The sequence below is a fragment of the Anolis sagrei genome, chromosome 6 (genome assembly GCF_037176765.1).
Source record: "Anolis sagrei isolate rAnoSag1 chromosome 6, rAnoSag1.mat, whole genome shotgun sequence".
Taxonomy (NCBI): Eukaryota; Metazoa; Chordata; class Lepidosauria; order Squamata; family Dactyloidae; genus Anolis; species Anolis sagrei.
The window spans coordinates 9,574,535-9,635,482 of NC_090026.1; the positions used below are offsets into that span (position 1 = coordinate 9,574,535).

Consider the following 60,948-nt stretch of genomic DNA (forward strand, 5'->3'; position numbering starts at 1 on the left):
AACCGTAAAATCGTGGACATGACCAAATGCCATTGAAAAACATGACTTCTGGCCCTGGCATATCATATAGCCATATCAGAAGACCTAGAACACACGTATCAAACTCAAGGCTCATGCTGAATCCAACCAACCATGTCATTTTATGTGGACCCCCTGATGCTGGACTACAACTCTTGTGTTCCCCATCATTAGACGTCCTTCTAGATCAGTCGTTCTCAACCTGTGGGTCCCCAGGTGTTTTGGTCTACAACTCCCAGAAATCGCAGCCAGTTTACCAGTTGTTAGGCTTTCTGGGAGTTGAAGGCCAAAACATCTGTGGACCCACAGGTTGAGAACCACTGTTCTAGATCATCTGATGGGAATTGTGATGCAGGAACATCTGGAAGACTGCAGTTTAGTCAGAAGAGTGGGGTTTGATTTAAATACGAGGCTTGCAGATCTGATGCCTGACTTTAGAATGTTCTTTAACCTTTCCCCAACCTCAGAGTCACACACAAGTGCTGTTGGGCTGCAATTCCCATTATCCCCAGTCTACATAGAGAACAATCAGAAGTGATGGGTGTTGTCGTTTGATAACATCTGGGGACCCAAACTGGGTAAAAACCAAGTGAAAAAAAATATTTGGCCCTCTGTATCCAGGGATTCTTTCTCCATGGATTCAATGGCACTTTGAAGGCAATCATGAGACCGATGTCGCCTTTGATGAAAATGAGTTTAACACCCTTGACCCAGAGATACCTAGGGAAGCATCCTGCCTAGGTCCTACAACAGAAGTCTTGAAGAAATTTAGCATACTATCTCCTAGAGGATCTCACCCTTGCATGGGCAAACTTGAGCCCTCCCAGGTGTTTGGACTTCAACTCCCGCAGGAGTTAAAGTCCAAAGCACCTGGAGGGCCAAAGTTTGCCTTTGCCTGATCAATTTCTAGATGCATTATTTTCCTCCAGGTGAGGGTAAGTGAAATCATGGGTGTGGTTCTGTGGTGACAGACTTCTTACTATATTTCTACAAATTGTGAAATGTGGTCTTGTAGAAGCTACACATCGAATCATAGAGTTGGAAGTGACTGGGAGAGTCATTTGATCCAGACCCATCATCATGGATGAATGCACAACTAAATCACTCCTCTCAGAGATTACCATCCAGCCACCAGAAAAGGAGAATCCAGTCCAATATCAGAGAGATCTTACAGTCAAGAAGAGAGAACAGGAATAAATTTGAATCACTGGTCAGTTGTGAAAACCTACTTGGTGGCCTTGGGCAAGTTCCATTCCTTCAACAATGGACACCAAGAGACCCTGGTGATGGGGCTTCTGTAGGGTTGGCAATGACTCGAAGGCACACAACAACAACAACAACAACAACAACAACAAGACAGGCAACTCACCCTCACATGAGACTTCTCAAGACTGGGCCAAGTTGCTCTTGTAGGGTTGGAAATGACTTGAAGGCACACAACAACAACAGCAACAACAACGCGGGCAACTCACGCTCACACGGGACTTCTCAAGACTAGGCCAAGTTGCTCTTATAGGGTTGGCAATGACTTGAAGGCACACAACAACAACAACAACAACAACAACAACAATGCGGGCAACTCACCCTCACGTGAGACCTCTTGAGACTGGGCCAAGTTGCTCTTGTAGGGTTGGCAATGACTTGAAGGCACACAACAACAACAACAACAACAACAGCAGCAGCAGCAACAACAACAACAACAACAACAACAACAACAAGGTGGGCAACTCACCCTCACATGAGACTTCTTGAGACTGGGCCAAGTCGCACTTGTAAGGTTGGCAATAACTTGAATGCACACAACCACAACAACAACTACAAGGCAGGCAACTCACCCTCATGCAAGACTTCTCAAGACCGGGCCAAGTCACTCTTGTAGGGTTGGCAATGACTTAAAGGCATCCAACAACAGTAACAACAACAACAACAACATCAACAAGGCGGGCAACTCATCCTCACATGAGACTTCTCGAGACCGGGCCAAGTTGCTCTTGTAGGGTTGGCAATGACTTGAAGGCACACAACAACAACAACAACAACAACAACAGCAACAGCAACAACAACAACAACAACAACAACAAGGTGGGCAACTCACCCTCACACAAGACTTCTTGAGACTGCGCCAAGCCGCTCTTGTAGGGTTGGCAATGACTTGAAGGCACACAACCACAACAACAACAACAACAAGGTGGGCAACTCACCTTCTCGTGAGACTTCTCGAGACCGGGCCAAGTCACTCTTGTTCCCCACCAGGATGATGGGAGGGTCGGTCCTTGGGCACCCCGCTCTCAGGCGCAAGAGGATGGGCGGCACCCGGGTGAAGCTGCGGCGATCCGTCACCGAGAACACCATCAAGAAGGCATCTCCAGTTTGCAAGCAGGACTCCTGCATCCATCCTCCAGGATCTGCCTGTAGAAAGGGTCAAAGACAGGCAATGTTTATGCTATCTACAACCAGCCTTCAGTCTGACGTAGTACATTCAGCCATCTATTTTTCAGATTTCATTATTCATGGATTCGATCACTATGTTCTCCTCAGGAATCTCTTGGCCTTTCAGCTCAACTTGAAGGTCAACTTCTGATGAAAGCTGACCATCGAGTCATACTGGAGGACAGATTCCAAGAGAGAACACTTCTCTAGGAATTTGCAGGTCCCCCTGTTTTCAAAGTAACTTGAAAGCTAAATTAGATAGATAGATGATAGATAGATAGATAGATAGATAGATAGATAGATAGATAGATAGATAACAGTAATCATCACAATAAGGTCATCTCAATCCCTCTCTGACCAACATCTTTCCCCACAAATTACTTCTTGCCCTGCCAAGTGGATATAGTGACATTTGAGAACGTGAATTTGGATAAATTGCAATATACTTGGTGCTTGGTATCCACTAGGATTTGGTTTCAGGATCCCAAATAGCTACCACAATCCATAATCTGCATAATGCAGGCACAGGCAAACTTTGGCCCTCCCTCCAGTTGTTTTGGACTTCAACTCCCACAATTCCTAACAGCCTACTGGCTGTTAGGAATTGTGGGAGCTGAAGTCCAAAACACCTGGAGGGAGGGCCAAAGTTTGCCCGTGCCCTGGTATAATAGGTACTCAAGTCCACTTATAGAGAATAGCATAGTAAAATGGTGTCCCTTATATAAAATGGCAAAATCAACATTTATTTCTTGGCTTGTAAAAAGAAATATTGTGTGGATGGTTAAATCCATGGATGCAGGATCCGTGAATACAGAGGGTCGACTACAAATAATGGGAATGTTACTATTTGCTTTCGTAGGATTCCCTAGAAGTTGATCTGCATATATTTATATACTAACGCTATGCTGCCATCTGGGAAATGCTGTCGGTTTGCATATCAATTTGCATATTTGCATACCAGCTCCATGATGTTCAACTAGAGGCACAATTTCATGCATATCTTTACCCATTACAGTAATGGCATTGAATTTGGGAACACGTTGCTCAATACAATTCTATGCTGGATTAAGATGACAATGATATAGAACAATGATAATAATGATTATTTATTTATTATTTAAAATATTTTCATACAGGTGCTTGGTTTTGCATGAATGCTGAACATATAATCACTGTGTACATTCTCTGAAAAAGGGTGTAAAGTAGAATAACAGGGTTACTTTTTTTAAATGAGTGATCCTATCAATGATTTATAGCTTACTTACTTAGGTGATCCCTCGTAGTCCGAGTAGGATTGTCTTCCAAGATCGGTGTACAGGTGGTGGGTCTGTAGGTGACTGTGGAACCCTATTCTTGATCTGTATTTTCGCCCGCAGTGAGGGCATTCGTTTCCAGGTGGAAGGTGGTCCTGGTCGGGGTTGGCTTGACGCGCCTTCCTCTTGGCATGTTTCTCTCTTTCGCCTTCCATTCGTGCCTCTTCAAATTCTACAGCACTGCTGGTCACAGCTGACCTCCAGCTGGAGCACTCAAAGGCCAGGGCTTCCCAGTTCTCAGTGTCTATGCCACAGTTTTTAAGGTTGACTTTGAGCCCATCTTTTAATCTCTTTTCCTGTCCACCAACATTCCGTTTTCCATTCTTGAGTTCGGAGTAGAGCAACTGCTTTGGGAGATGGTAGTCGGGCATCAGGACAACGTGGCCGGTCCAGCAGAGTTTATGGTGGAGGAACATCGCTTCAGTGCTGGTTGTCTTTCCTTCTTCCAGCACGCTGACATTTGTCCGCTTGTCTTCCCAAGAGATTTGCAGGATTTTTCGGAGACAACGCTAATGGAATCATTCCAGAAGTTGCATGTGACATCTGTAAACAGTCCACGTCTCACAGACATATAGCAGGGTTGGGAGGACAGTAGCTTTATAAACAAGCACCTTGGTATCCCTACGGATGTCCTGATCCTCAAACACTCTCTGCTTCATTTGGAAAAATGCTGTACTTGCAGAGCTCAAGTGGTGTTGTATTTCAGTGTCAATGTTGACTTTGGTGGAGAGGTGGCTGCCAAGGTAGCGGAAATGGTCAACGTTCTCTAATGTTACACCATTAAGCTGTATTTCTGGCATTGGAGAGGGATTGGCTGGTGATTGTTGGAAGAGCACTTAGGTTTTCTCAATGTTCAGTGATAGGACGAGCTTCTCGTATGCTTCTGCAAAGGTGTTAAGAGTGGCTTGTAGGTTTTCTTCTGAATGCACACACAGACGCATTCATCCGACCATATAATTCTAGCACTGTGATCCCACTTCAACTGTCATGACAGCATCCTATGGAATATTGGGATCTTTAGTTTCATGAGGCACTAAAGAGGTCTCTGGGTGCAACTACACTATAGAATGAATGCAATTTGATACAACTTTGCCTATCATAGCTCAATGCTATGGATTAATGGGCATCAACACGCCAAAAAAATCTAAAATTCTCAATTTTTGTACCACTTCAACGGAGCAAAAAAATTAAAAGGTAAAGCAAATGTACTCACCTGGTCCCAGATGTCATACAAAATCAGGATGACTTCTTCGTCATCTACGCAAAATCTTCGTTCATAAGAATCCTCTGATAGACAAAAGAGGGCATTTGTTTCAGAACAATGACATTATTGATGACTAGCTGTACCCGCCACGCGTTGCTGTGGCCAACCTTCCCTCCCTCTTTCTCTCCTTCCTTCCCTCTTTTTCTTTCCCTTCTTTATTTCTTCTTTACCTATTTCTTTTCTCGCTTCCTTTGCTGTTTGGTTCCATCCTTCCTTGTCTCTTTCCTTCCTTCCTCCCCTCCCTCTTTCTCTCTTTCATTCCTTCTCTCCTTCCGTCCCTCTTTCACTTTTTTATTTCATTCTCTCCCTCCTTCTCTCCTTCCTTCTCTACCCTTCTTTCTTTCCTTCTTTCACTCCTTCCCTCTCTTCTTCTTTCTCTTCTTCTTTCCCTCTTTGTCTCCCTCCTTCTCTCCTTCCTTCCTTCCTTCCTTCCTTCCTTCTCTACCCTTCTTTCTTTCTTTATTTATCTCCTTCCCTCTTTCTCTCCCTCCTTCTCTCCTTCCTTCCCTCTTTCACTTTTTTATTTCATTCTCTCCCTCCTTCTCCCCTTCCTTGACTCACCTGTGCTCTCCTCCTCGTGATGAACGCTACCTTTCAGGCCTCCGAAGATGGCAGCCAAAGCCGTCTTGCCAACACCGCTCTCGCCAAGCAGCATGACTTTGTATGGTCCTCTCCCTCCGGCCGGACTGACCCCTGCACGGCTGCCCACCTCTGGGGAGCTTGGCGGAGAGTCCAGTTCGTCCACAGCCGAGGCTCTCACTAACTGGTGCTTAATGGGCAAGGGCATGCTGCCACGCCTCGGACCGGCACCCGGGAGCGTTGGGAGCAACGCCATGGTGGACCAGGGAGCTGTTGAGATCAATGCAACAAATAAAGGTGGTGCACACAAGAGATGTGTTTCATCTGTGTCATGAAAATAGCTTTTGAGTGAACACTAGTTTCCAGATCCAGTTTGAAATAGTGGCGTTAACAGTTGAACTCATTCATGGCTTGGAATCCAGGAAAATTAAGAGCACAATATCCCAGGATCTGATCCCATGATTTCTTCTTTCAACTGGATTATATGAGTCCACACTGCCAGGTAATCTGAGATAAACTGAAAACCTGGGATCAGATCCTGGGATATATATGGAAGGGCCCTAAAGGTGAGGCTACCCATGGCCATAGTGGATGTACTAGATTTAATGGTGCAAACTGATTCTTAGGATGCATCTTGACCATAGAATTAATGCAGCATGAGCTCACTTTCATTGCCATGGCTCAATGCAATGCATGGCATCTTGGGAATTATAGTTTGTTGAGACACCAGCGCTCTTTACAAAAGAAGACAAAATCTTGTAAAATACAACTCCCTGGATTCCATAGCATTAAAGTGGTGCTTTAGTGTAGATGCACCCCTATCCACAACCAAAAGTTGACTGTCTAGGTCAGGCATGGGCAAACCCAGAGACTTGGCTCTAAAGCCCTTCATTAAGTTACCTCTCATCACCAATTCTAAGGTTTTTACCCTTGGAACTCATACTTCATGCCCAGATCGCCCTGGACAACGTTGAGGATACCCAAGCGCCCTCAAACCGGTCCTTTGGCACCAAAAGGAAATCTCTGTGCCTTCAACATAGGCCATTGGACTGGGGGTTGTGTTTGTTCCGACTTTCACAGCCATTAAGGAAAGAGGGAACAGGGAAGGCTTCTCAGCTGCAAAATCTCCTTGGACCCAAGACAACCAGAGACTGTAATGTATATTTCCTTTACCCCTTTGAAACTTCCAGCTTATTGCTTTAAAGGGATAACTCTTTGTGAACAATAAAAACCTATTTTGAGTTATCTACAGTGTTTTGGTCCTTGGGAGTTCCAGTTTCCTAAAGGAGGGCAAGAAGCAATCCCCTGGGGGAAAGATGTCACGTCTATGTCTCTTTCACTAAGAGTTATAGCCCCCAGGTGCGACGGCATAGAGAAAGCATATTCCCATCCAATACAGATTGAATCCCTGTTTTCCCTGATCTGTTTTGTGATTGAGCAGGAGCACCTCGGTCTTGTTTGGACTACACTTCAATTTGCTTATCCTCATCCAGTTCATTACTCTTGACACACTAATACAGAGAGAGAGAGAAATACATACATACAGAGGAACACACACAAAAATCTGTATACACTTCTCTCACACATTTTCTCTCTTTTTCTTCTTCCACTTCTCTTGCGCTCCTAATACATTAATCCCTCCGACTGCATAGCACAGTCCAAAGACAGATGGACAATTCCTTCTCTCGTCCCAAATTGCCTTGTTTCTTCTGTGCCAAACCAATTATTCCGTGGGAAAGTCCCAGCAGATTTGTCCAGCTGGTTTGCAGGAGCCGGAATTAATCTATAACCCCAACGCCTGCCCTTGTAGAGTGCAATATTTTTCGGAGAATGTGTTATTGAAGGCTTTCATGGGGTTGTTGTGAGTTTTCCGGGCTGTAATGGTCACGCTCCAGAAGCATTTTCTCCTGACCTTTCGCCTGCATCTATGGCAAGCATCCTCAGAGGTTGTGAGGTCTGTTGGAAACTAGGAAAGTGGGTTTTATCTATCTGTGGGATGTCCAGGATGGGGGAAAGAACTCTTATCTGTTGGAGGCAAGTGGGAATGTTGCAATTGGCCACCTTGATTAGAATTTAATGCCCTTGCTATGCAGCCCCTGGTGGTGCCGCAGGTTAAACTGTTGAGCTGCTGAACTTGCTGACTGAAAGGTTGGCAGTTTGAGTATGGAGAGCGGGATGAGCTCCCACTGTTAGCCCCAGCTTCTGCAAACATAGCAGTTTGAAAACATGCAAATGTGAGTAGATCAATAGGCGAGAAGGTAATGCTGTGCCATGCAGTCATGCTGGCCACATCACCTTGGAGGCATCTACAGACAATGCCGGCTCTTCAGCGTGAATGTTGCAATTGGCCACCTAAAACCTCCCAACAAAGGATCCCCCAAGCAACAACCAGCCAGACTTTGAAGCTGCAAGGCCATTCAGTGCTAATCAAGATGGTCAATTCCAACATTCACACTTACCTCAAACAGACAAGAGTCTTTTCTCTCACCTTGCAGCTTCAAAGGCTGGCTACTCTCTGCCTGGAGGACTCCTTTGTTGGGAGGTGTTAACTGGCTCTGATACTAAAAGAGGATTTAGTAGGAGCCAGTGTCAAAGGGTGCATCTTACACTGTAGAAATAGCTCACTTTGACATCACTTTAAATGCCTTAATTCAATGCTAGGCCATTATATGCTAATCAAGGTGGCCAATTGCAACATTCACATTTGCCTCCAACAGACAAGAGTTCTTTCCCCCACCCTGGACATTATTCCACAGATATATAAACCCCACTTGCTTAGTTTCCAACACACCTCACAACCTATGAGGATGCCTGCCATAGATGCAGGCGAAGCGTCAGGAGAGAATGCTTCTGGAACATAGCCATACACCATGGAAACCTCACAACACATTTTTCAGAGATGTAGCTTGGCTCGCTTTCTCGAGCGACCTGGGAGTGCTTCCAGGCCCTTGGATGCAAAGCAAAATGCCTCGTCCCCTATTAGTACTTCCGAATGGACATCTTTTATTGGGGTTTGGATGTATTTTATTTTGAGAGGAAGTAGGAAAGGGAAGATGGAGAAAACAGACAGCTGTGTCTTCCCTGAATATTTCCCCAACATACAGGCAAAGCTTTTCTCTGCTTGGAGAGAAGCAAGGCTGTTTTTTTTTTTAAACTTGTTGAATTTCTGCCTCGTTGCAGCTTGCAGAAAATCCAAGAGGTTTTGCTAGGAGACAGCCATCTTCTGCAAGAAAGAGGAATACTCTCCTTAAGGCAAGAGGATGGGCACTCAAATCTCGAATTCTTCTTATGGTTATCATATTAAAATGCCTAATTTCACCCCAAAACCCCACAGCAACACACTGAACATAGCATTTCAACAGCGACACATGCAAGATACTCCACTTTGGCAGAAATAATAAAATGCAAAGATACAGAATGGGGGATGATGCCTGGCTCGACACCATAGAATCATAGAATCCTAGAGTTGGAAGAGACCTCATGGGCCATCCAGTCCAACCTCATTCTGCCAAGAAGCAGTAATATTACATTCAAATCACCCCCGACAGATGGCCAGCCAGCCTCTGTTTAAAAGCCTCCAAAGAAGGAGCCTCCACCACACTCCGGGGCAGAGAGTTCCACTGCTGAACGGCTCTCACAGTCAGGAAGTTCTTCCTCGTGTTCAGATGGAATCTCCTCTCTTGTAGTTTGAAGCCATTGTTCCGCGTCCTAGTCTCCAAGGAAGCAGAAAACAACTTGCTCCCTCCTCCCTGTGGCTTCCTCTCACATATTTATACATGGCTATCATATCTCCTCTCAGCCTTCTCTTCTTCAGGCTAAACATGCCCAGCTCCTTGAGCCGCTCCTCATAGGGCTTGTTCTCCAGACCCTTGATCATTTTAGTCGCCCTCCTCTGGACACATTCCAGCTTGTCAATATCTCTCTTGAATTGTGGTGCCCAGAATTGGACACAATATTCCAGTACGTGTGAAAAAGAACTTGGAGTCCTCATGGACAGGAAGGTGAACATGAGCTAACAATGTCATGCGGTGGCAAAAAAAAGCCAATGGGATTTTGGCCTGCATCATTAGGAGTCTAGTGCCTAGATTCAGGGAAGTCATGCTCCCCCTCTATCCTGCCTTGGTCAGACCACACTTGGAACCAAACTGTGTCCAATTCTGGGCACCACAATTGAAGGGAGATGTTGACAAACTGGAATGTGTCCAGAGGAGGGTGACTCAAAGGATCAAGGGTCTGGAGAACAAGCCCTATGAGGAGCGGCTTAAAGAGCTGGGCATGTTTAGCCTGCAGAAGAGAAGGCTGAGAGGAGACATGATGAGGGCCATGGATCAAGATGTGAGGGGAAGTCATAGGGAAGAGGGAGCAGGCTTGTTTTCTGCTGCCCTGGAGACTAGATCTTAATCCTGTTATTTTCTTCCAGCAGTTTCCCCATCAAACCTATCCTTTGGCAAGTGATTTGAACTAGTCGCCCGCCCGCATTCAGTACTGTGCATTATTCAGACCATGGAAGGTTGCTAGATTTTGCTGCGTATTGTACTCTGTGGTTTTTCTATTGTTTGGAATTTTTAAATGAATTTTTTAATGAATATTTTAACCTTGCTGAATCTCGAGCTTGTTGACTCTTGGAGGCAGGGTACAAAAATTAATAATAATAATAATAATAATAAGTATCCTAAGCGCTTGGGAAGTGTTCAGCTTGTGATTTTGTGATACGAAATCCAGCATATAGATCTCGTTTGCTCTGACATACTGTGCTTTTGTGTCAGTAAAATAATAATAATTATTATTATTTTACTGACACAGCTCTCAGCATCCTTGGAGCAATTAAGCCCCCCACCATGACAAGGTGGCATCCATCGGGTGGATGATGATGATGATGATGATGATGATGATGATAAGCATCCTAGACACTTGGGAAGTGTTCGACTTGTGATTTTGTGATACGAAATCCAGCATATAGATCTCATTTGCTCTGACATACTGTGCTTGGGAAGTGTTCGACTTGTGATTTTGTGATACGAAATCCAGCATATAGATCTCGTTTGCTCTGACATACTGTGCTTTTGTGTCAGTAAAATAATAATTATTATTATTATTTTACTGACACAGCTCTCAGCATCCTTGGAGCAATTAAGCCCCCCACCATGACAAGGTGGCACCCATTGGGGGGATAATAATAATAATAATAATAATAATAATAATAATAATACCAGATATAACAAATATATGAGTAGGATAAGTATCCCTTTTTGTTGCACCAGAATACAGAGACATATTATTATTATTATTATTATTATTATTATTATTATTATTATTATTATGGTGCGGAACAATGGCTTCAAACGACAGGAAAGGAGATTCCGCCTGAACATTAGGAAGAACTTCCTGACTGTTAGAGCTGTTCAGCAGTGGAACTCTCTGCCCCGCAGTGTGATGGCTTTGAAACAGAGGCTGGATGGCCATCTATCAGGGGTGCTTTGAATGCAATATTCCTGTTTCTTGGCAGGGGGTTGGACTGGATGACACATGATGTCTCTTCCAGCTCTATGATTCTATGAATGCACATGGCAACCGGCACACACCATTAAACAGGTAAACAAACAGTGAATATGTAAAAGATTAGCTAGGAAAGAAATTAGCAGGTTGCTTTCCACATCTCAGATATAACAAATATAGATTAATATGAGTAGGATAAGGATCCCTTTTTGTTGCACCAGAACACAGACACACCCACTAGGAAATACTGGTACGCATATTCGCACGCTCCCCGACCCAGATGCTCAACGTGAGGGCGCAGACCCAATTTGCCGTGGTTTTCCGGAAGCTTATTATGGAAATGAATCCCTGGATGCATATAGGCATAACCCAAAAAGACAGTAACACTCAGTTGAGGTGTTGATGCATGAAATTGGAACACACAATGGTTCCCTTGCTATTTGTGTGTTAGCATCGCACACATTTAGGATACCCAGTTATGCTCTTTTTAGGTGCCTCTGATGGATATCTTCCTCAACAACTCACAGCGGAAGGATGGATGGGTGGACGGATAGTGACAGATATTGTGTGTTCCAATTTCACAGATGTGCCCCTGTGAGTTTACACAAACTCCATTAAGAGCTAAGAGCGATGCAAACACTTTAATGCACCCCTGAATACAGCTCCTCATGTTGTGGTGACCCACAAACATAACATTATTTTCGTTGCTACTTCATAACTGTGATTTTGCTATTGTTATGAATTCGAATGTAAATATCTGATGCAGGGTGTATTTTCATTCACTGGACCAAATTTGGCACAAATATACAATATGCCCAGATTTGAATACTGGTGGGGTTGTGAGGGGGGTGGATTTTTTCATTTGGGAGTTGTAGTTGCTGGGATTTATAGTTCACCTACAATCAAAGAGCATTCTGAACTCCACCAAGATGGAATTGGACCAAACTTGGCATGAATACTCAGTATGCCCAAATGTGAACACTGGTGGAATTTGGGGAAAATAACGCTTGACATTTGGGAGTTGTAGTTGCTGGGATTTATAGTTCACCTACAGCCAAAGAGTATTCTGAACTCCTCCAATGATGGAACTGAACCAAACTTGGCACATAGAACTCCCTTGACTAACAGAAAATACTGGAAGGGTTTGGTGGGCATTGACCTTGAGTTTGGGAGTTTTAGTTCACCTACATCCGGAGAGCACTGTAGACTCAAACAATGATAGATCTGGACCAAACTTGGCACGTATACTCAAAATGCCCAAATGTGAACACTGGTGGATTTTAGGAAAAATAAAGCTTGAAATTTGGGAGTTGTAGTTGCTGGGATTTATAGTTCACCTACAGCCAAAGAGCATTGTGAACACCAATGATGGAATTGAACCAAACTTGGCACACAGAACTACGCTGACCAACAGAAAATACTGGAAGGGTTTGGTGGGCATTGACCTACAGTTTTGGAGTTGTAGTTCACCTACATCCAGAGAGCACTGTAGACTCAAACAATGATGGATCTGGACCAAACTTGGCACAGATACTCAATATGGCCAAATGTGAATAGTGGTGGAGTTTGGGGAAAATAGACCTTGACATTTGGGAGTTGTAGTTGCTTGGATTTCTAGTTCACCTACAGCCAAAGAGCATTGTGAACACCAATGATGGAATTGAACCAAACTTGGCACACAGAACTCCGCTGACTAACAGAAAATACTGGAATGGTTTGGTGGGTATTGACCTTCAGTTTTGGAGTTGTAGTTCACCTACATCCAGGGAGCACTGTGGACTCAAACAATGATAGATCTGGACCAAACTTGGCACGTATACTCAAAATGCCCAAATTTGAACACTGGTGGATTTTGGGGAAAATAAAGCTTGACATTTGGGAGTTGTAGTTGCTGGGATTTATAGTTCACCTACAGCCAAAGAGCATTGTGAACTCCACCAACGATGGAATTGAACCAAACTTGGCACACAGAACTTCGCTGACCAACAAAAAATACTGGAAGGGTTTGGTGGGCACTGACCTTGAGTTTTGGAGTTGTAGTTCCCCTATATCCAGAGAGCACTGTGGACTCAAAACAATGATGGATCTGGACCAAACTTGGCACAGATACTCAATATGGCCAAATGTGAACAGTGGTGGAGTTTGGGGAAAATAGACTTTGACATTTGGGAATTGTAGTTGCTGGGATTTATAGTTCACCTAAAACCAAAGAGCATTCTGAACCTACCAACGATAGAATTGGACTAAACTTCCTACACAAAATCCCCAAGACCAACAGAAAATACTGTGTTTTCTGATGATCTTTGGCGACCGCTCTGACACTCCCCAGGAGTCAGACTCCCAGGTTGAGAAATGGTGCTCTAATACATCTCACCCAAAAGATACACACCTAGAATCATAGAATCATAGAGTTGGAAGAGACCTCATGGGCCATCCAGTCCAACCCCCTGCCAAGAAGCAGGAAAATTGCATTCAAAGCACCCCCGACAGATGGCCATCCAGCCTCTGTTTAAAAGCTTCCAAAGAAAGAGCCTCCACCACGCTCCAGGGCAGAGAGTTCCACTGCTGAACGGCTATCACAGTCAGGAAGTTCTTCCTATTGTTCAGATGGAATCTCCTTTTACTTGTATCACCTAAGATACAGCTACAGTACAGAGACATTAAAGGAACATGCATACATGAGGATAATCCCATTTCCCACTGCATGTATGTTAGCCTACATCAAAGCAGAATTAAAGCCATCACAAACACCAATATCGCTGTAAACCCAAATATCTCCAGTTCCACTGACACATTCAGAACTGATCCCAAAAGATATGCGACTGATATTAAGATTGTGCTTAATATCCTAGAAAGGTACTGGGTGCACACAAAGATGCCATGGAGATGTATTAGCCTCGCTTTTGCACAAGCGTGTTCACACTTACAATATGGGGAGGATGATTGTGGGCTGGTTATATTTGAACCAACCCACAATGTATGCATATCTTCAAACGCTGCTGTAAACATTGGAAAATGAACACGTACTCTCCAAATGGTAAGGAATGTGCTTCGGGATTGTAGGAACACAATGGGAATGGGGTTGTCTAACAGGAATCTAGTGGGGAGAACTTTCAAAATTCACACTTGCCGTTTTCACGTTTTCAGCACCATTTCTTACATACCAGATTCTCAGCCACTTTGGACGAAAAGCCATTGTAAAGGCACATTAAGGTAAAATAGGTTATCTGGATAGTATTCCCAGTGTCTCAAATGAGACGGATCCAAACCCTGACAAAACACACACTTTATCAAAATCCAATTTTTGTTGTTGCAAAGATGGAGCTCTTTGGAAACCTCTTCAGGGTACTTTCCACTGGATGTCATGATTCAAAGTGCTATCACACATGGTTGGTTGTGGGGGGAACGTGGGGGGAAAATAGCCTATTGTTTCCTCCAAAATCCCTGCAGAAAAAATCAATCGAAGTCTGTCGGAGCGGAAAGTCCAGGAGGAGAAAAACGTGCTCTGAGTTCAGACTATAGAGTTGAAAGAGACACCAAGGGCCATCCAGTCCAACTCATTCTGTCATACAGGAAGACACAATCAAAGCCCTCCCGACAGATGGCCATCATAAAATCATAGAGTTGGAGGAGACTTCATGGACCATCCAGTCCAACCCCTGCCAAGAAGCAGGAAAATCACATTCAAAGCACCCCCGACAGATGGCTATCCAGCCTCTGTTTCAAAGGCTCCACCACACTCTGGGGCAGAGAGTTCCACTGCTGAACAGCTCTCACATTCCTCATGTTCAGGTGGAATCTCCTTTCCTGTAGTTTGAAGCCATTGCTTCATTGCGTCCTAGTTTCCAGGGCAGCAGAAAACAAGCCTGCTCCCTCTTTCCTATGGCTTCCCCTCACACCTCTATCCATGGCTCTCATCATGTCTCCTCTCAGCCTTCTCTTCTGCAGGCTAAGCATACCCAGCTCTTTAAGCCGCTCCTCATAGGGCTTGTTCTCTAGACCTTTGACATTTGAGTCACCCTCCTCCGGACACATTCCAGCTTAGAGTCAACATCTCCCTTCAATTGCGGTGCCCAGAATTGGACACAGTGTGATTCCAGGTAAAGTGGTCTGACCAAGGCAGAAGAGAGGAGTAGCATCCAACCTCTGCTTAAAAACCTCAAGCTCCACTATGTTCCAAGAAAGTATATTGCACTGCTGAACAGCTCTTACTGCTAGGAAATTCTTCCTAATGTTTAGGTGGAATATCCGTTCCTGGTACTTGAATCCATTGCGTTGTGTCCACTATGTGGACAATGTGACACCCTTCCACAATGTGACATCTTCTCAAATATTTAAGCCTGGCTCTCACGTCCCCTCTCAGCCTTCTTTTCTCCAAGCTAAACACCCCCAGCTCCTCGTAGAGCAGTGTTTCTCAACCTGGGGGTCAGGACCATCTGAAAACACAGTATTTTTATTTATTCTGTTTGTCATGGGGGTTCTGTGTTGCAAGTTTGGCCCATTTCTATCGTTGGTGGGGTTCAGAATGTGCTTTGATTGTAGGTGAACTATAAATCCCAGCAACTACAATTCCCAAATGTCAAGTCTATTTTCCCCAAACCCCACCAGTTTTCACATTTGGGCATGTTGAGTATCCGTGCCAAGTTTGGTCCAGATCCATCATTGTTTGAGTCCACAGTGCTCTCTGGATGTAGGTGAACTACAACTCCAAAACTCAAGGTCAATGCCCACCAAACCCTTCCAGTATTTTGTCTTGGTCATGGGAGTTCTGTGTGCCAAGTTTGGTTCAATTCCATCGTTGGTGGAATTCAGAATGCTCTTTGATTGTGGGTGAACTATAAATCTCAGCAACTACAACTCCCAAACGACAAAATCAAGACCCCCACTAACCCCACCAGTATTCAAATTTGGGTGTATCGGGTATTTGTGCCAAATTTGGTCCAATGAAAGAAAATACTTGGGTCGTTGTAGGTTTTTTCAAGCTATATGGCCATATTCTAGAGCAGTGGTTCTCAGCCTTCCTGATGCCACAACCCTTTAATACAGTTCCCTATGTTGTGGTGACTGCCAACCATAACATTATTTTCATTCCTACTTCAGAACTGTAATTTTGCTACTGTTATGAATTGTTCACTGGACCAAATTTGGCACAAATACCCAATACACCCAAATTTGAATACTGGTGGGGTTGGGGAGGGGGGAGGTGTTTTTGTCATTTGGGAGTTGTAGTTTCTGGGATTTATAGTACACTTATAACTCTGAACTCCACCAACGATGAAATTGAACCAAATAAACCAAACTTAGCACAAAGAACTCCCATGACCAACAGAAATTACTGGAATGGTTTGGTGGGCACTGACCTAGAGTTTTGGAGTTGTAGTTCACCTATATCCAGAGAGAACTGTGGACTCAAACCATGATGGATCTGGACCAAAGTTGGCACGAATACACAATATGCCCACATGTGATCACTGGTGGAGTTTGGGGAAAATAGAGCTTGGGAGTTGTAGTTGCTGGGATTTGTAGTTCACCTACAATCAAAGAGAATTCTGAACCCCATGAACGATAAAATTGGGCCAAACTTCCTACACAGAACCCCCATCAACTGTATTTTCTGATGGTCTTTGGCGACACCTCTGACACTCCCTTGCAGCCCCCCAAGAGTCCCGACCCCCAGGTTGAGAAACCCTCTTCTAGAGGCATTCTCTCCTGACGTTTTGCCTGCATCTATGGCAAGCATCCTCAGAGGTAGCGAGAATACATCCTGCATATCTGATATTTACATTATGATTCATAACAGTAGCAAGATTACAGTTGTGAAGTAGCAACCAAAATAATTTTATGGCCAAGGATCACCACAACACGAGGAACTGTATTAAGGGGTCTCGGCATTAGGAAGGTTGAAAAACACTGGTTTAGGTGGAGTCTCCGTTCCTGCTACTTGAATCCACTGTGCTGTGTCCACTATGTGGACAATGTGACACCCTTCCACATTGTGACATCCTTTCACATCCCCTCTCAGCCTTGGGATCACCACAACATGAGGAACTGTATTAAGGGGTCTCAGCATTAGGAAGGTTGAGAAACACTGGTTTAGGTGGAGTATCAATTCCTGCTACTTGAATCCACTGTGCTGTGTCCACTATGTGGACAATGTGACACCCTTCCACATTGTGACATCCTTTCACATCCCCTCTCAGTCTTGGGATCACCACAACACGAGGAACTGTATTAAGGGGTCTCGGCATTAGGAAGGTTGAGAAACACTGGTTTAGGTGGAGTATCAATTCCTGCTACTTGAATCCACTGTGCTGTGTCCACTATGTGGACAATGTGACACCCTTCCACATTGTGACATCCTTTCACATCCCCTCTCAGTCTTGGGATCACCACAACACGAGGAACTGTATTAAGGGGTCTCGGCATTAGGAAGGTTGAGAAACACTGGTTTAGGTGGAGTATCAATTCCTGCTACTTGAATCCACTGTGCTGTGTCCACTATGTGGACAATGTGACACCCTTCCACATTGTGACATCCTTTCACATCCCCTCTCAGTCTTGGGATCACCACAACACGAGGAACTGTATTAAGGGGTCTCGGCATTAGGAAGGTTGAGAAACACTGGTTTAGGTGGAGTATCCATTCCTGCTACTTGAATCCACTGTCCACTATGTGGACAATGTGACACCCTTCCACAATGTGACATCCTCTCACATATTAAGCCTGGCTCTCACGTCCCCTCTCAGCCTTCTTTTCTCCAAGCTAAACACCCTCAGCTCCTCATAGAGCTTGGTTTCCAAATCTTTCATCATTTTGGTCAGTCTTCTTTGGACTCCTTTCTAGATGCCGACAATGGCTTTGAATGCCAGGCTTGCTCTCTCCTGGTCATCACAAACTCCACTCTCCGGCACACCTGCTTTGCCCTGCTCTTCTCATCATCATCCCCTTACTGCCTGGCACACTCATGCTTCCAGCTTGGCAGCTCTTGTCTCTCACAAAGGCATCTGCCGGAGACATGTCTGCAGAGACACAATAGCTTTGCCGAGGCAACAGCCGCCCACCCTGGAAGACTGAGCCCTGGATAATACCTGCCGAAATGCCCCCTTTGCCCCTTATCCCACCAGGATTTCATCCTCACTATCTCTTTTCAAAAATGAGGAACCTTTACTCTTCTTTGGCACCATCCACCAGCTTCCTTCCTCCGCTCCTTCGTTGCTTTCCAAGCCATCAATCATCTCCCTTTCAGATGCCTCATTTCCCACTTCTGGAAAGCCGGCAGGATGGTATCTCTGAGCATGCCCCACCCTGAGAAGGTCACACATGTTTGGAAACTGGGAGTCCACTGGTCCCCAATCTCCACACACAGAAAGCCCCCAAAATAATATCACCAACCCACCTGTTTGAAGAGGAAAAGAGACCAGGATCCAGAGGGAGAAGATGGCAGGGTGTTGGAAGGGATCCCAGGCGGTGCCCACGGCTCCCTGCAACCCAAATGAGGAGAAAGGAAAAAAGATGCGTTGGGGATGACAGGCAGGTAGACCTAGGCAAAGGGGTGTGTTTCTGGAGAGAGCAGAAAAAGGGAGGCGGAGAAGGCTGCTGGGAATGATTGGAGGATGGAGAGATGGATGGGGAGGGAGGGAAGAGGGAGGGTGGCCAGATGGGTGGGCAGATTAGGGTTTGGCTCAAGGGGGGATTAAGAAAGGCATAGGGAGGCAGGGGACGGTAAATAGCCGGACTGGGCATCTGCCCTGAGAAGGATGAATCGGGCAATTAATTACAGGACCAAAGATGTGGATGAATGAAGAGGCACGACAAGGAGAGGAGGGAGCCACTTTGCCCTTTGGCCAAAGCAGATGCTTGCTTTCCTAGAGAGTTGGACACACTGGAAAGCAAGCCTGAGCCAACTTGGACCCTCCAGGTGTTTTGGACTTCAACTCCCACCATTCCTAACAGCCTCAGGCCCCTTCCTTTTCCCCCTCAGCCGCTTAAGCGGCTGAGGAGGAAAAGGAAGGGGCCTGAGGCTGTTAGGAATGGTGGGAGTTGAAGTCCAAAACATCTGGAGTGCCCAAGTTGGCCCAGGCCTGCTTTAAGCCTTACACACATAGAAAATATGTAAACATGGAACATTTCTGTTTCCAAGTACTTCAGACAAGGGATTCCCAACCTATACAGAGAAGACAGTGAATATACGAGGGTGTTAATTAACTATTTCTCCTTATTTATCGTGTCAAAAGCAAACGAAGTTGTGAAGTTTTAAGTTTAAAAACTTGGCATTCTATTAAATGTCCTTTGACCAGAAGCTGCCCATTTGGAGTGCCTCTGGTGTTGCTATAATGAGGCCCTCCATTGTGCATGTGGCAGGGCTCAGGCTGCATTGTAATAGGTGGTCTGTGGTTTGCTCTTCTCCACACTCGCATGTCGTGGACTCCACTTTGTGGCTCCGTTTCTTAAGGTTGGCTCTGCATCTTGTGGTGCCAGAAAGCAGTCTGTTCAGTGTCTTCCAAGTCGCCCAGTCTTCTGTGTGCCCAGGAGGGAGTCTCTCATTCGGTATCAGTCATAGCTTGAAGTTCCAGGTTTTAGCCTGCCACTTTTGGACTCTCGCTTGCTGAAGTTTTCCTGCAAGTATCTTTGTAGATCTCTGGAAACTATTTCTTGATTTTGGCTGATATCCAAACAGAGGATGGGCCAAAGATGTCACCGCCTTGGTCCTATCATTATTGGCTGCTACTTCCCAACGGATGTCAGGTGGCGCAATACTGGCTAAACAAGTATAATTTCTCCAATGGTTTGTAGGGCATAGACATCCTGTGATAATGCAGCATGTCTCATTAAGAGCCACATCCACTGTTTTAGCATGGTGAGATGTGTTCCACACTGGGCATGCATACTCAGCAGCAGAGTAGCATAGCGCAAGGGCAGATGTCTTCACTGTATCTAGTTGTGATCCCCAGGTTATGCCAGTCAGCTTTCGTATGATATTGTTTCTAGTGCCCACATTTGGCTTTTTATTCAAGCAGTGCTTCTTGTAGGTCAGAGCATGGTCCAGAGAGACTCCCAGGTATTTGGGTGTGCTGTAATGCTCCAGTGGGATTCCTTCCCAGTTAATCCTCAGAGCTCGAGAAGTTTGTCTGTTCTTAAGATGAAAAGCACACATCTATGTTTTAGATGGATTAGGAATCCACTGGTTTTCTCTGTAATAGGCAGCAAGGGTACCTAGAGCTTTGGAGAGCTTCTGTTCATTTCAAAGTTCCCTGCTTGAGCGGTGATGGTACGATCGTCAGCATAGATAAAATTCTAAATCTCATCTGGCAGTGGCTGATCATTTGTGTAAATATTAAACATTGATGGAGCAAGCATGCTCCCCTGAGGTAGGCCATTCTTCTGTGTTTGCCATCTGCTTCTCTGGCTCTGAAACTCAACAAAAAAGCTCCTGTTTGGTAGCAGATTTCCTATGAAGTGGTAGTCCTTTGTGATATTATCAATTTTTCTCAGGAGAAGGTGATGATTTACAGTTAACGATTTCTCCTGACCCACTTCTATTTATCACAGGATGCTGAAGCTACATATGTGTAATGATAGAAGTCTCAATAGATTATGTGCCAATTTGCAACTCAGAACTGATAACAGTCTTGATTTTACAGGTGCTGAAGTGGTGTGAGGTTTGATCATGGACCCAGTAGAATACAGATGAGATGAAAGAAGTTGATGGTGATGAATACCCATCATATCATGGAGTCAAGAACTAGCATTGTCCATTCAAATGTGGCCGTACTTCAGTGAAAACAGCTCCAATTCCAGGGTGACCCTACTCTGCTATTGATGAATACACCATCCAGTAAGTGGAGGTCGCCATTTTGGAAAATTACCACATAACCATTCGCCACCTAGCTCAAAATGTCAAGATAAGTGTGTGGTCCAAGGAAAAAATCACCCAAGACCATCTTCATATGCATAAGGTATCTGCTCACTGGGTTCCCTGGCTGCTCACACCTTTCCAGAAGCAGGAATGAGTCAAATGCTCTCAGACTCTATTGACATTGTGCCATGGAAACCAGGATGTTTTCAACAGACTGATCACACAGGAGGAAAGCTGGGTCCATCACTATGATCCTGAGACTAAAGTCCAGTTGATGCAATGGAAGCATCATGACTCACCGCTTCCAAAGAAGACAAATGCCCAACTCTCGGCAGGCAAGGTCATGCTCACAGCATTTTGGGACCAGCACAGAGTAGTATTGATGGATTTCCTAGCAAAGGGTACCATCTCACTGGGCCAAACTATGCTTCACTGCGGCAGAAATGGTGGGAGGCCATCAAAACCAAGAGGCAATGTGGCATGCTCACCAAAGGTGTCCGCCTCCTGCAAGACAATGCACCAGTTCACAACTCACCAGTTGCCCAAATGGAAGAAGCATGCTCTTGTGGCTTTGAAATTCTACCGCATCCCCCTTATTCACCCAACCTCGCACCATCGGACTTCCACCTCTTTCCAACTATGAATTTATTTTTGAAGGGAAAGCATTTTTCAGATGATGAGATTCTGAATTCTGAAGTCACAACATGGCTTTTGGAGCAACCTGTCGACTTCTTCAAGTGAGGTGTTTACAGTTGCTTAAAAAGAGGGGAGAACTGCATGTCCCTCGGTGGCACCTATGGAGAGAAGGACTCAGAACTGGGCCAAGTTTCATTGCTCTCAGTCCACAGAAAGTGGGTCAGGGGAAAACTTTAATGAACACCCCTCGTAGGAATAAGACAAATGAATAACCAAAACAAGCACAGAAGGCAGAGGCAGTAAATTAAGTTCTTTAATGGGGAACGAAACAGAGAGCAAGCACATGGTTAGCTTTGATTGCTGGATGGTTCTGGAGGGGAAGGGATGCCAGCCTCTCTCTTGCTTTAAAGATGCTGAATTGGCTGCTGGGCCTCATTAGGCAGCAGAGGGGGAGGGGGCAAATTACCCTATTAGTCACGGGTGGGAGGATGCTAATTAGGCTTAATTAATGCTTGCCAGAGGGTAAGAGAGGTTTCCCCTTCCCGGGAGACATTGCAAATGAGGCTGAGGCTAACTGGGCCGTGGAAAAACCCCTGGGGACTCTGGTATCTCTCCATTTGTGCATACCTGGATTTCAAATGAAGCATTCAAATGAAAAGCATTCAAATGAAAAGCAGAAGCACAGTGAGCTAGTCCTCATGGTGCACCATCAGTTTGATATTTGAAAGGATGTCACATTGAGAAGACAAGCTTGTTTTCTCCTGCCTTGTAGACCAGTGGAGTCTCCTTCTCTGGAAGTTTGAAGCAGAAGCTGGATGTCTATCTGTCGGGAGGGCCTTGATCGTGTATTCCTGCCTGGCAGGAGCTTGGGTGGCCTTTGGAGTCTCTTTCACCTCAAATGATTCTATGATTCAATAGTGACCCAACTGGGTTGTTGTAGGTTCTTTCGGGCTATATGGCCATATTCTAGAGGCATTTTCTCCTGACGTTTCGCCTGCATCTATGGCAAGCATCCTCAGAGGTAGTGACCCAACCTTGGATGCTGTCTTTGGATGGAAAGCAATGCAATCTTCTTCCAATCCACAACTTCAGAGATTTACTATCCATATTGTTTCATTCCTGAAGCACCAGTTGGGCCATTCACTGCTTTGGAAATCCTCTTCTCTGGAGGTTTTGAAATAGAGGCTGAATGGCCATCCATCAGGAGGGTTTGGATGGTTTTCTCCTGTCTGGTAGGATGGAGTTGGACTGAATGGCCCTAGGGGTCTTTTCCAACTCTAGTGTTCTACACAAACAGAATCACCTGCCATAGATGCAGGCGAAACCTCAGGAGAGAATGCTTCTGGAACATGGTCGTACAGCCCAAAAAACTTACAGCAACCCAGAATTGCCTTCGTCCCGTTCCTGATTTAGGAGCTGCATCGACAAAGTGAACCTGTCCTGGGCAAAATTACCATTATCATCTTCTTCCAACTGTTTTGCATCTCCCAATTTCATTAGCAATTGAAGTGATGGCCAAAAAGGGACTGCAGGGCCATTGTTACCAATTTTTTCTGGATGGGGAATCCTGGGACTTGTTCTCCAAGCACCTTTGTCCAAACCATGCTGAAAAGGAATTCAGGGGTAATTCAGGGGCCAGCGTGGCGTCATGGTTGAGCATTGGGTACATCTACACTGTAGAATGAATGCAGTTTGACACCACTTTTACTGCCATGGCTTCAGATTTACAAGGTCTTTAGCTCAGGCTTAGGCAAATTTTGGCTCTCCAGATGTTTTGGACTCCAACTCCCATAATTCCTAACAGCTTAAGTGGATGAGGGGGGAAAGAGCCTGAGTCTGTTAGGAATTATGGGAGTTGAAGTCCAAAACACTTGTAGGGCCGAAATTTGTCCATACCTGCTTTAGCCTCTTCTGCCAAAGAAGGCTGGTGCCCCACCAAACTACAATCCCATGATTCCATTAGCCCCAAGCCATGGCAGTTAATGTGGCATCAAACTGTACTAATCATACAGTGTAGATGCATCCTATGTCCCTGGAAACCAAGGCTCAAACCCTCGGTCTCTCAGCCTTAGAGGGAGGTCATGGGAAACTTCCGCTGCATAAATTCTGCTAAGATTATCTTGCCATAAATCAAAAGACTAACTGTTGCAAGAAGAGTTGGGGCCTCTAAGAGGCTATCCAAACTGACCCCATAACCTAAAGGCAACACCATACAACCCCTCCTTTGCAGTCTTTTACAAATGGATTGTCAACTGTGCCACGAAGGAAGCACTAGGACGCAGCATATAGATAGTATACTCTTGCTTTATATACACCAGTAAATTGGTGGGTGCTGCACCAGGATCTGACAAGTTTTCTCTTTTCTCTTCTAAAATTGCAGGTCTCCATTCCAATGGTTCACGATCACAGTAATTCACACTAATCCACCAAACTGGGGCGCGAAGTCACAACCATCAATAAAACACCTACTTGGTGCTTTCTGCAATGAAGATTTAAGGGCTGTTGTATTGTTTCCATGTGCCTATGTCAATTCAGACCAGGGGTCCTCAAACTTTTTAAACAGGGGGCCAGTTCACTGTCCCTCAGACCGTTGGAGGGCCGGACTATAGTTTACAAAAAAAAAAAAACCATGAACAAATTCCTATGCACGCTGCACATACCTTATTTTGAAGCCAAAATACAAAACGGGAACAAATACACTATTTAAAATGAAGAATAAGTACCGTAAAGTTAAATCAACAAACCTACCAGTATTTCAATGGGAACTATGGACCTGCTTTTGGCTAATGTCTGGGTCCATATTTGTCACTGCTAGTCGTAACAAGTGATGCAAGTGTGCATCAGTTAGTCTAGATCTGGTTGGATATTTCAGATGTTTCATTCTCGAAAAAGTCTGTTCACAGACATAAGTTGTGCTGGTACGTCTGTACCAGGAGCTCCAACTTTATTTTCTTTCTATTAAGTGTTTGCATGCATTCCAAAGTTTCAGGGATTCTGCAAAAAGGTGGCTTTCTTTGGTTTACAGTCATAGGGCAAGCCACCTGTCTATCATTGTTAAGTTTGGATCTGCCCCTTTTCCCAGGGAGATGGGAAGAGGGGGCCATTTTTAGTTAGTCTTAGTGAGGAAAGCTAAGTTAGAGGACGTGGACAAGCTTCACCTGCAGAAAAGCTTCATTTCTCAAGACATTCCAGGGGGAAATTCCCAAAGCTCTGGCTGGGAGCTCGCAGCCTCTCAGCCTTACAGCATCTGAGGGAAGCAGCCCTAAATTCTTAAAGAAATTCCAGAGAGAAAACAGCTTTACAGACCCAAAGAACTCCAGCTGGAGAATCTACAAGCTTTGTCTGGTAGGTCTACCCGGTACCAAGACGCAGTTTGGAATCAGTAGTAGATCCCACACCAAAAAAACTTAGATAACAGACAGCCTGGGAGAGGTTAAAAAGGGGTTTTCCTCTCAAAGTATAAGAACAATTAACGAAGACAGTTGCCTGTCCCTTGTGGATAAGATTAAGGAAGCCACCAGTTGATTTAAAGCCTCGAAGCATTTGTTTGACTCATTGAAGATTTGAGAAATACCTGTTTAATGTGTTCAGTAATAAAGGACTTTGTTTAACCTTTCAAGCCATCTAAAGACCATTTCTTCAGGAAAATCCTTGAGGGCCTGGCTTCCCGCTGGGCACAAGGTGCACATCCTACTTCAAAAAACAATTATTGCAGGCCTAGTGCGTGACAGAACATAAGTGCTGCCAAAGATGGTTGCCATTTTGAGTACATGGTTCCTGAGATTAGGATATGTCTCAGGGGGGAGAGATGCATAGAAATTGGGAAGTCTGCTTGACTTGAATGTGTCTTTCAGATAGTCATAATTTTGCAGTTCAGCCGGTTCCCTTTGGTAAATTTTATCCACATTTTCAATGTCAGTAGAAAATGGGTTACAGAAAAGCTGCATGTCCTGTTCAGGAAGATGAAGCTCTTTCAATCTAAATTGGAACTCCTTTTGCAACTTTTCCAGTGAATCCACACGTTTTGTTTAGGAATACAACCAATGGTTTTTCCGCTAACAGATTTTGAGTTGTGGGGAGATGTCAGAAATTTTCTGCCTTCACTTGTTTGACGAGGCCCAGCACATCTTGGGGAGGTGGGGGACTCGCCCTTCTTCACACCTGGCGGGCCGGGTAAATGACCTTGGTGAGCCACATGTGGCCCACGGGCCGTAGTTTGAGGACCCCTGATTCAGATGAAGGGGAGATAATATGTTTTGTTTACAAGTCATTTACTAACTGTCCTGGGATGAGCACAAACTTGGGATGAGTCGTAGTTCACCCGCAACCTTATGCATTTTGTACAATTAAAAAATTGACTTTTTCAAATAACACAGGCAACGCCAGGTACCCAAGCTAGTAGTAGTAGTAGTAATAACAGGTGTCCCAAAAGTTACCATACACAGGGAAAATTAGAAATTGTAACTAAATATATATTTAGATACAAATTATTTATAATATATTAACTACATATTGTATAACTGGAAGTTGTGAAAAAGATTTTGGAGTCCTCCTGAACAAGTTGAACATGAGCCAACAATGTGATGGGGTGGCTAAAAAAGCCATGGGATTTTGGCCTGTATTAATAGGTGTCTAGATCCAGGGAAGTCATGCTACCTCTCTATTGTGCCTTGGTCAGACCACACTTGGAATCACACTGTGTCCCATTCTGGGTACCAGAATTGAAGGGAGATGTTGACAAGCTGGAATGTGTCCAGAGAAGGGCAACTAAAATGATCAAGGGTCTGGAGAACAAGCCCTATGAGGAGTGGCTTAAAGAGCTGGGCATGTTTAGCCTGCAGAAGGTTGAGAGAAAACATGATGGCCATGTATAAATATGTGAGATGAAGTAATAGGGAGGAGGGAGCAGGCTTGTTTTCAGCTGCCCTGGAGATTAGGATGCGGAACAATGGCTTCAAACTACAGGAAAGGAGATTCCATCTGAACTTGAGGAAGAACTTCCTGACTGTGAGAGCCGTTCAGCAGTGGAACTCTCTGCCCCAGAGTGTGGTGAAGGCTCCTTCTTTGGAGGCTTTGAAACAGAGGCTGGATGGTCATCTGTCAGAGGTGCTTTGAATGTGATTTTCCTGCTTCTTGGGAAGAAGGGGTTGGATTGGATGGCCCATGAGGTCTCTTTTAAGTCTTTGATTCTGTGATGTGACTCTCCAACCTGTGTTTCGCTCCTTGGCAAACGTATCCAAGGTAAAAGTGAGTCAACAGGTTCAACCAGGTGGTTTCCATGGCTGAGTGGAGATTTGAACTTCGATCTCAGGAACTGTAGACATTTAATTGTGCGAATGCCCCGTCTTACCCAACAATTAGTGGGAACTCGAACTCCATGCCATTGATTATGCTCCAAATTATATTAAGTTTTTGTCGGACTTGTTTGTTGGCTGACTCAGACAAACAAAGAAAGAGAACTCACCTTCCCATTGCATTGCAAAAGGCTTGTATATGTATATATATATTTAATTTTTAGCAAAACTTTTCAAGGCAACAAAAGGTGAAATAACAATCAAGAACGGCAACGGTTAGTGGTCACAGCTCAATTGCGCACACACAGAAAATAATACACAGTGCAAATATTTGCTCGTAGAAACTCGACACTATCGTTTCGATCGGCGTCTCATACTCAGGGAAAGGAAAACAGAAAACGGCAAGAAAACATGACCCCCTGAATCCCGTTAAATGTCATCCACTGATTCACAGAGATTTTGAGAAGAAACTCAGCGAGAAAGAGCGAAAAAACAAACATATTTTTATATAACTCACAAATGCTCCATTACTAAACCAAGCACAATCCACCACGATGATTGTTATTAGGGCTTACATTGCGGAATATATTAATGCTTTGGGCTCTGAATTAATTTTTTGAGTGCATGGCTCTACAACAGGCATGGGCAAACTTGGGCCCTCCGGGTGTTTTGGACTCCAACTCCCACAATTCCTAACAGCCTATCGGCTGTTAGGAATTGTGGGAGTTGGAGTCCAAAACACCCGGAGGGCCCAAGTTTGCCCATGCCTGCTCTGCAAAAATCCATTATCGGGCTCAATGTTGATTTGCTTTCAAGAATCCAATTACAGGATTATTTTTTGAAAACTTCTTTCCCAGGAAACGTATTACTCTATTACCCCAAAATTAGACAGTGTCTTATAGTAATTTTTGCTCCCAAAGATATGCTAAGTCTTATTTTCAGGGGATGCCTTATTTTTCCATGAACGGGCCAGTATAGTAGTTTTCAGTCACTAGCGGGAGCTCATCACAACAGACTCGCACAGCAGAGACAAGAGCATTTGGTATGCTACCAGGGGCAGCTCATCACAACACACCTGTACAACACAGCAGGGACAGCGTACGATATGGCGGCAGGCGACGAGCCTCTTGATACCTTGCCTGCATATTTACAAGTGACAGCCATGGAAGGGACTGTTGGCGGCAGGTGATGGTCTTCATGTCCTGCATGCCACTGCTCTGCAACGGACGGTTTTCTTTTTATCGTATCAGGAGTGACTTGAGAATCTGCAAGTCACTTCTAGTGTGAGAAAACTGGCTGTCTGCAAGGACGCTGCCCAGGGGATGCCCAGATGTTTTGATGTTTTACTGTCCATGTGGGAGGCTTCTCTCATGAATATATGATTTTGGCATGTCTTTGTCCCTGACACTGAATTCTGGGGTTTTTTTTTGGGGGGGGGGGGGTTCATGTCAAGAGAGACTTGAGAATCTGCAAGTCACTTCTAGTGTGAGAAAACTGGCCATCTGCAAGGATGTTGGCCAGGGGATGCCCGGATGTTTTGATGTTTTACCGCCCTTGTGGGAGGCTTCCCTCATGAACATATGATTTTGTGCATTGGCATGTCTTTGTCCCTGACAGTTCAAAGACATACCTAGGTACATCAGTTTAAGAGCTGAAAGACCTAGCTGCCTTGCATGAATTCTGGATTTTTGGGGGGTTTTTTCGTGTCAAGAGACTTAAGAAACTGCAAGTTGTTTCTAGTGTGAGAGAATTGACTGTCTGCAAGGACATTGCCCAGGGGACGCCCTGATGTTTTGATGTTTTACCGTCCTTGTGGGAGGCTTCTTTCATGAATATATGATTTTGTGCATTGGCATGACTTTGTCCCTGATAGTTCAAAGACATACCTAGGTACATCAATTTAACAGCTGAGAGACCTAGCTGCCTTGCATGAATGCTGGGTTTGTTTGTTTGTTTCCGTGTCAGGAGAGACTTGAGAAACTGCAAGTTGCTTCTAGTGTGGCAGAATTGGTCGTCTGCAAGGACGTTTCCCAGGGAGTGCCCGGATGTTTTACCATCCTTGTGAGAGGTTTTTCTCATGTCCCCGCATGGGGAGCTGGAAAGTACAGAGGGAGCTCATCCGTACTCTCCCTGAATTGGAACCAGTGACCTGTCAGTCTTCAGTCCTGTCAGCACAAGGTTTTAACCCACTGTGCCACTGAGGGCTCCTTGCAATGGATGGGTTAAAAAGAATTACATTTGCATGCTCTGGTGTTCTGTTTGGCAAAAACTTTGCTAGGTCTTACTTTCAGGGGAGGCCTTATATTTAGCAATTCAGCAAAATGTGTACTAGGTCTTATTTTCAGGGGATGCCTTATTTTCGGGGAAACATGGTAGTTTTGGATGATAAGGAAGCACTAGTTTGGCAAAGTTTTCTTTTGAACACTCAAAAACTTGGAATTTGCATCTGGAGTGGTACTCAATGGGTTTTTCCCAATCTTACGATTCTTCTCCACGGGTGCATTTTTGCAAAGATTGGCATCAAGACTCTCGTTGCCACAAATGAGTCTCTGAAGAGAGGATTGTGGCAGACGGAAACGGGAATGTGGGCTAGACTTGTTTTCTTTCAGAACCGAAATCCTTTGTCAAAAGGACTATTATATTCCTCGTTCAGCCTTGCGGTGGGGCTTTCACCATCACGACTACCCCACTTCGAGTGCCACCATTTACACCCACAAGTTTCCTTTCATATAATTTTTTAAAAATACATTTTCAACAGGGTTGCATTATGTGCTTTGTAAAGCAGACAGAAAGCGCTGGGCAGTGATTTAAACACTATTGTACAACCATCTCTTTGTTCTCGTCACAGAAGAACAATACTTGAAACTGAGCCCTTGCTTTTCAATTAGGGTTTCTTGTTTAAAAAAATCAAGACAGTTTAAATGTGTGGATGTGTGTCTTTAACTCAGTCATACATACAGACCCTACTGGAATCAATGGGATTTTAGTTCTAAATTTACACTAAAGTCTAATTCATTTTGATGGGTCACATCAAAGTACAGCCAAGAGAAGATCCAACCTTCTGTGAAAATATTAAAAACAGTGTGACAGGCATCCTCAGAGGTTGTGAGGTCTGTTGGAAACTAGGCAAGTGAGGTTTATATATGTCCAGGGTGGGAAAAAGAACTCTTTGTCTGTTTGAGACAAATATGAATGTTGCAATTGGACACCTTGATTAGCATTGAATGGCCTTGCAGCTTCAAAGCCTGGCTGCTTCCTGCCTGGGGGAATCTTTTGTTGGGAGGTGTTAGCTGGCCCTGATTGTTTCCTGTCTGCAATTCCACTGTTTTCTGAGTGTTGTTCTTTCTTTACTGTCCGGATTTTAGGGCAATCTAACACCTCCCAACAAAGGATTCCCCAATGCAGGAAGCAGCCAGGTTTTGAAGCTGTAAGGCCTTTCAATGCAATAGCCAAATAAATATTAGTTTGGAAAAGATTAAAAAAAACAACACGGATTCTGCATCCACAGAGTACATCATCTGTTGGAAATAGCAACCTTCTCAAGCCTCCATTAGTTATTGTTATGTATATAATTCAGATTGTTTACTATATTATACTATATTATATACATGCGTACTGGTTTGCAGTTTTCTTTTGGCTCTTTGTTGTGGGTGGTGCTGTAGACCATGGGATCAGGTCTGGGCTTGCTCAGGACTCAGACTCCATTTTAGAAACAGTTTTGCTTCAGACTTCAGCAGGAACAGTACAGTTTAGAAGTTAGTTGAAACAGACTACAGAGACTCTCTTAGACTCTCAGAGCAGAGAGATGCTTTAGATTATGGACTGTTGATTACGAGAAACTACTTTAAATGTATTTGTAACTGGATTGATAAGCAAAATACCTGTATGCTGAATCCATGAAGTTTGTGAGTAAACCAACTATGTTACTTTTGAAGAAGTCTACTTATTTTTGTCTCTTGAGGGCATGATTTAAAGACAAATACATTTTAAGGGAACGTAGATGTTTTTGGGGCAACTAAAAGAACACTTCTGAAACTCTGAAATTTCTGAAACACTTCTGAAACACACACACTATGGCATATCTTTGTCCTAGCCATTCAAAGACATATCTAGGTGCATCAGTTTAACAGCTGAGAAACCTAATTGCCGTGCATGAATACCATTTGCCCAAATGTTTATGGCTCTAACAGGTCATACTTTTACCAAGAGGTTATGGCAAGGTGGCCAATTGCAACATTCACACTTGCCTCCAGCAGACAAGAGTTCTTTCTCCCACCCAGGACATTCCCCAGATATATAAACCCCACTTGCCCAGTTTCCAACAGTCCCCACAACCTCTGAGGATGCCTGCCACAGATGTGGGTGAAACGTCAGGAGAGAATGCTTCTGGAATATGGCCATACAACTCACAGCAAGCCATTAAAAACAGGTTGGATCCTACCTTGACTGAAACTTCCATCTCACTTCATCTTAATTTTTTTTATTTAAGTGGGTAGAGACAACCTTCTCCTTTTAATGTATTTTAAAGTCAGTTTTCAACACACACAAGCTTAACCTGAATATTTATTTCTTAAACAATCTGGGTAGCGGTTTTCCTGCTTTGCCGTCACTGTGAAAGCAATAAAAAGCAAATGAACACTTCTAACTTAACTTAATTGAGATATTTCTCATATTTTTCTTCATACAAATCCCTCCTCATTTATTTACACCTGATTGAAGAGCCCTTGTGCAAAAATCAACCTCGTTGGCTGCGCTTTTAAAAATATAATCTACAAAAGGTTTCGTCAATAGAAAGTCAAAATATCTTCCACGTTGCAATTTTCTGCATTCACTTCGAAGTAAAGTCCACTCAACAGAGTGGAATTTACCTCTGAATAGAAATGCATAGGATATCAATCTGTTAAAAACCTTATTTCTCAGCAACCACCGAAAGCAGTTCCAGTGGAATCACAAATTTTATATAATTTTCAGCCTTTGAATGATTTGGATTTCAATAAACACTAATTCAAGCAGACGGTGCTGCTTGCCTGCGTTGAGGCTTTACGCCACAAGACTGGGGTTCAGCCAATTCCGTCACTGCCTTTAAGGGTTACTGTGACTTTAAGGGTTACATTTACCTCCCAACAGAGAGAAGATTTGCTTCCTTCGGTTTTCACAGTTTTCACACTATCCGTAGAGTCCGGAACATGTCTCATCTCCATCCCTCCCCTCCTCCTTTTGTTTGAAGAACGTCTTCTGAAATGTCAAGTGCATGTACTTCTCACACCTCCCATCCAAGCTGGAATCCCAATGCCAAATGAACCAGAAACCTGCCAGAGACTGTGAGGAAGGAGAAGGAAGGAGAAGAGAAGGACAAGGAAGAAGGAGGAGAACAACAACAACAGGTTTAAATCAGAAACACGTCAGAGACAGCAGGGAAGGAGAAGGAGGAAGAACTGCGAGGAGAGGATAAGAGGAAGAGAAGGAGGAGGGTTGGACCAATATCTATCAGGCACAGTTCTGGATGGAGAAAAAATATGAAAAAGGAGACGAGGAGGAACAGCAGAGGAAGAGAAATGAGTTGAATCAAAAACTTGCCAAAAACCACAAGGAAGGAGAAGAAAGAAGACTAGGAGGAGGAGACAGCAGAAGGAAAAATAGGAGGAGGAACAGCAGAAGAAATTAGTTGAACTAAAAACTTGCCAGAAGCCATGAGGAAGGAGAAAGAAGACTAGAAGAAGGAGGACAAGCAGAAAGAAGACTAGGAGAAGGAGGACCAGCAGATGAAATGAGCTGAACCAAAAACTTGTCAGAAACCATGAGGAAGGACAAGAAGCCTCAGAGAAGGAGGACCAGCAGAAGAAATGAGTTGAACCAAAAACGTGCCAGAAACCATGAGAAAGGAGAAGACGACTAGGAGAAGAAGGATCAGCAGAAGAAATGAGTTGAACCAAAAAACTTGCCAGAAACCATGAGGAAGGAGAAGAAAGAAGACTAGGAGAAGGAGGACCAGCAGAAGAAATGAGTTGAACCAAAAACTTGCCAGAAACCATGAGGAAGGAGAAGAAAGAAGACTAGCAGAAAGAGGACCAGCAGAAGAGAAGTGAGTTGAACCAAAAATTTGCCAGAAACCACAAAGAAGGAGAAGTAAGAAGACTAGGAGGAGAACAGCAGAGGGAAGAATACAAAAAGGAGGAACAGTAGAAGAAATGAGTTGAGCCAAAAACTTGCCAGAAACCATGAGGAAGGAGAAGAAAGAAGACTAGGAGGAGGCAGAACAGCAAAAGGAAGACTAGGAGGAGGACCAGCAGAAGAAATTAGTTGAACCAAAAGCTTGCCAGAAACTATGAGGAAAGAGAAGGAAGAAGACTAGGAGAAGGAGGAACAGCAGCAGAAGAAAAAGGAGTTGAACCAAAAACCTGCCAGAAACCACTAGGAAGAAGACTAGAAGGAGGTGGAACAGTAGAAAGAAGACTAGGAGAAAGAGGACCAGCAGAAAAAAGAGTTGAACCAAAAACTTGCCAGAAACCATATAGAAGGAGAAGGAAGAAGACTAGGAGAAGGAGGAACAGCAGAAGAGAAGTGAGTTGAACCAAAAACCTGCCAGAAACCACGAGGAAGGAGAAGGCAGAAGACTAGGAGAAGGAGAAACAGCAGAAAAAGAGAAATGAATTGAAACAAAAACCTGCCAGGAAGGAAGAAAAATAAGAGAGAGGTGAAAAAGGAGAAACAAAGCTGAAATAAAGACCAGTCAGAGACAAGTCTGAAGAAGCAAGAAGAGGAGCAGGAAGAAGAGAAGGAGAAACTTGGTTGAACCAAAGACCCATAAGTTAAAGCTCTGAAGGAGAAGGAAAAAGAGAGATAGAAGGGGAAAATGGTTTGATTCCCAAGTCCTTTCCACTTCTCTAACTGCACCAAATTATAGAATGATCCTAGATGAGAATCATTTTCATTCCCTGGCGTCATATTATTTCCGTATTTGGCCAAATGCTATTCACTGACCTGCAGTGCTAAAAAAGGGAGATAGGCTCAAGGTCTCAGGTAGACCTCTGCCTTGATCAAGTAGAAAAGCATCTTCATGCTGCCCCACTTCCTTAGCTGCCAGGCAACTATGGCTGAATTTGAAGGCGCATCGATACCAGTTGTTTAGAGAGACAAAGTGTGTGTCTTCTTCCAAGCTTCTTCTTTGGGTCTGTAAAACCAACTGGAGGCTCCCAGCTGCTTTTTTGTCCCCCAGTCTTGATCAGATATTTGGATGAGCCCAAATATAGTCTGAAAGAAAGACCAGCCTCCATGTTCACTCTAAGAGGGTGGTTCTCAACTTGTGGCTCCCCAGATGTTTTGGCCTTCAACTTCCAGAAATCCTAACCATTGGTAAACTGGCTGGGATTTCTGGGAGTTGTAGGCCAAAACACCTGGGGACCCACAGGTTGAGAAGAACTGCTCAAAGATCTTTTTTCTTGACCATATTTGGTCACATCTACATAGCTGATCAGTGACTTGGGGAGGATGTTGCATTAGGTATTTTGGTGTCCCCGGGTAACACATACCTCCTTCCACAATGCTCTCAAAACTATGCTATGACCAGCTATTACACCAATGGAGATCAGCAACAAACAGCTTGTTTGTTTTGAAAGGGCCTCTTTGGGGAAAAGACAACAGGGATTGGCGTTCAGAAGCTGATCCATTCTTGTTGTTGCACCTTTGATGCTTGTGGTAGTGTATATACTGCCATGGCTAGCCATTACATCAAGGGAGATCAACAACAGGATGCTAGTTTGTTTGTTTTGCAAAGGGGGCTCTTTGGGGAAAAGACGATAGGGATTGGCTTCCCCAATCCCTGGTCCATTCTTGATGTTGCACACTTGTTTCTGAACGAGGGCATTATGCAAGCAGGTAATATATACCTCCTTCCACAATGTCCCCAGAAACTTTATATACTGCCATAACCAAATGGAAATCACCAACAGGATGTTAGCTCATATCTTTCCTTTGCAGATGGGCGTTTTTTGGAGAAAGACGTCGGGAATTGGCTCTTGGAAATTCATCCATTCTTCTTGTCATTTGGAGGGAAGTTCTTAAAAGGCAGCAATCCAGTGTTGGACTGAGGAGCCAAGCCAGCTCCGATGGCACAGAAGGCGTCTCATGTCAAAAGGGGTTCGTCGTCGGCATCCGAGTTAGCGGCGGTATTGACGCTTTCAAGCCACGGTTCAGTGAGCGGCACCAGGAGCACGTCGTCCTCTTCCTCAGGAGACGGGGGGAGGCTCTGTGGGTCGCCTCCCTCTGCCGAATTTGGGGCCACGGGGGAGAAGAGCCGCACCCGGAGGTTGTGCATCATTCCCGAGAGGCGTGGAGTGGGAGGGCGAGGGGCCGGGGGGTCCTGCGCAGGTTCGGCCGGACAGAGCGGGACTTTCTGAGGAAGAGGAGGCGCTTGTTCGTCGGTCTGACCAGAAACCTCACCTCCGGGGGACGGCTCAGGTGCGTTGTCGGGGACGGAGGGTGACGCCGTTGTGGCCGTGGTGGCGGCAGAGGAAGATGGGGCTGATCGGGGTAGCCACCCCAATCGGCGCATGCGCCTCACCACACGGCGCACAAAGCGGTTGCGATGCTGGTGGCGTCCTGCATTGGTGGCACTAGCCGTGGTTGGCTCACGACGTAACAAATGGAGTAAAGAGCGCAAGTTCCCCATCATCGAATTCTGTAATGAGGGCAAATAGGACGGAATGAACACAGATAGGCAAACTTTGGTCCTCCAGGTGTTTTGGACTTCATCTCCCACAATTCCTAACAGCCTACCGGCTGTTAGGAATTGTAGGAGTTGACGTCCAAAACACCTGGAGGGCCTGTCAAAAATATTAAAAATTAACTAGGTATTTTTAATTACAAAAATGTGAAAGCGTTAGTAGGATGAAGCTAGTGTCGCCTTGAGGAGAGTGAGTAGGCCAAAGCTTGTCAATATGAAGCCTTGTGGGAGAGAAGCTTTGTGTGAGAAATCTCCACTGTATGAGGAACTCCTGGCTTGACAGCAGTACATGTGAGAATGATCTTGGAGTCCTTGTGGACCACAAGTTAAACATGAGCCAACAATGTGATGCTGCAGCTAAAAAAGCCAATGGGACTTTGGCCTGCATAAATAGGAGTCGAGTGTCGAGATCCAGGGAAGTCATGCTACCCCTCTATTCTGCCTTGGTTAGACCACACCTGGAATATTGTGTCCATTTCTGGGCACCACAACTGAAGAGATGTTGACAAGCTGGAATGTGTCCAGAGGAGGGTGATTAAAATGATCAAGGGTCTGGAGAACAAACCCTATGAGGAGCAGCTTAAAGAGCTGGGCATGTTTAGCCTGCAGAAGAGAAGACTGAGGGGAGGCATGATAACCATGTATAAATATGTGAGGGGAAGTCATAAGGAGGAGGGAGCAAGCTTGTTTTCTGCTGCCCTGGAGACTAGGATGTGGAATAATGGCTTTAAACTACAAGAAAGGAAATTCCACCTGAATGTTAGGAAGAACTTCCTAACTGTGATAGCTGTTCAGCAGTGGAACTCTCTGCCCCAGAGTGTGGTGGAGGCTCCTTCTTTGGAGGCTTTTAAGCAGAGGCTGGATGGCCATCTGTCGGGGGTGCTTTGAATGTGATTTTCCTGCTTCTTGGGAAGAAGGGGTTGGACTGGATGGCTCATGAGGGCTCTTCCAACTCTATGATTCTATTCTATGATTGTGTGTAAAGCTTCTGTGTATTTGTTTATTTGTGTTATATTTGTATTTGTCTATTTGATCTGTGTGTTTTTGTTGTTTTTATCAATTTGGGCTACTGGTGCTGGGTCTCGCTGCTGCTAGTAAGTTACTGTGCTATACGTTTATGCGGAGGGTATTTTGTTAACAAGCCCACTTGCCCAACAGGGCTGAAGTTTGCCCATGCCTGCATTGGAGGTATTTGTGGAGGGCCACAAAAGTGGGAACTAGGGGCCACATGTGCCATTATTCCCATCCCTGCTTTAAACCTGTCCCTGCATGAACCCAAAAGTTTGTTGCTTCACAGGCATAGTCATACCCAACCCAGTCATATAGATCCCCGGCTGTAAAAGCAGCTAACCATATTCCTATCCCTAGATTTGGGCAATTTTGCCCCATGAAGAAGGAGCTAAAACAATAGTTCTCAACCTGTGGGTCCCCAGGTGTTTGGCCTACAACTCCCACAAATCCCAGCCAGTTTACCAGCTGTTAGGATTTCTGGGAGTTTATTTATTTACTTATTTATATTCTGCTCTTCTCACCCCACAGGCAGGCCCGTAGCCAGGATTTCGTTTCGGGGGGGCGGGGGCTGAATTTTTTCAGGGGTTTTTTTTGGGGTGGGGCTGAGTTTCGGGGGGGCTGAGTCTGAGTGAAAGAGGGTCTACCCTAGCAAACCTTTTGTATCATTACCTCAATACCCCACCCCATGCATATGGGATATATTGAGTATGGTGATCAGATCATGATATGAATAAACATAACAGTTTAAATAATGCACCAGCAAGCCCCTCAAGCCCCCCCCCCCCAGCTACATGCCTACCCACAGGGGACTCAGGATGGATCACAATGCACATATACATGGCAAACATTCAATGCCATAGACACACAGCATATATAGACAGACACACAGAGGCTATTTAACTTTCCAGCTTCATAAGGATATGCTTTTTGAATTCCCACCACTGGGGGAGCTGTTACTTCACCATCCACTTGTGACACCAATGGAGTACTTCCTCATTCTTTTGCACGCTGCTGGAGAGTTTTATGGTGTCGTAAATTAATTAAATTAGCCTCCCCACATAAGCGGTACCTAAATTTCCTACATGACAGATGCAACTGTCTTTCGGGCTGCAGAAGTCGACAGTAAGCTAGACAAATGGTCGGGAGCTTACTCTGACTCGGGCTGGCTTCGAACTCATGACCTTTCGGTCAGTAGTGATTTTAATGCAGCTGACTCCCAACCAGCTGCGTCACGACCCAGTTTATTTATTATTTATTTATTTACTTTATTTCTATACCGCTTTTCTCAGCCCTTAGGCGACTCAAAGCGGTTCCAGTTGAAGAGGGGACTTATATTTAAATACTAGTCCCCAAGGTAGTATTTAAATAATTGAAAGGGCTGTCACAATGTGGAGAAGGCAAGCTGATGGCCAACCCAGTTGAAGGCCAAAACATCTGGGGACACACAGGTTGAGAACCACTGAGCTAAAAGAACTTACGGGAAATTGGGGAGAGCAATGATCTAACTGAAGAAAAGGGGGAAATAGAAATGGGCAATCCTTTTCCTCTTGAAAAAAAGAAGTACATAAGTGAAGTGCCTTACCTGACTTGGGTTCTCAGTTGGGAAGCCATCAACAGGTGGGATGGCCCCCCGAGCGATGAGTTGCCCATACGAAGGTGGTGCTTGGCGCTGTATAAGTTCTGCCTCCATTCGTGACATGGGGGCTAATATACTGCAGAAAGAAAGGCATTCAGTGAGAAACACAGTCAGTGACTAGGAGAGCTCGAATCTGCCCCTTTTATGACACACCCATATCTAACAAAGCCTCTGACAAAAAAAAGCTTGTGTTTACAAAGCATTTAATTCTCCATTTCCCTTCTTATCCCTTGTCTAGCTTTTGTAGCAGCATTAGTATGGAAAATATGAGGAAGGAGAGATGGGGAAACAAAACACTTTGAATCTGCAATAAAACTTGGTTTGGGAAACTAATCAACTCTAGGTCATCCTACTACGATGCCCAGGAGTGCACCTGGGCACAACAATTCAAGAATTTATTTAATTATCTATTTACAGTATATATACCCCAGCCTTCTCACCCCAAAGTGGACTACAGAAGACACATACAGCAAACATTCAATGCCAATTATACAATTAACAAGGGCAGGCAACACAAACAGAGGTAAAGGCTGTTTTTCCTATCTTGGAGGCTGTGCTCAACTTCGGCCACGGGGGATGCCAAGGAGCTTTCCTCCAATTAATGTCCTTTATTACCTTCCCATTAAAAAAAGTACTTATTTTATCTACTCACATTTCTGCTTCGACCTGCTAGGTGGGCAGGTGAGCTAGGGCTAACGGCGAGTGCTCACCCTGACCCGGGCTCGAACTACTGACCTTTCCATCAGCAGGATTTTTCTGCAGCACACTGATGTGCTATGCCCTTGTCAAGGATATTGACAAATTGGATCACATCCATGGAGGGTGACCAAAATGATCAAAGGATTGAAAGCCAAGTCCTATGAGGAGTGGCTTAGGGAGATGGGTTTGTTTAGCTTGATAGCCATATTTAAATAATTGAAAGGCTGTCACATTGGGAGGGGGCAAGCTTGTTTTCTGTTGGCATAGACACTGAGAACTGGGAAGCCCTGGCCTATGAGTGCTCCAGCTGGAGGTCAGCTGTGACCAGCAGTGCTGAAGAATTTGAAGAGGCACGAATGGAGGGAAATGGGCCAAGAGGAAGGCGTGTCAAGCCAACCCTGACCGGGACCGCCTTCCACCTGGAAAACAATGCCCTCACTGCGGGAGACGATGCAGATCAAGAATAGGGCTCCACAGTCACCTACGGACCCACCCTGGAAGATTATCATACTCGGACAACGAGGGATCGCCTAAGTAAGTAAATAAGTTAGCTGCTCTAGAGATGAGGGAGAAATTGATTCAAATCCGGGAAAAGAAATTCAACCTAAAGGAAGAACTTCCTGACATTAAAAGCTATTTGACAATGGACTATGCTTCCTTGCAGGGTAGTGGAGTCTCCTTTTCTGGAGCTTTTAAAGCAGAGGCTGAATGGCCATCTGTCAGGAAGGCTTTGTTTGAGTTTTCCTGCCTGGCAGAGGGGGTTGGACTCAATGGCACTTGGGATCTCTTCCAACTCTATGATTCTATAATTCTAAACTTATTCAACACCCAAACATATATATGCACTTTTGCCAACAGCTAGTCATAGAAAATTTTGAAGAATTGTGCTGCAACAACTTCCATTGCTTTGGAGTGCTTTGATTGTATTTTCCTGCATAGCTGGGAATCGGACTGGACGGCCCTTGTGGTCTCTTCCAACTTTATGAATCTACACTGTAAAATTCGGTCCACTTTGGACCGTGCTCTGACCTACAAGAAGCACTGCCTGAACATCAAGCAAAAAGTGGGTGCTAGAAACAATATCATACGAAAGCTGACTGGCACAACCTGGGGATCACAGCCAGACACAATGAAGACATCTGCCCTTGCGCTGTGCTACTCTGCTGCTGAGTACGCATGCCCAGTGTGGAACACATCTCACCACGCTAACACAGTGGATGCGGCTCTTAATGAGACATGCCGCATTATCACGGGGTGTCTGCACCCTACACCACTGGAGAAATTACACTGCTTAGCCGGTATTGCACCACCTGACATCCGCCGGGAAGTAGCAGCCAATAGTGAAAGGACCAAGGCAGAGACATCTCCAGCTCATCCCCTGTTTGGGTGTCAGCCAGCACGTCAACGACTTAAATCTAGAAATAGTTTTCTAAGATCTACAGAGACACTCACTGGAACACCTCAGCAAGCGAGAGTCCAAAAGTGGCAGGCTCAAACCCAGAACCTCAACCAATGGCTGATACCAAATGAGAGACTTCTTCCTGGGCACACAGAAGACTGGGCAACTTGGAAGGCGCTGAACAGACTGCGCTCTGGCACCACAAGATGCAGAGCCAACCTCAAGAAATGGGGCTACAAAGTGGAATCCACGACATGCGAGTGTGGAGAAGAGCAAACCACTGACCACCTGCTGCAATGCAACCTGAGCCTTGCCACATGCACCATGGAGGACCTTCTTGTGGCAACACCAGAAGCACTCCAAGTGGCCAGCTACTGGTCAAAGGACATTTAATCAACTACCAAACTCACAAATTTTGTATTCTGTCTGTTCGTTTGCTTTGTTCTGTTAGAAATGTAATATAATTGACTAGTTGCTCTGACACGACAAATAAATACTGTAAAATTAATGCAGTTTGATGTCACTTTAGCGCCTCTAGTATATTTTGTTCCCAACACTGCCCTGTTTGCCTGCATAGCAACACATCTGCTTATGTGACCCCTCAGTCCCCAAAGATGCTCCTCACCCGAACTCATGGCTGCGGAGGGCATAAAGTCGGCAGGTGCACCCCAGAGCTATCACCAAGAGAAGGCCGCACACCAGGCTGCCAATGACGGTGGCTGTCACCACTTTGCGCGGGAGGACATAGGTGCAATCTGACTCGTCCGAGGCGTCGATGCAGTCCGCTTGTCCGTCGCACACCCAGCTCTCGTAGATGCAGCGCCCATCATGGCAGCGGAAGTTGCCTGGCTGGCAGCTGTAGCAGTGCCGCTCATCTGCAGCGTCGGCACAAAAGGTCTGGTAGTTGCAGCGGTCAGCAGGGCCGTAGCAGACGGCACCCCCAATCCCTTGCCCACCGCAGGCGTACTGTCCCGGTGGGCACCCACTGCAGCTTTCTTCGTCAGCCCCATTGGCACAATTCCATATTCCGTCGCATCGCTCTGCGACGCTGTAGCAGGTCGCCCCTTCACCATCTCCGCCACCGCAGGGGAAGTCCCACGGCACGCAGAAGCCCCACACATGGTAAGTAGCATTGAAGCCACGGAAGGTTGATCCTACTGGCGCATGATATGTGACCCATGCTTGGCTGGATGGCGAGTCCACTGTGACCACCTTGTTATTACTGGTATAATCCAAATTACGCAACAAGCGGGGGCTCTGGGCAGCTCCGGGAACCCCCTCGTAGACGTGGAGGGAATCCTTGACGTTTAATTCGAGGAATGTGAAGCGGATGCTCAGCGGGCGGCTGTCGTGGGCATCAAGGGTCCATTGGCAATTGGCTTCCCCCAGGTAAGCGTCAGAGTTAAGGCCCGGTGAAAAGAAGACCCCGTAGAAACTGTCCAAGGTATAATTGCATTGGACCGGAGGCGGGACTGTATCAGAAAGAGAAGAAGGGCAAAAGCATTCTTTATTGTCTACTAAAATACTTATATCCTGCTTTCTATCTAAAGATCTTAAGCGTGGCAGACAATAACATCAACATTTTAAAATTATTTTAAAACACTAAATATCAGTGTAATGTCAATATATATTATACAAGCTGAAAATGTCCATGCTGCTAGCTGTGAAAGAGTTAATTTGTGGAACATTATGAAGCATGCGTGGAACAGACAAGGAAGATGTTGCAATAGATTAGGAGGATGGACACTGAATTAATGAGCTTTTTTTTTGTCATGTCAGGAGCGACTTGAGAAACTGCAAGTCGCTTCTGGTGTGAGAGAATTGGCCGTCTGCAAGGATGTTGCCCAGCGGACACCTGGATGATTTGATGTTTTTATCATCTTTGTGGGAGGCTTCTCTCATGTCCCCGCAAGAGCAGCTGGAGCTGATAGAGGGAGCTCATCCACCTCTCCCCGGATTCGAACCCTGTCCTGCCGAGACAGGGGTTTAACCCACTACGCCACCAGCGGCTCCTTTTTAATTAATGAGCTGATAACAGTAGGGTATAAATATAGCAGACCTCCTTTGTTCCATCTCTTTGCTCTTCTCTCTTGCTAATGAGTAAGTGTTATTGCAATGAATGAAACGTAAATAATATGCTGTCACGCGCTGGGCCTATAATAATTGTCTTTTGAACAGGACGTGCTCTTTGTGCCCAGCAGGAAGCCGGGTTGCCTTGGCTGAGAGGCCCTAAGGATTTTCCTATACAAAAGTCTTTAGATGCTTGAAAAGTTTAACAAAGTCCTTTATTATTGCTTAGATCTTCAACAATTTAAACAAACACTTCTCAGATCTTCAACAAGTCAAACAAATGCTTCTTAACTTGCCCAAATGGACAGGTAACTGGATTCTTTTCTTTAACAAGGAAAACACTTTTTAACCCCTCCCAGGCAATCTACTTTCTATGCTTGCTGGTGTGGGCTCTACTCCCGGCTCCAATTGCTTCTGGTTACCCAAGTAGACCTACTAGCCAAGGCTTTGTAGATTCTCCAGCTGGAGTTCTTTTGGATTTTTTCCACGAAAGATGTGGAGCTGTTTCCCCCGGATGCTGTGAGAAACGAAGCTTGTCTAGAGATGGAGCTGATCCACGTCCTTTAGCTAAGTTTTCCACTATAAGACTGAACTAAAAATGGTTCCCTTTCCCTCCCAGAGCCCTGGAAAAAGGGGTGGAACCAAAAGGTCATTGGCCCTATAATTGCAAACCAAGGGAAGCCACCTTACTGCAAAATGCATGAAACCTTGGAATATATGCAAGCAGCAATAGAAAGAAAATGAAGCTGAAGCTCTTGGTACAGCCTTACCAGCACAATGGGACACCCTTTCATCAGGTGCTCTGCTATGGCTGACTTCTCTGGTTGAAACAGTCTGCAGTGCCTTTCATTTTGAACCAACCTGGACACAGCATTTTATTTGAGAACACAGAAATGCTGGACCACTCTCACAACCACCATGTCAGACTACACAGAGAAGCCATTGAAATCCACAAGCATGTGGACAATTTCAACAGAAAGGAGGAAACCATGAAAATGAACAAAGTCTGGCTACCAGTATTAAAAAGCTCTAAAATTACAACAGCACAACAACAGAGAGGAAACAAACAAGGACATCTAATCACCTCTCAACCAAAGTTTGCTCCAGGCACTGTTGGGCCATTATATGCTAATCAAGGTGGTCAGTTGAAACATTCACACCTAGCTCCAGCAGACAAGAGTCCTTTGTCCCACCCTGGTCATTCCACAGATATATAAACCCTTTTTCCTAGTTCCAACAGACCTCACTACCTCTGAGGACGCTTGCCATAGATGCAGGCGAAACGTCAGGAGAGAATGCCTCTAGAACATGGCCATATACCCCGAAAAAACCTACAACAACCCAGTTATTTTAGCCATGAAAGCCTTCGACAATACATTATTATTATTATTATTATTATTATTATTATTATTATTATTATTTTTTCCCTTCTTCTAATTCTGCCCTTGTCATATCAGATCTCTGAATTATACCCTTTTGTACCTTTCTGATACTTGAACAGAAACCCATCTTGCGACAGAAACTTCCAGCTATAGGTGAGGGTCACGTTGCCCCCTTTTATCTCGAGGGGCTCAGGGTTTTTGTAGCCACACAATTTCCCGGGAGGTTGGAAGGGCGTCTGAACAGTAAGCACACCTGAGCCGCAGGGGACATGGAAGCGTTGGAACCTGGGGAAGCAAAAGAGAAACGGACAATGGCTGAGTTTGGTTTCTATGCAACCCATCCAAAAAACTCTTTGGGGCAGACAGCGTGCGTTGGTTCCCAGAGAAAACAGTGGAAAGTGGTGATGGAGATAGTAAACAACCACTTGACACAATAGCATTTGATAGGAACTAGGCCAGACTGGAGCAGATCATAGAATCGTAGAATCAAAGAGTTGGAAGAGACCTCATGGGCCATCCAGTCCAACCCCCTGCCAAGAAGCAGGAATATTGCATTCAAATCACCCCTGACAGATGGCCATCCAGCCACTGTTTAAAAGCTTCCAAAGAAGGAGCCTCCACCACACTCCGGGGCAGAGAGTTCCACTGCTGAACGACTCTCACAGTCAGGAAGTTCTTCCTCATGTTCAGATGGAATCTCCTCTCTTGTAGTTTGAAGCCATTGTTCCGCGTCCTAGTCTCCAGGGAAGCAGAAAACAAGCTTGCTCCCTCCTCCCTGTGGCTTCCTCTCACATATTTATACATGGCTATCATATCCCCTCTCAGCCTTCTCTTCTTCAGGCTAAACATGCCCAGCTCCTTAAGCCGCTCCTCATAGGGCTTGTTCTCCAGATCTTTTATCATTTTAGTCGCTCTCCTCTGGACACATTCCAGCTTGTCAATATCTCTCTTGAACTGTGGTGCCCAGAATTGGACACAATATTCCAGGTGTGGTCTAACCAAAGCAGAATAGAGGGGTAGCATGACTTCCCTAGATCTAGACACTATGCTCCTATTGATGCAGGCCAAAATCCCATTGGCTTTTTTTGCCGCCACATCACATTGTTGGCTCATGTTTAATTTGTTGTCCACGAGGACTCCAAGATCTTTTTCACACGTACTGCTCTCGAGCCAGGCATTGTCCCCCATTCTATATCTTTGCATTTCGTTTTTCCTGCCAAAGTGGAGTATCTTGCATTTGTCATTGTTGAACTTCATTTTGTTAGTTTTGGCCCATCTCTCTAATCTGTCAAGATCGTTTTGAATCCTGCTCCTGTCCTCTGGAGTATTGGCTCTCCCTCCCAATATGGTGTCGTCTGCAAACTTGATGATCCTGCCTTCTAGCCCTTCATCTAAGTCATTAATAAAGATGTTGAACAGGACCGGGCCCAGGAAAAGCAGGGCTCGTCCGGGATTTGAACCCGGGACCTCTCGCACCCAAAGCGAGAATCATACCCCTAGACCAACGAGCCAGCATCACACTTTCTTCAAAGGGAAGGTAGAGGAGATGGGTATCTTTTTCATCTCACCTGATATAGAAGGTATCCTCTGGTTCGCCCACAATGACCCAAGTGCAGCTACTATACGGCGTCCCTAGGAAAAGAGGACTGCGGATCAAGCCTTGGGGTTCTCTCCGGATATCAGGGTAGCCTTGGCAGACTTCTGCAGGGAGAGGAAAAGGCATTAAAAAGGAATTTCCTCCCCAAAGTTGAAGTTCCCCAATCCCAGTCTCGTGCTCCTCTTAATCATACAATCAGGCCTCCACATTTATTTATTTATTTATTTATTTTATTTATTTGGGGTTCTTTTACCCCGCCCTTCTCACCCCGAAGGGGACTCAGGGCGGCTTACAAAAGCAAGGCACAATTTGATGCCTGCATCATAAAAACAATCAAACACAAAATTACATCAATACACAGTTAACACCAAATATACATTATAACCATAAAATCAATAAAATCAATAAAACCAAATACAAACCCGGTTTCTCCTCTTACATGGTCAGCATTCGCTACTCATAGATCTAGTTTTACATTCCACTTCATCAATCCTGCTGGTCTTACTCGCCTGGTTGTCTGATTTAATTGCCGGAGTGCCCAAAGGCCTGGTCCCATAACCAAGTCTTCACCCTTCTCCTAAAGGCGAGGAGGGATGATGATGCCCTGATTTCCCCCGGGAGTGAGTTCCACAGGTGAGGGGCCACCACTGAGAAAGCCCTGCTCCTCGTCCCCACCAGCCTCACTTGTGACAGTGGTGGGGTCGATAGCAGGGCCTCCCCAGATGATCTCAGACTTCGGGGTGGGATGTAGAGGGAGATACGTTCGGACAGATACACTGGACCGGAACCGTACAGGGTTTTGTAGGTCAAAACCAGCACCTTGAATTGTGCTCGGAACTGAATTGGCAGCCAGTGGAGCTGGCACAGCAGGGGGGTGGTATGCTCCCTGTATGTCGCTCCGGTGAGCAATCTGGCTGCCGCTCGCTGGACTAGTTGGAGTTTCCGAACAGTCTTCAAGGGCAACCCCACGTAGAGCGCATTGCAGTAGTCTATTCGGGATGTAACAAGAGCGTGGACCACCGTGGCAAGATCAGACTTCCCGAGGTACAGGCGCAACTGGTGCACAAGTTTTAATTGCGCAAAAGCTCTCCCGGCCACCGCTGAGACCTGGGGTTCCAGGCTCAGCGATGAGTCCAGGATCACTCCCAAGCTGCGAACCTGCGTCTTCAGGGGGAGTGTAACCCTGTCCAGCACAGGCTGTAACCCTATACCCTGTTCGGCCTTACGAATGAACAGTAGGACCTCTGTCTTGTCTGGATTCAATTTCAATTTGTTAGCTCTCATCCAGTCCGACACAGCAGCTAGACACTGATTCAAGGTCTGGACAGCCTCCTTGGTGACAGGTGAGGTTTGCTGCGGTTAGGGACATAGGACCCCAATAAAAGTGGAAACAAAACTGCCTATCTATATAAATAAAAACATCATGTTCGTTTGTGGAATTAACATAACTCAAAAACCACTGGACGAATTGACACCAAATTTGGACAGCATACACTTAACAACCCAATGTATGTCCTTCAATCAAAAATTTTTGATTTTGTCATTTGGGAGTTGTAGTTGCAAGGATTTATAGTTCACCTACAATCAAAGAGCATTCTGAACTGCACCAAGTATAGAATTGAACCAAATGTGGCATACAGGACTCCCATGACCAACAGGAAATTCTAGAAGGGTTTGGTGGGCATTGACCTTGAGTTTGAGAGTTGTAGTTCACCTACATCCAGAGAGCACTGTGGACTCAAACAATGATGGATCTGGACCAAACTCTACACAAATACTCAATATGCCCAAATGTGAGTTTGGGGAAAATGGAATCTTGGCATTTGAGAGTTGCAGTTGCTGGGATTTATAGTTCACCTAGAATCACAGAGCATTCTGAACCCCACCAACGATAGAATTGGGCCAAACCTCCCACACAGAACCCCCATGACCACCAGAATGGGCCACAGCAACACATGGCAGGGGACGGCTAGTATATATATATACACACACACACACACACATACATACATATATACATATCCCTATACACATACACACACACACTAGCCGTCCCCTGACATGCGTTGCTGTGGCCCAGTCTGTGTATATGTGCTTTGTGTGTGTGTATGTGTGTATATATGTGTGTTTGTACATATATATGTGGTTTTGCACATGCATTGTAATGTATTTTTTATTTTTTTGGATTTTTAATCTCTTCGGTTGTGTTTTTCAGTGTTTTATGAGTGATGGTCACTCCCTGGCTTGATAAGTGTATTGTGTCCAAATTTGGTGTCGATTCGTCCAGTGGTTTTTGAGTTATGTTAATCCCATAAACAAACATTACATTTTCATTTATATAGATAGAATATAGATATATTTAAGTACTACCTGTTCCCTGCCACGTGTTGCTGTGGCCCAGTCTGTGTATATGTGCTTTGTGTGCATATATATTTGTGTATATGTGTATATATGTGTGCGTGTGTGTATATATGTGGTTTTGCCCATGCGTTGTAATGTATTTATTTATTTATTGCTTTTTCTAGCTTTTTTCTTTGCTTTAAATCCCTTCTGAAAGAACGCAACATGGCTGGCACTAAAGAAATAAAACTGATAAAGGGGCCCATCTCACCGCATTGATCTCCCCCACATCCCATGAAGTCCGCTGCCCTGATTTCACTTACCCGTAAAGGAAGTAAAGTGACTTTCAAGAGGCTGAATGACACCTATGGAACACAAAGTATAGAAAATCAAATTCCAGAAAACTTCCACAAGCCATTAAAAAAAAGAGGGGGGGGGGGACATAGGGAAGAATGTCACAACCAAATAAATATTACAGTTTGGAAAACTTTCAAAAAAACAACAGAATGGTTGGCTCACCATATCCGCGGATTCTGCATTCACAGAGTACATTATCTGTTGGAAATAGAAACCTTTTCAAGCCTTCACTAGTTATTTGTTTTATATATATAATTCAGATTGCTTACTGTATTATATATGTGTGTGTTCGTTTGCAGTTTTCCTTTGGCTCTTTGTTGTGGGAGGGGCTGCAGACTATGTGATCAGGTCTGGGCTTGTTCAGGACTCAGACTCCATTTTAGAAACAGTTTTGCTTTATATAGATATATATGTGTGTGGGTGGGTGTATTTACATACACTATCAGATACATTACCAGATATAACGTATTTACATACATTACCAGATACAGTTCACACTGGCAATGAAGATCCGCATAGTTAAAGCAATGGTATTCCCCATAGTCACCTACGGATGTGAGAGATGGACCATAGGGAAGGCTGAGCGAAGGAAGAGAGATGCTTTTGAACTGTGGTGCTGGAGGAAAGTTCTGAGAGTGCCTTGGATTGAGAGAAGATCCAACCAGTCCATACTTCAAGAAATAAAGCCTGACTGCTCATTGGAGGGAAGGATAGTAGAGGCAAAGATGAAGTACTTTCGACACATCATTTGACGAAAGGAAAGCTTAGAGAAGACAATCATGCTGGGGAAAATGGAAGGTAAAAGGAAGAGGGGCCGACCAAGGGCAAGATGGATGGATGGTATCCTTGAAGTGACTGGATTGACCTTGAAGGAGCTGGGGGTGGTGAGGGCCGACAGGGACCTCTGGCATGGGCTGGTCCATGTGGTCACGAAGAGTTGGAAATGAGTGAATGAATGAACAACAACAACCAGATACAGTGTAAACAGAACACAAAACACAAAACAATGAACATTTTACAAACACATAACCCCACCACCAAGGCCTAAAGAAGTATAATTTCCTTTGCCTTAAATTTACGAGCAACTAATTAACAAATGTAATATCCAAACTTCCAAAACAATTGCTCTAGACTTCAGTAATACTACATGCAATATAAAATATATATGTAGTATTACTAATAATGTTACAGTATAGTGGTATAGTAAAAAAGGTAAAGGTAGTCCCCTGACATTAAGTCCAGTTATGGAGTGTGATGCTCATCTCCATTTCTAAGCCAAAGAGCCAGCGTTGTCCGTAGACACCTCCAAGGTCATGTGGCTGGCATGACTGCATGGAGCGCCGTTACCTTCCCGCCGGAGCGGTACCTATCGATCTACTCACATTTGCATGTTTTCGAACTGCTAGGTTGGCAGAAGCTAGGGCTGACAGCGGAAGCTCACGCCGCTCCCCGGAATCGAACCTACGACCTTTCGATCAACAAGCTCAGCAACTCAGTGCTTTAACCTACTGCGCCACCAGGGGCTCCCTAGTGGTATAGTACAATATAGTAAAATATAATACTAATATTGTGCTGTGCTAATAATATAATATATTGTATATATATATCATATTGATATTATAATGTAATACAATGTAGTAATATATAATACTAATATTGTGCTATGCTAATAGTATAATATATTGTATGTACATGTGCTGTCACACCCAGACACTATAAAGTTAAAACTAAGATATGCTTCTCTCTTTATCTGGGCGAACTGCTGGGCGTCTTTCTTTGAAGCAATAACTCAATACTTTCAGTAACTGATGCCAGTGAAGGTATGAAAATCAACAAAATGTTTATTTCCAAAGTCCTTGGCAGACTTGGCACAGCTTGATAAAGTTACAACACAAATAGTCAATTTGAGAAACCATAAAGATGTTCTTTCTTTCCCTTTTTCTTCAATTACTGAGGTAACCTTTCTCCAAATGGTAGAAAAAATCCTGAGATATTTCACCCTAACCCTGAGCCGCTTTGGTTAGAAAGAACAGGTCTTCCCCTATCTAAGCATAAGGTCAGTTTTGGAGATGAAGTAATGCTCAATAGTACTCAATAACTATTTCTCTCTATTTTTCAATAACTCAATTACTATCTCAATATATCTCTCTCTATAACTCAATAAGCTTCTCTATGTCAATTGCTATTCTATCTCAATAGTATTCACAATGGGTTTTTCAGAGCTCCCTGCCTGACCAACAGCACATCTGAAGCTTTCTTTCTCTACTAAAGTAGGCAGGGAAGATTCCAAAATGGAGATATTATCCCCAGGAAAAAGGGCGGACTTCTAACCAAAGAGATACTTTCTAAACCAGTAACTGCAGAGGGCCTGCAGCCTGGCTTTCCAGACTCTGATACTGTTTAACTTCCAGGGTATTGCTGGGTCTATAGCAACCCTGGGGAAATGCAAAGGAATGCTATCCCATGCAGCTAAAAGGCAATGTAAACCATGCTCCTGGAAGACGGAACAGTACATATAACTTGTAAGCCGCTCTCACCTTTGGGGTGAGAAGGGCGGCATGTAAATGTTGTAAATAAATAAATAAAGATAAACTGTTTCATGCACCAAAATATTTAAAATGACAACTATGTGGATATGAAAATTACATGCATTTCTTGTAAAGATTTGGGTCCCATCTCAAAATATCTCATTATGTACCTATATGCACCTATATACATAGTGCTAGAAACAATATCATACGAAAGTTGACTGGCACAACCTGGGTTGTGCCAGTCAGTGGCACAGTCAGAGGGCAGTGAAGACATCTGCCCTCACGCTGTGCTACTCTGCTGCTGAGTATGCATGCCCAGTGTGGAACACATTTCACCACACTAAAACAGTGGATGTGGCTCTTAATGAGACATGCTGCATTATCACGGGGTGTCTGCGCCCTAAACCACTGGAGAAATTACACTGCTTAGCCTGATATCACCACCTGATATTTTGCACCACCTGATATCCGCTGGGAAGTAGCAGCTAATAGTGAAAGGACCAAGGCAGAGACATCTCCAGCTCATCCCCTGATCTACAGAGACACTCGCTGGAACACCTAAGCAAGCGGGAGTCCAAAAGTGGCAGGCTCAAACGCAGAACCTCAACCAATGGCTGATACCAAATGAGAGACTCCCCCCTGGGCACACATAGGACTGGGCGACTTGGAAGGCGCTGAACAGACTGCTCTGGCACCACAAGATGCAGAGCCAACCTTCAGAAATGGGGCTACAAAGTGGAGTCCACGACATGCGAGTGTGGAGAGGAGCAAACCACTGACCACCTGCTGCAATGCACCCTGAGCCCTGCCACATGCACCATGGAGGACCTTCTTGCGGCAACACCAGAAGCACTCCAAGTGGCCAGATACTGGTCAAAGGACATTTAATCAACTATCAAACTTGCAAATTTTGTATTTTGTCTGTTTGTTTGCTTTGTTCTGTTAGAAATGTAATATAATTGACTGGTTGCCCTGACACAACAAATAAATAAAATGTACCTATATGCAAATATAGGTAATCAAAAATCCAGGGGGGGGGGAAGAAACCCAAAACACTTTTAAGTCCAAGCCTTTTGGATAATAGATACTAAACATGTTCCTCGCCCTCTAAGTTTGTTGCTTAACTTGGTCTACAACAGGCATGAGCAAACTTGGGCTCTCCAGGTGTTTTGGACTTCAACTCCCACAATTCCTAACATCCTACCGGGCCCAAGTTTGCCCATACCTGGTCTAAAATTTCAGAAAAGTCATTTATGATTGTTATTCTTTTAATACATTTTGAGACAGAGTCTCCTTTTGAAAGGTAACATTATGAGTCACAGGAAATTTATCCCATTGTCACTATTCATTATTGCACTTTTTATACATACCTTGATTAGATTCATAATATTACATTAAAAAGGAGTTGAAAATTCTTTACCATGGCTTTGAATAGTGTTCTATTTCTTGTTATAATGATGATGTATCCTGCCTCAAGCCATAAGGAGAGGTGGGTATTAAACTAATTATTATTATTGTTATTATTTTACTTTTGAAGCGCTGCAATCACTTCCTGAGAATACATAAAATGCTTATTTTTAGAAGGTATGCCTAAATCCTGTTTATAAATCCTTAAGACAAAGTGCAAATGAATAAATGTATAAGTGTGAAGAATGGTCCTGTGCCTTGGATGCTGTAGGGTGATGGGTATTGTTGTCCTTCGTCATTTGGAAACCTGAGCCAGCAAGGAAAAGGCTGGATTCCTCCAATGAGTCACAAACACCGGATGTTTGAGCCCAGGTTCATAATGGCAGTGCTTACGTCAATTCTCAACTATGCACCTGTGTGTTCAAACCATTTTTAGAAGTCAGTGTTGTGTTAAGTCAGTGTGGTCAGTTGTGTTGTGTATTGTATAGTCTATTGTGTTTAGGTTGTTTTCTGTTTGCATTGAGAGAGTATGCATTAGACATAAGACAGAGAAGAAACTGAAACAGAATGCCTTAGAGAATGTACTGTTTACACTTCCAACTGATAAGCAATGTACCTGTATGCTGAATACATAAAGTTTGTAAGTAAACCAACTATGTTATTTTTTTTAATGAAGACAACTTTTTGTCTCTTGAGAGCATGACTTATAACCAAATACATTTTATGGGAGAGTAGATGTTTTTGGGCAACTGAAATAACACTTCTCAAAATCTGCCATATATTTTGTGCATTGGCATTATATTTGTTCCTAACAGTTCAAAGTGATAACCAGGTATATCAGTCTAACAACTGAGAAACCTAATTTGCCTTGCATGAATACTGGTGGATATATACTTTTGAAAAATGTGAATCTCCATAACCATACACCTCCACTGAAGTCTAAAACAATCTTCTGCTCCTACTGGCTTTCAAAAGCAAAAACTGTTCTAAAATGGAGTCTGAGTCATGAACATGCCCAGTTCTGATCTCATGGTCTGCAGCCTCTCCCACAACAAAGAGTAAAGGTCAAACTGCATACCAATACATGCATATACAATATAGTAAGCGATTATACACATAACACATAACTAGTGGAGGCTGGAGAAGGTTGCTATTTCCAACATATACTACTAAAGAGAAGAGCATCTCTCTGTTTCGAGAGTCTAATAGAGTCTCTGTCTAGTCTGAAAGTCCAATGGTGTCTCTAAGTATACATCTTACTAAGTCTAAACTGAACTGTTCTTGCAGTTTTCTAAAGGCATACGCCTCTACTGAATTCTAAAATAATCTTCTGCTCCTACTGGCTATCCAAAGCAAAGCCTGTTCTAAAATGGAGTCTGAGTCCTGAACATGCCCAATTCTGATCTCATGGTCTGCAGGCTCCCCCACAACAAAGAGTGAAGGCCAAACTGCATACCAATACACACATACACAATATAGTAAGCAATTATACACATAACACATAACTAGTGGAGGCTTGAGAAGGTTTAGTCGAAGGCTTTCATGGCTGGAATCACTAGGTTCTTGTAGGTTTTTTCGGGCTATAGGGCCATGTTCTAGAGGCATTTCTCCTGACGTTTCGCCTGCATCTATGGCAAGCATCCTCAGAGGTAGTGAGGTCTGTTGGAATTAGGACAATGGGTTTATATATCTATGGAATGGCTGGGGTGGGGCAAGGAGCTCTTCCCTGCTGAAGCTAGGTGTGAATGTTTCAGCTGACCACCTTCATTAGCATTTGAAGGCCTGGCTGAGCCTGGGAAAATGTTCTGTTGAGAGGTGTTAAGATGTGCCTGGTTGTTTCCCCTCTGCTGGTTTGCTGTTGTAATAACACCTCTCAACAGAACATTTTCCCAGGCTCAGCCAGGCCTTCAAATGCTAATGAAGGTGGTCAGCTGAAACATTCACACCTAGCTTCAGCAGAGAGCTCTTTGCCCCACCCCAGCCATTCCACAGATAAATAAACCCATTGTCCTAATTCCAACAGACCTCACTACCTCTGAGGATGCTTGCCATAGATGCAGGCGAAACGTCAGGAGAAATGCCTCTAGAACATGGCCCTATAGCCCGAAAAAAACCCACAAGAACCTACTTGAGAAGGTTGCTATTTCCAACATATACTATTAAAGAGAAGAGCATCTCTCTGTTTTGAGAGTCTAATAGAGTCTCTGTCCAGCCTGAAAGTCCAATGGAGTCTCTAAGCATACATCTTACTCAAGTCTAAACTTAACTGTTCCTGGCATCTTCTAAAGGCATACACCTCCACTAATTCTAAAACAAACTACTGTTCCTACTGGCTGCCCAAAGCAAACACTGTTCTAAAATGGAGTCTGAGTCCTGAACATGCCCAGTTCTGATTACATGGAATGCAGCCCCTCCCACAACAAAGAGTTACGGTATTCAAAGTGAATACCAATACACACATATACAATAAAGAAAGCAATTATTCACATAACAAATACCTAATAGAGGTTTGGGGAGGTTGCTATTTTCTGCAGTCTTCCAAAGGCAAACACTTCCACTGAATTCTAAAACAAACTACTGTTCCTACTGGCTTCCCAAAGCAATCACTGTTCTAAAATGGAGTCTGAGTCCTGAACATGCTCAGTTCTGATCACATGGTATGCAGCCCCTCCCACAACAAAGAGTTACAGTCAAACTGAATACCAATACACACATATACAATACAGTAAACAATTCCACACATAAGAAATAACTAAAAAGGAGTCTGAGTCCTGAACATGCCCAGTTTTGATCACATGGACTGCAGCCCTTCCCACAACAAGAGTTAAGGTCAAATTGCATACCAAAGCACACATATACAATACAGTAAGCAATTATATACATAACAAACTAATGGAGGCTTGAGAAGGTTGCTATTTCCAACATATACCACTTTAGCTCTTCTCGGGAAGATCAGACTTTACAAAAAAGGTCATTATCATTATCATTCCAAATGGTGTGAATGCCAATTAATCGCCAAAATTATTGTTGAAGGCTTTTATGGCCAGAATCACTGGGTTAGTGTGAGTTTTGGGAGCTCACTTCAAGGATGGATGGCATCCTTGAAGTGACTGGATTGGCCTTGAAGAAGCTGGGGGTGGTGACGGCCGACAGGGAGCTCTGGTGTGGGCTGGTCCATGAGGTCACGAAGAGTCAGTCGACTGAACGAATGAACAACAACAACAACATGGCCATGTTCCAGAAGCATTCTCTCCTGATGTTTTGACTACAACCTCTGAGGATGCGAGTTTTGGGAGCTGTATTGCCATGTTGGATGGATGGCATCCTTGAAGTGACTGGATTGGCCTTGAAGGAGCTGGGGGTGGTGACGGCCGACAGGGAGCTCTGGCGTGGGCTGGTCCATGAGGTCACAAAGAGTCAGAGTCGACTGAACGAATGAACAACAACAACAACATGGCCATGTTCCAGAAGCATTCTCTCCTGATGTTTTGACTACAACCTCAGAGGATGCGAGTTTTGGGAGCTGTATTGCCATGTTGGATGGATGGCATCCTTGAAGTGACTGGATTGGCCTTGAAGGAGCTGGGGGTGGTGACGGCCGACAGGGAGCTCTGGCGTGGGCTGGTCCATGAGGTCACGAAGAGTCAGAGTCGACTGAACGAATGAACAACAACAACAACAACAAGATGGCCATGTTCCAGAAGCATTCTCTCCTGATGTTTTGACTACAACCTCAGAGGATGTGAGTTTTGGGAGCTGTATGGCCATGTTGGATGGATGGCATCCTTGAAGTGACTGGATTGGCCTTGAAGGAGCTGGGGGTGGTGACAGCCGACAGGGAGCTCTGGCGTGGGCTGGTCCATGAGGTCACAAAGAGTCGGGAGTTGACTGAACCATTTTCCAGAAGCATTCTCTCCTGATGTTTCGACTACAACCTCTGAGGATGTCTGCCATAGATGCAGGCCAAACGTCAGGAGAGAATGCTTCAGGAACATGGCCATACAGCCTAGAAAACTCACAACAACCCAATCTCCAAAAGTCTATGGAGATTCCTGGTTTTCCAGAAGGTTATGATCTCAAAGGCTATCTTTTTCCAAAATGAATGCCCATTTCTCCCACCCAGAAACATATCGAGTGGGGTCTTTTTTGGGGGGTCCCCTAAAGGTGTTCTCCCCACCCATCCTTCCATTGCACCAAATCCTTTTCTCTTACCCAAAAGGACGATGGCCAGTCTCCACATCTTGGCGCCTGCGTGCTGAGTTCCAAGGGGGCCAACACCAAGGAGGCCCCGTCGCCCCTTTGCCGCGTGGGTGGGTGGGTGGGTCTCCTCACCTTCTTCCCTTTGGGGGAGGCGATCCCCTTTCCCTTGCCAAGAGGCCTTTCCCCCCAACGCTGGATTGGAAAGAGAGCATACAAGGAAGGGAACCCACTTCCTGCGTGGAAAGTGGGCGAGCCCACGCCTGCTTTCCCTCTTCCTCTTTTCCTCCCTCCTTAGCCTTCCATTTCCTCGATCTCCCCCCTTTTCCTTCGGCTTTTTCCCAGGCCCAATGCCTTCTTCCTTCCTCTTCCTTGCCTTTGGATTTCCTTCCTTGTTTTGCAAAGAGTCGCAGGTCTGTCTCCTCCCCCCTTCTCTCTCTTCCTCCTTTTGCTTCTCTCTCTCTCTTCCCTCCCCTTTCCTTTTTTGTCTCCTCCTCCTCCTCCTTGGAAACTTTGTCTCCTTCTCTCACTTCCTGCCTTTGCAACTTTCTCAGCCCGACCTCCCTTTTTTTGACGTGTTCACGGGTTCACACGCACACACGCGTGCAAAACCCGGGTTAACCCTTTCTTTGCAAAGCCAGATGTGCATCACCAAGATCAACACCATCATTATTATTATTATTCCACCTCTTTTTCTATTGCAGGCCTGGGCAAACTTCGGCCCTTCTCCAGGTGTTTTGGACTACAACTCCCACAATTCCTAACAGCCTACCGGCTGTTAGGAATTGTGGGAGTTGTAGTCCAAAACACCTGGAGCAGGGCCGAAGTTTGCCCAGGCCTGATCTACACTGTAGATTTGGCCCCACCTTAACTACCCCTGCTCAAGGTCATGGAATTTTGGGAGTTGTAGTTTGCTGGGGGGCCCCACCAAACTACATATCCCAGCAGTCCACAGCCCTGGCAGTTAAAGTAGGGCCAAACCGCATTCATTCATGATGCAACCCAGGATTCTTTGGGCCCTATATATATGTGGACTCATATAATCCGGTTTAAAGCAGGGATCAGATCCTGATATATATATATATATATAGAGAGAGAGAGAGAGAGAGAGAGCTCCCAGGATCTGATCCCAGGTTTTCTGTTTATCCCAGATTATCTGGCAGTGTGGACTCATATAATACGGTTTAAAGCAGGGATCAGATCCTGGGAGATAGATAGATAGATAGATAGATAGATAGATAGATAGATATAGATATATGAGTCCACACTGCCAGAAAATCTGTGATGAACAGAAAACCTGGGATCAGATCCTGGGAAATCTCTATCTATCTATCTATCTATCTATCTATCTATCTATCTATCTATCAGGATCTGATCCCTGCTTTAAACCGGATTATATGAATCCACACTGCCAGATAATCTGGGATAAACAGAAAACCTGGGATCTGATCCTGGGAGCTGTCTCTCTCTCTCTCTCTCTATATATATATCTCAGGATCTGATCCCTGCTTTAAACCGGATTTTATGAGTCCACACTGCCAGGTAATCTAGGATAAACAGAAAACCTGGGATCAGACCCTGGGAGTTCTCTCTCTCTCTCTATCAGGATCTGATCCCTGCTTTAAACCGAATTATATGAGTCCCACACTGCCAGATAATCTGGGATAAACAGAAAACCTGGGATGAGATCCTGGGAGCTCTCCCTCTCTCTATATATATATCAGGATCTGATCCCTGCTTTAAACCGGATTATATGAATCCACACTGCCAGGTAATCTGGGATAAACAGAAAACCTGGGATCAGATCCTGGGAGCTCTCTCTCTCTCTCTATATATATATATATATCATGATCTGATCCCATCTTTAAACCGGATTATATGAGTCCACACTCCCAGATAATCTGGGATAAACAGATAACCTGGAATCAGATCCTGGGAGCGCGCGCTCTCTCTCTCTCTATATATATATATAGATATATGTCAGGATCTGATCCCTGCTTTAAACCGGATTATATGAGTCCACACTGCCAGATAATCTGGGATAAGCATAAAATCTGGGTTCAGATCCTGGGAGCTATCTATCTATCTATCTATCTATCTCTATCTATCTATGGCCTTATATATATAGGGCCTGTTTGGAAAGGCGCTCTGTGATCCTCTTTATTATGATTGCGTATGATTTTCATTCTCTTTGTGTACACTCTCTGCAAAGAATTATGGGTCGCTGGCCCTTTAAGGCTTTGAAGCCCTCCCCTTTCCTCTCGCAAGGCTTCCTCATCGGCCGGGATTTGGCGCCACCTGCCGGCTGCAGAGGGATTCAGCAAGTCGAGCCAAAAAAGAAAATAGAAAGGGAAATAAAAAGCACAAATAATTATCAGGCCTCAAATTGCAGCTTTCCAAAATTGCTTGCTCAAGCTGCAAGCTTGCATTCCTCGCCAATGTACTCCTGTTTCCCAGCGCTAACTTTTCCCTTTTAGGAGTCCCAAGGCATGAGATTGGTACAGCCCTGCAGCTGGTTTTGGACTGTCCCTCCCATCATTCCTATGCTGGTTGGGGATAATGGGAGATGTAGTCCAGCAACATCTGGGCCCCGCAACATCTGGACCCCGCAACAAAAGATTCCCCCAGGCAGGAAGCAGCTAAGCTTTGGAGCTGCAAGGCTATTCAGTGCTAATCAAGGTGGCTGATGGCAACATTCACACCTGCCTCAAGCAGACAAGAGTTCTTTCTCCCATTCCACAGATACATAAACCCCGATGTTTATTGAACATCAAGAAAACTAAAGTGCTTTTCCAACCAATCCATCTGCAATGCCAGTAATATAGCTTAATGGTGCGACATTAGAAAATATTGACCATTTCTGCTACTTTAGCAACCACCTCTCCACAAAAGTCAACATTGACACTGAAATACAACACCGCCTGAGCTCTGCGAGTGCAGCATTTTTCTGAATGAAGCACAGAGTGTTTGAGGACCAGGACGTCTGTAGGGATACCAAGGTGCTTGTTTATAAAGCTACTAGATGTCCTCTGCCACGCGTTGCTGTGGCCCACATGGGGGCTTCTGTGTGGGAGATTTGGCCCAATTCTATTGTTGGTGGGGTTCAGAATGCTCTGTGATTGTAGGTGAACTATAAATCCCAGCAACTATAACTCCCAAATGTCAAGACTCTATTTTCCCCAAAGTCCACCAGTGTTCACATCTGGGCATATTGAGTATTCGTGTAGTTTGGTCCAGATCCATCATTGTTTGAGTGCACAGTGATCTCTGGACACAGGTGAACTACAACTCCAAAACCAAAGGACACTGCACACAAAACCCTTCCAGTATTTTCCGTTGGTCATGGGAGAACTGTGTGCCAAGTTTGGTTCAATTCCATCTTTGGTGGAGTTCAGAATGCTTTTTGATTGTAGGTGAACTATAAATCCCAGCAACCACAACTCCCAAATTACAAAATAAAAAAAAATTGAGTGAAGGACATACATTGGGTTGTTAGGTGTATGCTGTCCAAATTTGGTGTCGATTGGCCCACTGGTTTTTGAGTTCTGTTAATCCCACAAACAAACACTCAGAACTTCCGTGACCAATAGAAAATGCTGGAAGGGTTTGCTGGGCATTGTCCTTGAGTTTTGGAGTTGTAGTTCACCTACATCCAGACAGCACTGTGGACTCAAACAATGAATGATATGGACCAAACTTGGCACAAATACTCAATATGCCCAAATGTGAACACTAGTGGAGTTAGGGGGAAAGAGACCTTGACATTTGGGAGTTGTAGTTGCTGGGATTTATAGTTCACCTACAATCAAGGAACATTCTGAACCCCACCAATGATAGAATTGGGCCAAACCCCCAGGTTGAGAAACACTGTTCTGCACAGTTCAAAAACATGCAAATGTGAGTAGATCAATAGGTACCGCTTTGGCAGGAAGGTAACGGTGCGCCATGCAGGCCACATGACCTTGGAGGTGTCTACGGACAACGCTGTCTCTTCTGCTTAGAAATGGAGATGAGCACCAGCCCCCAGATTTGTACATGACTGGACTTAATGTCAGGGCAAAACCTTTACTTTTACCTTATCAGTAAACTAGTATTCAGCGTTATTTCACTAGGGTGGTGAAATGTTTTGAGTTCAGATTCTAAACAACCAGGGTGTGTATCTGTTGCATTGCTTTTTTCCTTTCATCTTCCCCCTTTTCTCCATTCCATGGAACTTGGATCTCTGGCCGGCCGTCTCCAGACGTGGTTCCTGGCGTTTACATTTTTGCTGATCCTGGAATATTTTTTAAGGTTTCCCACTTCCTCTTTCCCCATCTCTCTCTTGTTATCCCCTCCTTCTTTTCTCAGGCATGGCTGCAATCCAGGGCTCCCAGATCCTTTTAAAGCAGCAATCTCCAGCAATCACAAGCTTGAATTTTTCTACTACCTGGAGAAGGAGAGATATAGTATGATTCTTGGGGGGGGGGGGGGGGAGGGAAAGAAATAGGTTCAAGGAGTACAGATCTTTATTTTTTAAGAACCTGGCAAAGGAGAGTTATAACTTCCAGGTTGCTGTGAGTTTTCTGAATTGTGTGACCATGTTGCAGAAGCATCCTCTCCTGACGTTTTGCCCTCATCTGTGGCATGCATCCTCAGAGGTTGTGAGGTCTGTTGGAAGCTAGGCAAGTGGGGTTTATATAGAATAATAGAATCATAGAATCAAAGAGTTGGAAG

At 44.6% G+C, this 60,948-nt stretch overlaps 2 protein-coding genes and 1 non-coding gene across 3 annotated transcripts in view; all 3 read right to left on the reverse strand.

Moving 5' to 3' along the window:
• The window catches only part of REM2 (RRAD and GEM like GTPase 2), a 6,884-nt gene extending 1,011 nt beyond the window's left edge, over positions 1-5,873 (reverse strand). The window contains exons 1-3 of the mRNA XM_067469757.1: positions 5,587-5,873; positions 4,975-5,048; positions 2,220-2,427 (exon numbers count right to left, since the gene is read on the reverse strand). Of these exons, the coding sequence (XP_067325858.1) occupies positions 2,220-2,427; positions 4,975-5,048; positions 5,587-5,860 (556 nt within the window). The 5' untranslated portion in view covers positions 5,861-5,873. The remainder of the gene's footprint in view (positions 1-2,219; positions 2,428-4,974; positions 5,049-5,586) is intronic.
• A 25,564-nt stretch (positions 5,874-31,437) lies between these two features.
• Positions 31,438-56,801, reverse strand: LRP10 (LDL receptor related protein 10). Its single transcript, XM_060780047.2, has 7 exons — positions 56,251-56,801; positions 48,067-48,108; positions 45,375-45,507; positions 43,907-44,091; positions 40,980-41,826; positions 38,203-38,332; positions 31,438-35,564 (listed from the first exon to the last, which is right to left on the reverse strand). The coding sequence occupies exons 1-7, from the start codon at positions 56,276-56,278 to the stop codon at positions 35,010-35,012; spliced, it is 1,920 nt and encodes a 639-aa protein (XP_060636030.2). The 5' UTR covers positions 56,279-56,801; the 3' UTR covers positions 31,438-35,009.
• Positions 45,246-45,317, reverse strand: TRNAP-UGG (transfer RNA proline (anticodon UGG)). The gene has a single exon. It is a non-coding gene; the product is annotated as a tRNA-Pro (tRNA).
• Positions 56,802-60,948: the final 4,147 nt, after the last annotated feature.

Excerpts from the sequence above, each read along its gene's own strand:
- LRP10 (XM_060780047.2), bottom strand. The coding sequence starts at position 56,278 with ATGTGGAGACTGGCCATCGTCCTTTTGG. Across the intron at positions 48,109-56,250 it reads ACTGGCCATCGTCCTTTTGG|GTGTCATTCAGCCTCTTGAA; the intron begins GTAAGAGAAAAG and ends TGTGTTCCATAG. Across the intron at positions 45,508-48,066 it reads TCACTTTACTTCCTTTACGG|AAGTCTGCCAAGGCTACCCT; the intron begins GTAAGTGAAATC and ends CTCTCCCTGCAG.